Here is a 72089-nt window from a genome sequence, read left to right as displayed (position 1 = left end):
GACCGAGTGGATAGAAGAAGCACTTTCGGAATGTGTTGTTTCCTTGGAAGCTCACTCAACATGTGGTCGAGCAGGAAACAAGGCACAGTCGCTTTATCCACTGCTGAAGCTGAATATATCTCTGCGGCAGCTTATTGTTCTCAACTTTTATGGCTAAAAACTCAATTAGAGGATTACAAAGTGAAAATCAATAGTATACCTCTGTTTTGTGATAATATGAGTGCTATAAACATTTCTAAAAATCCTATGCTGCACTCTAGAACTAAGCACATTGAAGTAAGATATCATTTTATTAGGGAACATGTGCAAAAAGGTACTATTAATATCCAATTGTGAAATCCGAAGAGCAACTTGCTGACATTTTCACTAAATCTCTGTGTAAAGATAGGTTTTGTTCATTAAGAAACAGTTTGGGGAAGATGGAGTTGAGTTTTGTTGAAAAAAAAGTGATTTCCATGCTTCTGTTTGTTTTTGTCTCGTAAGCAGCAGGGAGACAAATCTGGGTGATGAACAAGACAATGGAGAGATTGAACTTTGGTGCCTTGAACTCAAGCCCAATTAACCTCCTTTAAGCCCATTCCATGATACTGGCCCAATTTTATTTTTTTGGCATCATGTTTTCAATAAATTATTTTTTAATAATTTGTAGGAAGGTTTTCACATCATATCTTCAAAAAGGGGAGTTTATGTCAAATCAAATATTTTTTCCTTATTCTCTCCCACGTTTCAATGAAAAGACTTCTCAGTTACCATTTTGATTTTGATTTTTTCCTTATTAAAACCGTTTTTCATTAATTGTTGGGGCTTTAAATGAAATTCTCACCACTAAGCATTTATTGTGGCATAACCTCTCTCCACCTTCCACCCTCTTCAGCCTCTCTTCAACTTCTCCCTCTCTACTTCACTTCCTTCATCATGAGAAAGAAGCTAGCCACTCGTAGAAGTAGCAGAATCCCCATTGTCAAAAATCCTCCATCTTCCAAGGACCCTCCATCAGACACAGACATTCACATTCACTCCCACTCATCACCTTCACTCTCTTCTCACTCAACAGATTCCATGGTGTAGAACCTATGCACAATTACTCAAGAGGGGGGTGAATTGAGTATTGCAACAACAATGAATCTTTTTGCGAAAGTTAAAGACAATATACAAAAGTGTTATTGTACTAGTATTTTTCCAAGAGCTTAACTCAATTGCTAAGCATTTATAAGGAGCTTTTACTTTCCAATAGACACCAACTCAAATAAATTGATCAAGCTTTTCACCAATCGGACTTAAGCTACTCCTTAAGTACTTACGAAGCTACTTTTCGATCACAATTTATTTGCTCAAAGGTAAAAGACAATAATATTGAAGAGATGAGTTTGGAGAGATGCAAACGCTATTTAGAGTGGTTCGGCACAATCCTTGTCCTACGTCCACTTTATTTCTCAATCGCAATTGAGAAGTTCCACTATTCCCAAGCTTCAAGGTGCTCGCGCAAAACCTTTTACAATCCGAGTCCTTAGTTTCTAACACCTCACGGTATATGATCACCACTCGTATACTAACCCACTCCACTTAGAGATACCTTCTCTAAGATTTGCCTTGAGTACTTAGTATACCTCTTTGGTATCCTCACCGACTATAGTGTTTATAACTCTTGACTCAACCTTGGAGATCACACTCCAATTTACAAAGTGTACAAGAAAACAATTCTCAAAGAATTGTTGAGATGAAATGAGTACTCTCTAAAAGAGTGTATGATTACAAGTTTAGCACTATTGAACCAATTGATATTGCTCTCTCAAATTGTGTATTATAACACCTTAAAAAATGTGTAGAATGAAAGAATATGAACAAGATAGTTTGCAAATACTCAAGTATTTGAAATAAGGCTTTAATCCATCTATTTATAGACTCCCCAAACCTTAGAAACGTTGGGGAGTTAGTGGGATGGAGCCTTTTTGTCAAAACTAGCCGTTTTTTTATGTTTTTGAATCATTTGCATCGATGCATAACACTTTGCATCGATGCAAATGTGTCTTTGAAGCTGAAATTTGAATTTTCAGCTAGGTTGCATCGATGCAAACATCTTTGCATCGATGCAACAAGTCGTTGCATGCTTTGCATCGATGCAAGATGAGTGTGCATCGATGCAAACCTTAAAGAATGGCTTAAAATCACTTCAAAATACTTAGGATTGATCTCAAACTTGTTGGAGTCAATTCCTATGCTTTTGTACCTTTGAAAACAAGTTTTAAACCATTTGGCTAGCATCGAATTGCAAGATGTGCATCAAAACATTTTGTGAGTGTGTGTTGAGAGATTTAGCAATTGGTTCTTAACAAGAAGTTACCTAAGTCCTAAGACACTATACTTGTCTTCAAATGTTGTGGACTTGAGTTTCTTGTTGTTGTTGTGTTGCTTTCAACTCTTCATTCCTCAACGTTGAATGTTGGTTGATCTTTCAACATGCTTGTTCATTCAAGTTGTTTGTTGGTTTGTCTTTCATGTCGTTTATTGGTTTGTCATTCATCAAAACCTACGAATACAAACTTCGCATACAAGCAACATGATTTACAATTTCCCCCTTTTTGATAATGACAAACCAATTTTGAGGATATGCATTTATAAATGATTTTGAAAGCAACAATAATGTACTTTGTTTTATAGAAAGCTTTGGAGAAGACTTCACAAAAAAAATTTTTGCAGGAGTTCCCCCTAAATATGTGCATTTGTTCCCTTAAAGGGTGTTTATCAAAGAAAACGATTTAGATATCAAAGTTTTTGCTTAGCGGAAGTCTTTTTGAAATCATTGTTTCGCAAACTTATTTCTTCTTTTCAAATCCTCAAACTTCTTCTTTTTCAAAAGTTCAAAAGTTCAAATATCCTCAAACTTCTCTTCCCCCTTTTGACATTATCAAAAAGAAAGGAGTTTGAAATGTGTCATAGAAGAATGCATAAAACAATGAATTTTTTTTAAGTTCAATTTCTCTATTAATCTCAAGGATGAGATATTCCCCCTTTCAAAAAGAATTTGATTTCCTCTTTTTATATATAACAAGCATGCATAATTCCCCCTAAAGAAGTGAAATATATCAAAGCATGCACATTAACTTAAAATAGGGGTACCAAGCCTATTTTGAGTTATTCACCAAATAAGCATACAAGCATTAATCATTAAACAAAATTATGAAGGAAATATCAAAGTATTTAAACCATAATAGAAATCCTTAGCTTACTAGGAGTTAGTTTAACAATTCATATAATCAAATAAACATAAAGCAATAAAAAGTGACTTGATGAAGAGGAGACAATCAATCTTGGTCTTCATCATCATCATTATCCTCTTCATACGGTAGGTGGATGCCGAAATGCTCATATAAGTCATCAATACGACGATCCAAGCGACCCGTGCGATGATCTACACGAGACACACGACGATTAAGTGCTTCAAGTTGCCTACCATGCTCTACTTCAATCCTTTGGATGTTTTGGTTGATGGATTGTAATTCTCTCATTACATCAACCAAGGAGGGTGGTTCTTGAGCTTGAGGTGCTCTTGGAGGAGCTTGCTCTTGAGGACCTTGTTCATCAACATTTCTTCTTCCCATTTTGTTGAGAATATGAGTGTTGATACAAGATTGAGGTGGTACTTCCTTGGCAATCTCATTTGATACATCAATACCAACATAATCAAAGACTTTAGACCATAGGCAAAGGAATCCTAATCCACCATTCCTATCCTTCATCTTGAGCCTAATCATATGTTGTACTATAAAGTATGGCCAATTAATCTTAATCCCATTCATCATAGCCCACATGACAATCAAATCTTCATCATTTACATTCGCATGCCCGGATATTCTAGGTTGCAATACATAGGTGACTAGATATAACAAAGTTCTATGTTCCGCACTCATTGAATTGTAACTAATTTTGGAGTGAGCTCCTTGTACAAGGTTGAACAAATGCATGGCATTGTCCTTTGAATAACCCCATTCATCAATTGGGGTTTTACCACCTTGAAACAAGTCACCTTGATTTGGCAACTCCCAAATGGTGGCTAACTCATCACCATCTAGCCTATAATCCTTTCTTCCTATCTTGAAGAATAATGTGAAATTTGATTCATCTTCCTCATCAATCTCAATCATGAGTGTACTATAGGCTATGGCAACTAAATCCAGATAATATTTACTCTTAATTTGAACAAAATCCATGAGGCCTTGATGAACTAGAATAGCCTTAAGAGTATCAAACTTATGAATGACAAGAAGGGTCAGATCCAAATATCTCGGAGGAATTTCCTTTCTTCCGGCGAGCCTTGCCTCATAGAATTGAAGATCTTCATTAGAAGCAAAGTACCTTGCCAAAGGATGATCATTTGGAGGTGGAACCACACTTGAAGAGCCTTTTGACTTCTTGATGGTTCTCTTGATTCTAGGCATTGTGGATGATTTTGTTTTATGGGTTTTGTAGAGGAGAATGTGGGGACTTCAAATATGTAATTTGTTTGTAGTGGGTATCTAAGTTTTGTGAGTTGTATGAAGCTATATGTGAGCTTGTTTTGGAGGTTATGGAGGTTTGAATGTGGGGATATGAGTTGTGAGGTTGAAGATGATGAAAAAGTGGGGTTTTGTTGCTCAAAAATGCCAAATTCACGTGTTTTTGTGCAATTTGGTCGTGTTTGCATCGATGCAATAGGCTTTGCATCGATGCACATAGCACGTTGTGTGCTTTGCATCGATGCAAAGCTTGGTTGCATCGATGCAACATGCATCATTTTGCCCAAAATCACCAAATTTTCATCCTTTGGTGGTTCTTTCTTCAATCCTTTGAGTTCCATCATGTATATACTCACTTAAACCATTATAAACTTCAAGTTGTTGATCCTCCATTGTTTATAATCTTCAAATTCTTCAATCTACCTCAAGATTAATCACTCATTCATCAACTCATAAACCTACAAAACAATGGCTAATTGGATATCTCCAATGCTTAAGTTAGTAAGAGATACAAAAATAGCAATATAAATACAATGAATTCAAACAAATCATATTAGATTAGAATCCAAGATACCAAGTTCATTTCGGATGTTAAAAAAACTTTCTTTACATAAAGGTTTAGTGAAGATGTCCGCTAGTTGTTTACTAGTTTCGACAAATTCAATAACCACATCACCCTTTTGAACATGGTCCCTTATGAAGTGATGTCTAATCTCAATATGCTTGGTTCTTGAATGTTGAACCGGATTCTTGGTTAAATTTATTGCACTAGTATTATCACATTTGATAGGAATGTGATCAAGCATGAGTCCATAGTCCATAAGTTGTTGTTTCATCCATAAAATTTGGGCGCAACAACTACCGGCGGCTACATACTCGGCTTCGGCGGTAGACAAGGCTACACTTACTTGTTTCTTACTATGCCATGAAACAAGAGAGTTTCCTAGCAAGTGACAAGTGCCGCTAGTGCTTTTCCTATCCAATTTGCAACCGGCAAAATCGGAATCGGAATAACCAATCAAATCACAAGTGGATCCTTTCGGATACCACAATCCAACATTTAATGTTCCTATGAGATACTTCATAATCCTTTTCACCGCACTTAAGTGAGATTCCTTAGGATTAGCTTGGTATTTCGCACACATGCATACACTAAACATGATATCTGGCCTACTTGCCGTTAGATAAAGTAATGATCCTATCATGCCTCTATACTTCTTTACATCTATGCTTTTACCTTGTTCATCTTTGTCAAGGTAGCAAGTAGTGCTCATTGGTGTGTCCATTGCCTTAGCATTGTCCATTCCAAATCTTTTGAGCAATTCCTTGCAATATTTGGTTTGGCTAACGAAAGTTCCTTCTTTTCCTTGTTTGATTTGAAGACCAAGGAAGAAGTTGAGTTCGCCCATCATGGACATTTCAAATTCACTTTGCATGAGGTTTGAGAAAAACTTGCAAAGTGATTCGTTAGTTGAACCAAATATTATGTCATCGACGTAAACTTGTACCAAAAAGATATTTTTGTTTTCAATCAAGATAAATAAAGTTGTATCAACCTTCCCTCTTCTAAAACCCTTTTCTATTAAAAACTTGCTCAAACGTTCATACCAAGCTCTTGGAGCTTGTTTAAGACCATAAAGAGCTTTCTTGAGTTTAAAAACATGATTAGGATTTTCATAATCCTCAAAACCGGGAGGTTGTTCAACATATACTTCTTCTTGAATGAAACCATTAAGAAAGGCACTCTTAACATCCATTTGATAAAGTTTAAAGTTATAAGAGGATGCAAAAGCAAGTAACATCCTAATTGCTTCTAATCTAGCTACGGGAGCATAAGTTTCGTCATAATCAATGCCTTCCTCTTGATTATAACCTTTAGCTACTAATCTAGCTTTGTTTCTAACAATTGTACCATTTTCATCGAGTTTATTTCTAAAAACCCATTTTGTTCCTACAATTGTTTGATTACTTGGTTTAGGCACCAATTCCCAAACGTCATTTCGTTTGAATTGGTTAAGCTCCTCTTGCATTGCCATAGCCCAATGTTCATCATCAATTGCGGACTCAATAGTAGATGGTTCAATTTGAGAAACAAAAGCACTATATGCAAATAAATTTCTAAAAGTGGATCGAGTTGTTACCCCTTTCGAAACATCACCAATGACGTTGTCTAGAGGATGATCCTTTGAAGTACGCCAATCCTTTGGAAGTGCATTTATTTGTGCTTGTGATGGTTCAATTTCTTCAACTTGAACACTATCCTTTGTTGAGCTTGTAGAGGCTTCATTTAAATCTTTTTCTTTGTCTTCACCATTCAAATTTAGTGAATCAAAGTTTTCTACATTTTCATCAAAATCTTTTCTAACACAACAACGGTTAGTTTCATCAAAAGCGACATGAATACTTTCTTCCATAGTCATGATGCGTTTATTATATACTCTAAAAGCTTTGCTAGTTAAAGAGTAGCCTAAGAAGATTCCTTCATCAGCCTTAGCATCAAATTTGCCTAAGTTATCTTTTCCATTATTTAGAATAAAGCATTTACAACCAAAGACGTGAAGGTGGGAAATATTTGGCTTTCTTCCTTTGTACAATTCGTACGGTGTTTTCTTAAGAATAGGTCGAATGATAATCCTATTCATAACATAACACGCGGTACTAACCGCATCCGCCCAAAAGTACTTAGGAATATTAGCCTCATTGAGCATAGTTCTCGCCATTTCTTCTAAATGATGATTTTTCCTTTCAACCACACCATTTTGTTGTGGTGTTCTAGGAGAGGAAAAATTATGCTCAATGCCATTTTCTTCACAAAAAGTTTCAAAAAGATTGTTTTCAAATTCTCCACCATGATCACTTCTAATAGATGATATATGCAAATTCTTTTCATTTTGAATAACTTCGGCTAATCTTTTGAATGCTCGAAATGCATCACTCTTGTTTGCTAGGAACAAGGTCCATGTAAATCGAGAGTAATCATCAACAATAACTAAAGCATAGTAATTGCCACCAAAGCTCATAGTCCTAGAAGGACCAAATAAATCCATGTGCAAAAGTTGTAATGGCCTTGTTGTTGAAACAATGTTTTTGGATTTAAAAGAGGCCTTTACTTGTTTTCCCTTTTGACATGCGTCGCAAAGAACGCTTTTTTCAAAACGTAGCTTTGGTAAGCTAATTACTAACTCTTTAGAGACCAACTTGCTAAGATGGTCCATGTTAGCATGAGCTACTCTACGATGCCATAACCAAGTTTCATCATTTTTACTAACAAGGCATTTCACATCATTTGAGGAAACTTCATTTAGATTAATCATGTATACATTGTCAACACGGTGCCCAATTAGCACAATTTCATTAGTGTCTTGCCTTTTTATCAAACAACATTTTGAATCAAAGGTGACTAAGTTTCCTTTGTCACAAAGTTGGCTAACACTAATGAGATTATGTTTGAGACCTTTGGCAAGTATAACATTATCTATGGAGGTAGAAGGATTTTTACCAACTTTTCCAACGCCGATTACTTTGCCGGTGTTGTTGTCTCCATAGATCACGTTTCCTCCGTTTGTAGGCTCTATTGCGGTGAACTTTGATTCATTGCCGGTCATGTGTTTGGAGCATCCACTATCAACATACCAATTTGTATCCTTAGCTCCAACACGTACCTACAAAACAATTAAAATTGGGATTTAGGTACCCAAGTGAATTTGGGTCCTTGATGGTTAGTATGAGCATAATGCCCATAAGGTGCCCATCTCGTATCTTGACTACGAAAGTTTATATGTTTAATTCTAGTAAAGCATACGGGTGCTATATGACCTACTTTATTACAATAATGACATATGACATTTGGATTATGCATCCTATGCATGTTTCTAAATGGTTGCCTAGGTTGTTTCCTAAATGCAACATCTTTTGATCTATATGCATTGTGATTATAATTTCTAAATGAAGCATGTTGAGGAGGATGTTTAAAGGCTTCATTCCTTTTAGGCATGCTTGCCTTTTGGGCTTGCGGTTGCCTAATAGGAGTTTTAGCATTTTTAAATTTTCCTTTTTCAAAACCTAAACCTTCCTTATTATGAACATGCTTTTGGTTTTTCAACATTTTATCTAAGTTCTTTGAAGATTCATTGAACTTAGCTAAAGTGTTCTTAAGATTTGTAATTTCATTTTCATGCATTTTACAAGATTTGTATGGATCACTACTTGTGCTACACTTATCTTTTCCAAGATTGATATTCTCGTTTTTCAACATCTCATTTTGTTTTAAAAGATCCATATTCTTTTTCTTTAGGAGAGAATAATCTTGGGTAAGTTTTGTGTACACCTCAAGTAAGGCATCATATTCATCTTGTAAATTAAAAGAAGTGGAGTTGTCATCACTAACCTTTTCTTCGCTTGCCATTAAGCAAAGATTTGCAACCTCGTCGTCATCGGAGTCGGATTCATCCTCGTTCTCCCATGATATGTATGCTTTCTCCTTCTTCTTAAATTTCTTTTTTTGTCCTCCTTTTGAAGTTTTGGACAATTGGGTTTGATGTGTCCAACTTCTCCACACTCATAGCATTTTGGTACCTTTGTTTTGCTCTTGAAGTTTTTCTTCATTGCAAACTTATTGAATCTTTTTAATAAGAGTGCAAATTCTTCATCTCCTTCTTCTTCATTATCATCACTCTCTTCTTGTAGTGATGTTGTTTTAAGGGCGAGACTTTTCTTCTTGCTTTCTTCACCTTTTTGTCTATTTAGCATAGTCATTTCATAGGTGAGAAGATTACCTCGTAGTTGATCAAATGTAAGTTGATCATAGAGCCTTCCTTCCACAATGGCGTTCACTTTGGAGTTCCATTTTGGTGTAAGGCTTGTAAGCACCTTGGTCACAATTTGTTTATCATTGTATTTTGTGCCAAGCATGCTTAGATTGTTGAAGATCTTGGAGAGTCTTTCAAGAGCTTCTTCAATGCTCTCTTCATCTTTCATTTTAAAATTTTCCCATTCATGAACCAACATAAATACCTTTGATTCTTTAACGTGGTCGGTTCCTTCGTAAGTGATTTGGAGTTTATCCCAAATCTCTTTAGCGGTTTCACATGTAGAGATCTTCATATAATCATGCTCGTTAAGTGCACAATGAATGAAGTTGATGGCTTTATCATTCATTGCCACTTTCTTCCAATCATCGTCACTATATTCATCTTCTCCTTTCGGTACTTGCTTTGAGACGGAGACTTCTCCTTCTTTAGCGCTTGTTGTCTTTGTTGGAATGTGATTTCCATTCTCAATCACTTTCCAAATTCTCACATCTTGAGAACGGATCCAAATTCTCATCTTATTTTTCCAATAAGAGTAATTTGTTCCGCTAAAAAGAGGAGGTCTAGCAGTTGAGTTACCTTCGCTAGTGTTGTTGTTGTTAAAGCTTGTGCTTGCCATGATCTTTTCCCTTAAACGGTTAAGTCTTTCAAAGGGTTAAGCTCTGATACCACTTGTAGAACCTATGCACAATTACTCAAGAGGGGGGGTGAATTGAGTATTGCAACAACAATGAATCTTTTTGCGAAAGTTAAAGACAATATACAAAAGTGTTATTGTACTAGTATTTTTCCAAGAGCTTAACTCAATTGCTAAGCATTTATAAGGAGCTTTTACTTTCCAATAGACACCAACTCAAATAAATTGATCAAGCTTTTCACCAATCGGACTTAAGCTACTCCTTAAGTACTTACGAAGCTACTTTTCGATCACAATTTATTTGCTCAAAGGTAAAAGACAATAATATTGAAGAGATGAGTTTGGAGAGATGCAAACGCTATTTAGAGTGGTTCGGCACAATCCTTGTCCTACGTCCACTTTCTTTCTCAATCGCAATTGAGAAGTTCCACTATTCCCAAGCTTCAAGGTGCTCGCGCAAAACCTTTTACAATCCGAGTCCTTAGTTTCTAACACCTCACGGTATATGATCACCACTCGTATACTAACCCACTCCACTTAGAGATACCTTCTCTAAGATTTGCCTTGAGTACTTAGTATACCTCTTTGGTATCCTCACCGACTGTAGTGTTTATAACTCTTGACTCAACCTTGGAGATCACACTCCAATTTACAAAGTGTACAAGAAAACAATTCTCAAAGAATTGTTGAGATGAAATGAGTACTCTCTAGAAGAGTGTATGATTACAAGTTTAGCACTATTGAACCAATTGATATTGCTCTCTCAAATTGTGTATTATAACACCTTAAAAAATGTGTAGAATGAAAGAATATGAACAAGATAGTTTGCAAATACTCAAGTATTTGAAATAAGGCTTCAATCCATCTATTTATAGACTCCCCAAACCTTAGAAACGTTGGGGAGTTAGTGGGATGGAGCCTTTTTGTCAAAACTAGCCGTTTTTTTATGTTTTTGAATCATTTGCATTGATGCATAACACTTTGCATCGATGCAAATGTGTCTTTGAAGCTGAAATTTGAATTTTCAGCTAGGTTGCATCGATGCAAACATCTTTGCATCGATGCAAGATGAGTGTGCATCGATGCAAACCTTAAAGAATGGCTTAAAATCACTTCAAAATACTTAGGATTGATCTCAAACTTGTTGGAGTCAATTCCTATGCTTTTGTACCTTTGAAAACAAGTTTTAAACCATTTGGCTAGCATCGAATTGCAAGATGTGCATCAAAACATTTTGTGAGTGTGTGTTGAGAGATTTAGCAATTGGTTCTTAACAAGAAGTTACCTAAGTCCTAAGACACTATACTTGTCTTCAAATGTTGTGGACTTGAGTTTCTTGTTGTTGTTGTGTTGCTTTCAACTCTTCATTCCTCAACGTTGAATGTTGGTTGATCTTTCAACATGCTTGTTCATTCAAGTTGTTTGTTGGTTTGTCTTTCATGTCGTTTGTTGGTTTGTCATTCATCAAAACCTACGAATACAAACTTCGCATACAAGCAACATGATTTAGAATACATGGCACGTAAGGGAACCCATGCAAGGGCGACATCAAGGCAGGAAGATGCTTCATCTAAGAGGAACACTAAGGAAAAGAATCAAATCCCTGAAGAAGAAGAAGAATCACCACTTCCTTCTCCACAACCATCACCACCACTTCGGCGTTCCACCCCCTTATCCCTCTAGTCGGTCTCAGCATTCAACAAGGCCAGTTCTTTGTGACACCAGAGAACCCTCAAACTTGGACTCATTGGATTTCAAAAACAAATATGGTAAAAGCCACTCCCACTTTGATCTTGTCCGTTTCATATCTTGCGCTACTTTTGAATTTCACTCTCAAGTTTTGGTGAATCGTCACCTTTGTGCTTCTTTTATGGTAAATCTAGAAAATCTTTGTGAAAAAGGAATTGATTTCACTGCATTTTTTGATGATCTCAAATGGGCTCCACTTTTCAAAATTCAAAAACCAATTTATCCGAACTTGGTTCGAGAATTTTATGTAAATATGATGTTTCATGATGGTGCATTACATTCATATATTAAAAAGGTTCACCTCACTCTAAATAGAGATATTATAAGTGCTGCCTTAGAGTACCAAGATGAAGGAGCTAAGGCTTACATGTCTGGTAAATGGGACAACCATGTTGGGGTTTTCCTTCAAGTAGCCTTGACTCGGGTTTGTGAAAATTTCTCTGCTCTTGATGGTACAACTCTGACCCACAAGGCTCTCGAACTTGTGCGAGCCTTGCTTCATCGTATCATTAATCATATTTTGATGCCTCAAAGTGGTTCTTACCAAAGAGTTATGGTTTGTAACACTCTTGTGCTTTTTGCTATTCTCAATTCTGCATCCATTTTATTTGCATATCTTATGGTGAGACATATGTGGGACTGTGTCCACAGCGATAAGAAAGCAAATCTGCCATATGAAATGTTTCTAACATGCATCTTTGAGTACTTTAATGTTTATTTGAGCAATGAGCCTGTTGAAAATAGGGTTTTCACAATTAAAGGATGAGGGGTTCGTGATTCTGTTAAAGGTAAAAAGGACAAGAGTTCAATGGCATCAATATTTTCTGATAGTGAAAGTGAAAGTCTTCCTTTTGAATCTACTCGAATTTCTAAAACTGTCAAGGATGTTCTGAATGAGTTCTCCAACATGTCTAGTATGATGGTCAGGTCATACAAAGAGGCTCGAAAGCAACCCTATGAAAATGAAAAGGCCTGGACCAAATGCCATGAAAGGGTTAATCTGCTGATTAAGAGCTTGGAAAAGGACATGGCTCATTCTAAAAAAGAAGACGATCATCTTGATTCTGACATCAATCTTTCTTATGCTTAAAGATTTGCTCACTGCTGCTTATGAACTTGGACAATTTTCTTTGGTTGGTTTTTTGAACTTAATTTCTCTTGAACTGTTTTGGATGATTGTACTCAATAACTTTGATACTCTGTTTATGTTTTAATATCAATATTATGCATTGTCTTGCTGTTTTATCTATTTTGCAGGTTCCTTCTTAATGACAATAAGGGGAGGAAAATTTAAAAGAGGCTGAATTGAAAATCGAATTGGGACTGCCAATTCTTGCTCTGTTTTGGGGCTCTCTTTTGATTATTGTTTCATGTCATTTTTTGATATCCTGTTTTGGTGGAAGAATATTGTGTTTTACTGCTTGCTATATATATTTTTTTCTTGATATGTTGCTTTGTTGGCAGAATTTTTTCTATACTTTAAGTGTTAGATCATTTGCTTGAAATGTACTCTCAATGTACTATGTCCTGCTCTGTTTTATATTTTGAGTACAATTTCTATGAGCAGCATGTTATTAGAAAGTTTACAAGTTAGCCTTGACTTTGTTTATAAAAATTGCTCAAATACAAGCCTTTTTATGGCTCGATTTTTAAGGTTCCATGGGTTGAATATATAAAATTTTTTTTGGAATTGTTCAAAGAAGTTACAGGTACTGCTTCCATTGGACATAAGCACACATAAAGGGGGAGCAATGTGATAAATTGAAAGGGGAGGATTCGGCCAAAATCTTCAAGGGAGTTTTCTAATCCTATTCATTTTCAATTCAATTTTTAATAATATTTGTCATTAAGGGGGAGATTGACGAGTTTGGAAAACTTGAAATTTTTATAATGTTCAAACATTATTAAAAAATGTTAAATAGAAAAAAATTGTTAATTTTTTATTTCAAATTGTTTGGTTGATGAATTTTGTTTAGTGTGCAGATTTTGATTATTGGACCAAAAAGAAATATAAGCCCAATTTGATAAGTGAAATAATTTACTTTGTAGATCACTCAAGTTGTTAAAGCTTGTATTGGAGATAAGCCCAAACCTCAGGCCCATTTTGATAAAACAAAATGATGAAGAAAGTGGCCCAAGGATGTCATACATTGATCACAAAACAAAAGGGGTCCAATTTGTTGATGCACCATTCGGTTACCTACTTCCATGGTATATGGAATCCAAATTTTAATTAAATTAAACTCATGCATTGGTAACTGAAAGAGAAAATTTAAATTGATTTAATTGCATTAAATGCTCCACACGTTACTTTATGCATAGGAGAATGGAAGTGGAAATTAATTTTTTTTAATTTCATTTATTGCTTCCTTCGAAAGTTTCTTTCTTTCTTCTCTCTCTTCTCTCTCTTTGTTTCAGTCATTTCATTGTCAGAGAAGAAGATAGCAAGAGCAAGTTATCAGAGAAAAACAGTGAAGTTATGAAGAAAAAAAGGCTAGGTTGATGATGGTTTCTGAACAAGGAAGATCCGAAGCATAGTGTGGCTAAGATCTTTGTCATTGAAGGCAAGATTTCAAGAAGAAGTCTCAAGATCTTCATGCCTAGAATAGAAGCAACCGGACTCGGTCAAAGAAGAAGATATCAGTGGTAAAGCTCGTTTCTATTTTTGTTCATCCAAGACAGAAGGTAGCTACTGGAGCTACGTGGAGGAAGAAGCAAATATGGAGAGGAAAGAGCTGTCAAAGATCAAAGATTCATAAAGGGCCAGAATTCATTCTTGGGGCCAAAGTCAAGATGAAATGCTCATATTGATGAAGCTTGATGAGAAGGGATGAGAAAGAGGTACATGCATGTTGGTTTTGCTTCCGATTTTCCCTCTTTCTTCTCTCTGTTCAAACTGGCTGTTTGTTGGAGAAGATGTTGATGGCTTGGTTGAACCGGTTTTAACCTTGGAAGCTTTCCCTTCTATAATAAGGGTGAACGGCCAAGGGTTCAGACAAGGAGAGAAAGCACAGAATTCTCATAGCTACCTAAGCTTCCTGAGTTTTTCTCCTTCAATGGGTTTTATTTTGTATTCTTTTCTTTAGTTTTGTCTGTCTGAGTCTTATGGTAAAAGGCAAATAGAGTGAGATTTGTAAGAAAAAACCAGTTAGAGGAAAAAGGCAGAGAGAGCAAAATTAAAGAAAAAGCCATAGATATCTAAGAGTTCCTTTATACATCTGTATGTTATGTTTCATGATCCTGTGGGATTTCCTTACAAATTGGATTAGTACTTTGCAGTTGAAAGCTTGGTAGGTGTCCAAGTCAAGTTCAGCTTTGGGGATAGAATCTGGATTTGTCCCAGATAGGAATGGGTAGTTCCTAGGGAAGAATTGGTGTATTTAATATGATGATTATAGTGAAATTTTATCACAATTGTGATGGAGACTAGATGTAGGCTGCATTACACTTGGCAGCTGAACCATGATACTTCTAGGTGTGATTCTCTCTTTCTCTTCTACTCCAATTCTGTTTCTGTTGTGTAGGAGACAAAAATGAAAAATATCTCCTAATCGGTTATGAGACAAGAAGAAAATGTCTCTTGACTAGTTATGAGACAAAAACAGAAATATCTCCTAAAGTTTCTTTGAAAAAGCAGCAATTGATACTCAGCAAAGAGGGGCTAAGATTCAACCCTCCCTCCTTTTCTTAGCCACTGATTACCATCAATTGGTATCAGAACTTGGTCTCAAAGAGATCAAGCTTTGCAACTTGGAAAAAAGATCCTGATGGCGGCTAACAGTGGCTTAAATCTGGTGGCATACACTCTGACAGAAGGGCAGTCAAGCAACAAACCCCATTCTTTAATAGAAAGAACTACAGTTACTAGAAAGAAAGAATGAAAATATTATTTCAATGAGTAAATTACAGACTTTGGGAGATAATTCTGGAAGGTCCACAATTTTCAACCACTACAGGAGCTGATGGTGTGGTTACAATCAAAGGTAAAGCCGATTGAAATGAGAAAGAGTGAAAGAAAGTAGAGCTCAACGCCAAAGCAGTCAACTTGCTCAACTTTGCGGTCAGCTTTGAGGAATACCAACGGGTATCAAGATGCACAATAGTAAAAAAAAATTTGGGACAAACTTTAAATCACTCATGAAGGCATAACTCAAGTCAAAAATGATATAATTATATATTCTTCACTTAAGTTTTTTTATTTTCTCTGTCTCTATGCCTCATTCTCTATATTTCTATTTCAAAAATATAATTCAAATGCAACTTGTCTTTTATTCTAACAAAATAATTAAACAAGATATAATTATATATTTAATTTTTTTTAGTAGATGAAAAATAACAACACCTCAAAAGGAGTGTTGCTATAACATATTTCATATACCAAAAGATCAATCAACACTAATTTTCACCCCCAGAAAATGAAATACGCCAAAGTTAAAAGTGATGTAGACATAGAACCTACCTTTTGAATTGAGAATCTTCACTAAGATGAGATCCACAAGAAGAGTAGACATTTTTCCCAAATATTTATATATATTCTGCGCCTTTCTAATAATAGATTGTGAAAAGGAACTAATAAGAGACGAGAAAAGAAAAAAGAATGAATAAAATCAAACCTTTTTTCTTTTTAGACGTCCTACCTTGTATTTAATAATTTAAAATAAAAAGAAAACCTTACTAACTATTAATCATTTGAGCTATCACGGTGTCATTCTTCTGATAATAAAAGAATATAATAAATATAAGAATTAAAATATTATAAAGATATTATTTCATATTAAAATTCTAAAATGTTATTTATTTGAAATATGTTAAATTTTTTAAAAAAATAAAAAATAAAAACTAATATTTTACAATAAAGAGAATATTTAAAAATTTAAATTGATTAAACCAAGATTCATCCTACCTCAATTTAGTCCTTGAGAATTTAAATGTATATGATATTATTTATTTTATTTATTTATTTTCTTGAATATATTTTATTCTACATGTATCTTTTATGACTAACTAGATGTCACAGATATTTTTGTGGCAAGATAAAAGTCACAAAAGATGACATTATATATATTCTTTTGAGTGACTAATTGTCAAAATTTATTTTGGGGCTACTATTTTTTAATGTTTTATTTTGTTATATTTTTCCTAGATCAAAAGAATCAAATTTCATTAATCCAAAGTAAAAAAATTAATCCAAAGTAAAAAAAACAAAGGACAGTCTTTCCCTTTCCGTCTTTATTTTGAAGCACAAAGGTTTTTTCTGTTTTTTTTTTTTTTTTTGGTCAGGAAGCACAAAGGTTTGTTTTTAACCATATTGCATTTTTTTTCTTTTGGATACTTTTATCCGTTTTGGACTGGGTGTGTTTTTTGGGCTGAGTGGGCACAAAACATTAATTAAAGCATAATGATAATTCCATGACAAAAAACAAAGCATAAAAATAATTATGTGTATTACCCATTGTAGTTTAAAACTTTAAATTCAGTAAATTGAATTATAAATCATTTTAACTTATTCGACAAAGTTAATCTGAGTTTATTTTTAAGCTCCAAAGTCTCCAACCATGATTTCATTTCCCCCTTTTTTTTTCCCTTTACACCAGATCATATTTTGCAAAATAGAAACCAATCAAAGTGATATTCACTATTTAATATTTATAGACACTTCGTTGAATTAAGATAATTCTATTGCAAAAACCAAGAGTGTAACCTTATTTTTCCTTAAAATTTTTGGAGCAGCATGTAGCATTTGGGTTTCACATTTTCTCTGATTTCAAGTCATAGACTAAGATCTCAAATTTACCTACACTTCAAACAAGGTCAACATTCTATTTTAAAGGAAAAGTTCAACAGCCATGAATAGAATACAAATCAATCTATACAGCCACTGCCTTCAATATAAAGCTGGAACAAGTTTTGTATACCTTAATGCATGATTTAGATTTATATGATGCAAGAATTCAGAGTTTTGGATTTTTTATTTCTTGACTTTTGTTAATGCTGAAAAACCATTGAAGAATCCAAGATCAAACCATTTTCTGAGGCTAAAAAAGGGATAGTTTCTTAGTTTCATCTCCAAGACCTAGAACAGCATCCAAAACTTCATTACATGATTCAGACATGATTAAGCTTAGTTTTCAACTTAAATTCTCCCTCTTATCATTATTCTTGTGGTAGTATCAAATGGTACATAGGCTCAAAACAGTGTGCACTTCGGTTAGAAAAAAATAGCACTAAAGAAACATAATAAAACTAACTATAACCTAATTTTCTTTTTTGATGTAGTACGTAACATCTATATTGGCTACACAAACTAACAAAATTCATTTTACAACCATAACCGTTCTTTCTCTAATCTCAATTTAATTTAGCCTTTAAAATTATAACCATGATTTAATCTAGTCATTGACTTTAAAATGTTCAATTTAGTCCTCAAAATAAGAATTCATAATCCAATTTGGTCACCAAAATTTCATAATAACTAAATTGACTCATGCATACAATCTCAATAATAAAACTAAACCTTTACTTACAATTATAATAAGCATATCATTTCAGCTTATACATCACTACATAGAGCACCTGAGAGATATATAATCATTCATGTATCTCTATCTAGCTGCTTAAATTTTTGGTATAATTAGTTTCATAACATTGTTTCAAAATTTATCCAGCAAAAAGTATAAGGCAATCACACCTTTGAGATAAGTGATTTCATAGAAAAATCTATATCTAACAATGATAAATGGAATGTATCAGACTTAAATATAACTAAAGCAAATTAATCACATTTATTCTCATTCTTTAACAAAAATAAAATTAGCAAATGAACCATTGAAGCATAGTATCAAACACCACACGGACATTTTCCAATTTTTCCCCTTCTATAAACAACAAGAAGAATCAATAATTCATAAGAAGCTACATAGATAGATAGGAATCAAACCAAATTGGGAAGTGTGTTGGATCTAATTAATTCTTCTACTTCTTCTTGCCACCTTTCTGAATACCCCTGCGCCTGGAGGGAATTACGATTTCACCCTTGAGTACCGGAATCTCCATAATTTCAGTGAGCTCACTGAACTTCTTCCTAAACTTCTCAACTTGGTCATCGTCAATCATAACCGCTGACCGGCTACCCAGGTAAAAGGGGTGGTTACCTGACCAAACGTCAACCACGTACTCCTTCTGGGTTCCACCGGTAGTCATCACGAGTTCCCCGTTGCAGTACACTTTAGCATCCTCGTGGTACTGCGGGTGTATATCCTTCTTCTTGCACGTCACCCCTACCCTGCAATTTCCCACCTAACAAACAGAGAAATAACTAATTAACAGAAATAAGAAACGGATAACTAACATCGAAACAAGAAAGAGAAGGTAATTACGGGTTTTGTTTTGGATGGGAGAGGATGGAAGGGTTTTGGGTGGAGGAATGTGTTGGTTATGCACTGCGCCATTTTTGTTCTGCAAGAGAGAGAGAGAGAAGATGAGATTATGGAGGTGATGATGTCGACCACGATGGCTATGTGGATGTGGTTATTTGCTTTATGGGCTGAAGATCTGAAGATCACGACCCAATAGGCCCATAGGTAATATATGTAGGTTAAGCAAAAACATTAGTAAAGCCCATAGTTGAACAAAAACTAACTAACATAAAGAAAAAACGACATCCTGACAAAAAAAGCAACTCACTAGCCCTAAGTACTGGGGTTCGAAACTTAGATCCGTCTTGGGCATGCAGTAATTTATTGGCTAATAACAAACTTTTAAATAAAATTCAAATATAGAACGAATTAGTTTTTTATTTGTCGGGCTGAGAGTACTATACAAAAAGAAAAAGATGTAATTAGTCATTAAAAATTTTTAACATGCTCAATGATAAGAGGAAAACAACTTACCATAATCCTTGTGATAAGGGAGATTAACATGATCAAGAAAAGGCCTTGGGAGATAGAGTTCTTGCACTCAGATTTTTAGATTCTCCATATCATGAACTAAATCAGTTGCTTTTTTATGATAGTACATGGGTGACAAATATTGATCCTCTTTAGTGTTTCTTCGTTTTTGTTTTCTCTTTGGGCTCAGGCCCTTTTCTTTTACCTAAAAAATGTCGCTGCCTTAAATTATAAATAAAATGAATTTGAATTAGTTAAATAATTAGCCCAGTTATTTCTAAGTGTTACTGTGTTAGGAATTTGAATATCATTATAAAAGAAAAAAATGGTTTTCTGTTTTTATTATTTTGAATATAAATCTTAGACATCTTGTTATAGAGAGAAAATAAATGAGCCCAATCGCCTAAATATTTTGAATTTTAACGAATCTTATTTGAATCAAACAGTTGTATAAAGATAACGTTCTTATTATAGCACTGAAATTTTTTCTTAAGAAAAGAAATGAAAAAAAAAATATTCGAGCATTAGATGTTTATTTGTAGGAGCCTACAGCATTGGGATTAATTAAGCATTTGCTCTTACAACTCTATTTTATTTATTATTATTTTTCAAAAAAAAAAAAGACGATTAGTGTACACGTGTTTTAATACTTGGTTAAAACTAAATATTAAAACATGAAGTGAGAAGAAAATGTCACGATGACTACAACAATAATACAATGCAAGACATAATCAATGTTAATCATGTGTTAAAAACCATTTTATTGGACACGTGGTCATATTCTGGAACAACAAATTTTTGAAATTAAAAATACACGCATGAAACAAAACAAATCAACCAAAAGAACACGTCAACATAAGAGCTAGTGTTTTTAGCCGAATCTCACGCTAAATCACATGATTTTGTATTTGTAGCTTTGTAGTGACACAGACGAAACACAGTGATAGAGTAAAACTTGCCATGTTTCTAGTTAATTACTCAAGACTCTTCACTTATTACTAATAGGATCTAGGATCTCACACTATTCATCCACAAACATGTACATCAATCTCATCTTAACACTCTTTCCTATCACAATTAACTTCTTTTTTATCCTAATTTCATTTTTGTTCTAACAATCTTGCCAATCCTTAAAAGGGTACCTTCAAGTTTTTGTTTTACTCATCAGTTTGTGGCATTGCATAACAGTGTTTGTCTCCTGAGATGTTTAGAAGATCAAAGACACTGAAAAATTAGTAGAGGGATATTCCGATTCCGTGGTTAATTCAGCCATGGATTCAGCTCTTGCAATCTTGAATAACACGAGTAGCATTAATCTAGTTAGCAAAGGAGTTGGAAGAAAAACGAGTTCTAGTTTCTGGGGTGAAAGTGCAAAAAAGGAGAGTTTGAATAGCAGGTTTTTCATTACTCAACCATGCAACATGAATTTGATGAACAAAAGAAAGTTGAAGCATGGCATTGCACATGCTGTATACACACCAGATATGAATTCCATGGTACATAACTTAATACAATGTGTATTAGATGCTAAATATTAGTTCAGTGAAAATTCCTATCTGCCAAGATTTTATATTGTCAAAATCATTATATATAGTAGCATGCTTATTGATCTTATTAGTTAGATGAATGACTTCATGCATTTTATACAATGACTATCTTTGCTTTCAATTAATTGTTTTGAGATTCTATGGATATATTACCTAGTAATTGCACAAAACAATTTTGATTTTTTCAGGTATACCCTAAAGTTATTTTTCAGAATCCAAAACCAAATCCAGAAAATGTAGCTGCCATAATTTTGGGTGGTGGTGCTGGAACTCGACTCTTTCCTCTAACTAGCACAAGAGCCAAACCCGCTGTATGATCCACTTATAATGTGCCATTTTTCTTTTGGACATAATAAATAATTAATTAATTCAAACCTATATATTTTCATGCAGGTTCCAATTGGAGGATGTTACAGACTCATAGACATTCCTATGAGCAATTGCATCAATAGTGGGGTTAAAAAAATATATGTTCTAACACAGTACAACTCTTTCTCCCTCAATGGCCATCTCTCTCGCACTTATAATTGTGGAAATGGAGTGTTCACTGGAACTGACTTTGTGGAGGTATTTTTATACCTTATCAGTAACTTTAATAATCATCACTAAATGAATAGTTATGTAAATAGAAAAATATAATTGGATGAGAATGTAAAATTTATTTGTACTGCACCTGAGTTAATTAAATTAAATTCCATATAGCATATGTTATGAATTTAAGGGGCATGTATAATTTTTTTGGGGACAGGTCTTGGCTGCTACTCAAACTCCTGGAGAAGCAGGAAAGGAATGGTTCCAAGGAACAGCTGATGCTGTGAGAAGATTTATATGGGTTTTTGAGGTAAGTATTTCTAATGTTGCATAACTAAGTAATAAGTCAACTTGATTGTTCTATTAAATTTTTTGTTGACATGTCATTGGTAAAAAGGATTAATTTAACTTGTATTCTTATTTCTTTAAGAATCAAATTGAAGCATAAAATTTTTAAAGATTAAGTGTTTATTTGAGTACTATTAAAAAAATATATATTTTTTTAGTGTGTGTAACAAAATTTTAGTAATAAAAATAAAAGTATTACAAACGAAAATTTAAAAATTATAATTTGTATATTTTTAATATAATAAATAAATAAATAAATTTTTTTATATTATTGTACTCAAATATAATTTCTAAATAAAGAAAAAGATATTTTTATATAAAATATTTAAATATAAAATTATTTTTATTTTTCTAAAAATTTTTTTAAAATGATTACTTAAAAGAAGATATTTTCATAAAAAATTATCTAAACAAGTCCTAAATTGATTTATACGTGATTTTTTAGGATCAATTTAAATATTAACCCGAACTAATTTAGCATGGATACTTGGATAGTGAAAAGTGAAATTGTTAGAGTGTATGATTTGCCTTGCAGGATGCCAAACACAAGAACATTGAGAATGTGTTAATACTTTCTGGTGATCATCTTTGCCGGATGGACTACATGAAATTTTTGGAGGTACAAATTCAAATGAGATCACATCCATAAATCATTAATTAATTTCCTAAAGTTGACAATGATTAAAGAGGAACTACTTTTGCACCTGTAGAGACATACTGAATCAAATGCTGATGTCACAATTGCTTGTGTACCAATGGATGAAAGGTAGCAAAATCTTTGTGACTTTATTTATTTATGATTATTTATCTCACAATTAACAATAATCTTTATTTTGTTATTATATATATTGTTGGAGTTCATCAATCATCACTAATAGTTCCCTAACAGTCGTGCATCAGATTATGAGCTGGTAAAAATTGATAGAATGGGACGGGTTAGGCAGTTTGCAGAAAAACCAAAAGGATCAGATTTGAAGGAAATGGTAATCATTTTTTTTTAAGAATTCGTGACTTTTTGTTTTTGGTATGTCTCCTTAGATTTTCTTTTGTAACGTAACATCTTGAATTTAGAGTCAATTATTTTTTTTTGTTTTTTATAATTTTATTAAATTTGTAATTAAAAATATTAAAGTTAACTGAATATTTTTTGTAAATTAAAGACATTCATAATTACTAATCTAATTAGATCTTTGACCGTATGTATTTTGGAAGAAATATTCTATTAATTTTAATAGTTTCGACATAAAAACCTAATTACAAAATTTAAAACAGTACATAGACCCAATTAAAAAGAAAAAAATATAAAGATCTAATTAAAAATTTAGTTAAATTACAAAAATCAACAAAATAATTAAACCTTGAATTTGAAAAAAAAAATCATGAATTTTACGGGGACAAAAATGTAATTGTGTAAAGAATATGAATTATTGCATGGCTAATCCATTGGTTCTCTCCCCTTTAATAATTGCAGCAAGTTGATCCCAACATTCTAGGATTACCTGCAAAAGAAGCAAAGGAAAATCTTTACATGGCATCCATGGGAGTTTATGTATTTAGAACTGAAATTCTGCTGAAACTACTAAGATTGAGTTGTCCTTCTTGTAATGACTTGGGATCTGAAATCATCCCAACAGCAGTGAGGGATCACAAAGTCCAAGTAAGAGAGAACTCCAATCTTTTCGAACGATTTTTTTTATTTATAATCATTGTTTTTAATGCTGAGTGAAAATAATAATTATTCTACGTATACAGTATATACTAAAAGTCAGTTATTCATATAAAATAGACGTTAAAATACACAATGGAAGTGTGTAAAATAACATATGACATTTTTGTGAAACTAAAATCCTGTAGGCATAGCATTGACTTATTAATGTTTTTTGTTTTATTTGTATTTTGCAGTCATATTTGTTTAGAGACTATTGGGAAGATATTGGAACTATAAAGTCCTTCTATGATGCAAATATGGCCTTAACAGAACAGGTTTGTTTAGTTTTAACATAAAAACTTATGAATCTTCAAAGTTCTTGAAGTAGTAAATTAACAACAACAAAATATCATGAAAACTTGTTTTGTTGATCTTCATAATGAGCTTAATAATAATATTATTACTTAGAAAACTATGCTACTGTATGTGCTGATCATAGATTTTAATTTCTGTAGCCTCCAAAATTTGAATTCTATGATCCAAAGACGCCTTTCTACACTTCCCCAAGATTCTTACCTCCCACTAAAGTACTAAAATCTAAGGTATGGAATAAGCTTGGATTACTTTCTTTTTTTTTAATGGAATTTTTCATCCTTGAATGGACATACATGAATGCTTTTTTTTTTTTTTAAACAGATCGTGGACGCAATTATTTCGCATGGTTGCTTTTTGAGTGAGTGTAACATTCAACGTTCAGTCATTGGCGTCCGCTCGTGTTTGGCGTCTGGTTCAGTTCTTGAGGTAAGAAGACTATTGATTTATTGTACATTTTGCTCGGATCTGTTTTTCGTATAAAAAATGATAGAGAAAATGTCATATGATTTAACATGTTTGATTAAACTGTTTAAAATAACACATGTCCATATTTTAGCTATAACTTTTACATAAAAACGTTTTTATATGAGTTGCCACCGTACTTTTATTTAAAGTGTTACTAAATTAGAAGTGTTTTTTCACTTGTGTTTGTAAACAATGTTTCTAGTAATAGAAAGCATGATCAACATAAGCTTCTAGATCCTTGAGTTTATATCCTCTTTTTCTTATGCTAAATTTTTTGTACCACATTTGATGGATGTATTTATTTGGCTTTTTTGTTAATCTAGGATACAATGATGATGGGAGCAGACTACTATGAAACTGATTCTGAAATTGAATCTCTTGTAGCACGAGGAAAGGTCCCAATTGGTGTTGGAGAGAATACCAAAATCAGGTGCGATAATAATGTTACCTTAGTTATTTAAATTAACAAAAAAAAACACCAATTTTGTCTCAAAATACATATCTGTGTTTTTCAATGTCTTTGTATTTTTATCTTGGGAGGATAATTAATACATTGAGCTAACTACAATACTTTCTAGTTTCTTCATTTTTAATTTCTGATGATTTTCTACTGCAACATTTTTCTTTAAAAGGAATTGCATAATCGACAAGAATGCCAGGATAGGAAGAGATGTGATTATTGCAAATTGTGATGTAAGTGTTTTTCTTAATTTGTTCTTTGCATTTTGTTTTTGTGGTAATGCTCAGTTTGGTCCTTACAATTTTCAACACTCATTAAAATAGTCTCCAACTTATAAAAATGGTCAAATTGGTACATTAGTTTACAAATCTTGAGTCTCCATTGTGCCTAAGACTATAATATTTTATGTTAAAGACAATAGAGATTCACAATTTATAAATTCATGGATTAATTTAGTCATTTCTAAAATTCAGATATTATTTCGACGAGTGTTAAAAATTTTAGAGACCAAACTCAACAGTATCTCTTTAGTTTCCTATGTATACTTTGTTAATTTTTAATAAATACTCTTAATTATTGTTTAGGGTGTACAAGAAGCAGACAAGCCAGAAGAAGGATTTTACATTAGGTCAGGCATCATAGTTGTAGTGAAGAATGCAACAATTAAGGATGGAACAGTTATCTAAAAAGCCACTTCAAATAACACAATTGGAGCCTTTACTCGAAGGAGTTTATCATAATTATAGTATAATTTCTGCTGACGTATAACTAAGATTTTTTTAATGTAAGCACACATTTTTTTTCCTCTTAGATTGCTTCCATTCTTATAGAAATTAGAATAGCTGTCATTAAGAGTAATTGTACAAGGATTGAAAATGTTATTATTCCATAGCTTTAATCTTAGAAAAATTACTCCAATTACATTTATGATTTTTACCTTTCATTTCATTTCATTGAATGACGACCATATATGTCATTTTAATTTCTTAAACTATGATAAACTGAAAACAAATCATTCTTTTTGGATTGATGCATATTTCAAAATAGATGAAATATATTACATTTACATGTTAAAATTTTTAAGAACTCAATAGTTTCTTAGCATATGCTAAAGGGCACCAAATTCATATTAATAACACACTTTCATTTAACTATGATTAGTATATTTATCCTTGATTTTTAACACAAGTTTGTTAAAAAACTATATATTATCATTTATAATTCTGTGATTTATATTCCCGCCATTAGTACTTTTTTCGAATCCGGTTCATCTTTTGAGATTCTTGGGCAATCAAACTAGCCGTTGAGGGGCTTTCGCTAATAACTACCTCATAACCGTCGCGAAAAGTATCCATTCCTTGGTCAAGGAGTTGCCAGAACAAGCAACCAACAGCTGCGCCGCCACCACTTGCCGACGAATAGATCTTGGAGTATACCGTGTTGTAAAATTGGTCCCTTGGTTTTGTGTTAGAACCAAAAGTTTTTGTTGAAATACCAAACTCAGCAAAGAGAACTGGCTTGTGAAGAGTGTTCTGTGCATCTTGTATATGTTCATTAAGCCAATGACTTAGGAATGAGATTTGATCTTCATAACTTGAACCTGATAGCCTGCTCATGAATAATTAAACCAAATCAAAATAAGACAAAAAAAAATGTTAGTGAGACAAAAAAAAAGCTAGAACTTGTGTTATTGCAACAATTAATGAATATTAAACAACAAGTTTTGACTTTTTTTGTTATCAAATATTTTTATTTTTTTTCTAATTTTTTCTGTTTTAAAGATTTTGCGGCAAAAAAAATAGAAGATGAAAATAGAAAATAAAATACCATTGGTCAGGGTAAGAGTGAACCGTTGCAAAATCAATTTCAGGGATTTGATTATTTGCTATGAAATCTGTTCCTGCTTGGAAGCTTGGGTTAGTCTCTTGCTTTGATTGCCCATAAAAACCTTCAAGACCAGCTTCAAGCAAGTGATTTCCATCTATGGATTTCACATAAGATGCCATCTCTTCAATCCAACCCTGTCAAAAGGTATACAACCTCAATTATTTTACCCTTATTCATCTCTAAAGTCAAAATTATTTGTATCTAATAAATCAGAGTTTTGGATACATAGCTAGTCTAAACTTAGGTTTAATATTATTACATAATTAGGTGAAGTTTTGATATTGAAAGGCGTCAAGATTAAATCGAACTACAATTACCAAAAAAAATTTTCAATTGTGTTTTATGTCTATAAAAAATATTCATTGAACTAACCACTCCATCAACCTAAGTTAGTATGTGGTCTAAAGACCATCATTTAAAACAACACCAACTAACTATATGCTTTTGTGAAAATTGAGGTTAAAGAGCTGACCCAAATAATAATAGCCGTGGGACATAGAGCTGCTATTTTGACTCTGTTTTGCATTATATATATTAACTGCAAACCTAACTTGGCTAAAAGTCTACAAAGATATTTAATTGTTTATATAATCACGCGTAACAAGGACAGCTTATTATAGAGAATATATATAATAAAGAAGTAGTTTTTAAAGAGCAAGAATGGGATTTTTTTTTTAAAATAAAAAGGCCAGCGGAAATGAAAAATGTAATTTAGATATACATGTCCAAAACCTACACAAACTCCGAATAAAACATTCTCAACATTTTGGGCCAGGAAAATGGAATTACAAAATTTTCACAAACAAAAATGAAAATGGTTAATTATTACCTGAACTGTCTTTCCACTTGATGTTTGCCGATGACATCATGTTGTTTGCTGAAGCTTCTCAGGGACAAATTCGTAACATCAAGAAATGTCTTGAAATTTTTTGTGAGGCCTCGGGTCAAGTGATCAATGCCCAGAAAACACAAATCTTCTTCTCAAAAAAGGTGAATAATGAGTGTAGAGAAATGATTGTTAAAGAGGCAGGCTATAAAGAAACAAAAGAGATTGGAAGGTATTTGGGATCTTATATTGTGGAGGGACGGGATAGCAAGAGAAATTATGGGCACATTCTAGACAAGGTGAAGAATAAACTCAAGGGATGGAAGCAGAAAAGCTTGTCCATAGCGGGAAGGGTAGTGCTAGCTCAATCTTCTATTGGCCCGATTGCCAATTTTGCGATGCAACACAGCAAATTGCCAAAAGGCATTTGCAGCAAAGTGGAGAAAGCTCAACGTAATTTTGTTTGGGGTTCGGACGAAAATCACCGCAGGGTGCATCTCATTAGTTGGGAAACCCTCTGTCTCCCGAAGGATGCTGGAGGCTTGGGGTTCAAAAGGCTGGAAGTGATGAATCAAGCCTTCTTGTTTAAAATTTGTTGGAATTTGAACGAAGATCCTGACACTTTGTGGGCGAGGGTGTTATGGTATAAGTATTGTAATGGGGACACTAATAGACCTCATAACCCTACAGTGGGATGCTCCAACCTTTGGAGAGCTTTGCAGCAAGTATGGCCAACCTTTGAGGAGAATATTGTTCACAGAATTGGCAACGGGGAAAATACCAAATTTTGGAAGGATAAATGGCTTAACATGGATGGGTGCCTTGCGGACCATATTAGGCCTAACGTGCAAATTGAAGATATGGATGCAAGTGCCCAGAATTATGTGAACTCAGAGGGAGAATGGAACTTGGAGGTGCTCAACTCTGTAATTGAGACAGAGTGCATTCCCTTAATTAAAGCCATCCCTGCCCCTAGACCCTCAGATCCTCCTGATAGCAGAGCATGGAAGAATTCCTCAGATGGAAGATTCTCAGTTAGAGAAGCTTATAAAGCTATTATCCAACCTCCTATTGGTACCAGCAATGTGTGGAAGAAGATTTGGAAATGGCACGGCCCTCAAAGAATAAAAATATTCATGTGGCAAGCCATACATGGTAGATTGATCACTAACTACAGAAGGAGTAAATGGTATGGGACTTCCCCCCTCTGCCATTATTGCACAAATCAAGTTGAAGACACTATGCATGTTTTGAGAGATTGCGAGGGGGCAAAGGTTATCTGGAAAAAGCTGGTTAGAAGCGAGTTAGCGTTGGAGTTCTTTTCCATTCCAACGTCTGATTGGTTCCATGAGTGTTTGAACAAGGATTGGGGTTGCTCGATTCAAGCGGAATGGATTAGTATCTATATGGTTGCTTGTTGGAGGATTTGGAATTGGAGAAATATGGAAATATTCCAAAGATCCTTCAAGAGACCAGTGGTAGCGTACAATCTTATTCAGGATTATGTTAACACCATTCAAAAAGCCTTTGAGAAGTATCTCGTTGGGACCAATACTCACAGGAGAATGACTATCAGTATCAAGTGGCAACCCCCACAAAGTAATTGGATTAAAATTAACACAGATGGGGCAGTAAAAGATAATCCAAGGAGGGCGGGATGCGGTGGTATTCTAAGAAATAGTGAAGGAAGATGGATCATGGGTTTTTCCAGAAATCTGGGTGTCTGTTCCGCACACCTTGCTGAGCTTTGGGGGGTATACACCGGCCTGGAAATAGCCTGGACGATGGGGTTCAGAAGAATTTGGCTTGATTGTGACTCAAGTGCAGTAGTAAACAGTGTCAAAAACCCTTCCTTGAAGAGGAATTCTGGGTCGGTCCTCTACTACAGGATCAGCGAGCTCCTTGACAGGGGTTGGCAAGTTAGGATTGAGCACGTTTATCGCGAAGCAAACGGTTGTGCAGATTTTCTCGCCAATCTTGGAGCGGCACAAGAACAAAGCCTCATGGTATGGAATTCCCCTCCTCCAGGGAGCGATCTTTGGATACTTAGTGATATTACTGGCACCTCTTGGCCCAGAATGATTAATTTAGTGTAGTTCCTTTTGTTGTTTGGGCTTCTGGCCCCTTACCTTAACCAAAAAAAAAAAAAAAGTACACTCTGTAAAAAATAAAATTCAAAATAGTATGCCAATTATATGAGGATTTATATCACAGTACCTACCACCATTAAAAAATGTTACCAATTATTTTTTACAAGTTATGAAACATTAATCAAATAAACATTTAAGGTTAGAGCAACTTCAACCAAAATAATATTTTTTTAAGAAAAAATAAAATTTCTTCTACCTTTTGGCCAGCTAGAGCAAATTTTGAAAGCAGGATCTTTGGGATAGCAAAATGTCCTTTAAATGGAGAAGAGCTTACAAAGACAAATTAGTCTATAATAAAATAAATAAACAAATTAATTGTTTATCTTTTAAAATTTTAAGATAATTTAATTCTTTAACTATGCTATTCTTTAGAAAATAAAATTAAAGATCACTTTGCCACTTTTTTAAAAATGTCAGAAACTAGTATTCTAAAAAATAAGAACCAATTTATTAATTTCTTTTGTTAAACTAATGTATCTTAAAAAAAAAAAATTGTTAATGACATGTTTGGATAAAGAAAAAAAAAAGTATACACAAAAAAGTTGAAAAAGCAAAGCTTTATTACCTTAATGTGGTTTTTATAGTATCCCTTGACAACAGGGTTTGTGTAGAAATCATCTTCAGAATTTATGGATTGGCCCTGACTCCTTCCCCATTCAACATATTGTTTCTTCCCTCCCATGTCCTCATAATTATTTACCAAACTCAACACAAGCTTCATCCCATATTTTTTCGCTTCTGATATTACAAAATCCAACCCCTTTCCATCCAAAACAAAAATTAAACCACACACATCATTTCCCATATCAAACTCTAATAAATGAATGCACAAAAAAAAAGACCATAAAGAATACTTCATATCAATTTAATGATCAATCAGATTAGGTGATGGTGAATTCTATGATATTTATAATTTGGTGTCTAACTTTTGTCTAACTTACTTTTTATGACAATTTTGGAATATTTAATAATTATTTACTTTTATACTTTTAAAATTTGATATTGATTTTTAACTATTTTTAGTAAGTTAGGCAAACACTTTTAGATACCATAACAATCATCTTAGGTGAAATCTTAAAAATAATAATAATTTAAGAAAACTACTTTTATATGCTCAGTCTGCAAAAATAAGTAAACTTTGATATTCAAATTAGATAATAGCAGTTTTTATTGGATTTATTAGTGGCAGTTGCAACGGCTGCTAAATAGTTCCGCAGCTGACGAGGTCATAAGAAGTGCTGCTAAACGAGTTAGCGGCGGTTTTTGAAACCGTTACTAAAGAAAAAGAAAACAAAAAAGGGAGTATCAAGATATTGAGGACTAACTTGGAACATGTCTTCATTGTAGGATCCAGGAGAGTATTGAAGAGGTTTATAGCCACCATCACTGAAAGCCCAAGTTCTTGCAATGTTAAGTCCAAGGCTTGAAGCATCTTGAAATGCTGAAGACACTTTGTTTCTTTGAGAAGGTTCAGATGCTTCAAACATTAGCCAATATGCATTGAAACCATTTGCATAATAAGGGTTTCCATTCAACACAAGCTGAATCCCTCTTGCTTTCACAAAACCATCATTATTGTTATCTGCTTCTACTATGAGTATCATCATGATGCACACAATAATTGAAAATGGCATAAAGAACAACCTGTGCTTCATTATTTTGCTTTCAAATGTTTCTCCTTATGATCTTTGATTTCTCTCTCTTTTCTGCAATGTAAAATTGTTAACTTCAAAATATGCAATCTCTAAGTACTTTATATGTATAGTACGTGTATTTGTGTTGATTTGAAGGGAAAAAATGTATGAAGGAAAAAAAAAGCCAAAAGCTAAATATAGAGTTATACCATAGGTTAATTAATTATATAATAATTCGGATTTTCAATTCATTAGCTTATTTACTAAAGCAAATGTCATAAATTTAAATTCTGTCTTATGTATGCAATAATCTTTTGGTCAAAATAACAAATTTTTAAATGAAATTCCGATCCGCAAAGAATAAATCTTTGACTTATCGGATTAAAAAATATTGCGAAAAACAAAAAAAAGTTATATATGAACTAATAAATTAACATAAATCTTTTACCACTAAATTAATTCCATGGCATAAGCCAAATGTATTTAGTAATTATAATTAGATGTTTGTACAAAGTTTATTATATTAATATTGCATATAAATTAATTGAGATATTATCTTTACATATTAACATAATAATACTTTTTCTTTTCTTTTCTCTTTTTCAAAATGCCAAAATAAGCTAGAAGTGGTATTGGTAATGCAATTGGAGTTGGCTCAAAAGGGTAGAAAGATGTCCAACTCTGAAATAGGGTGGGGCCATGGGGTTAATGGATGGAAATTGATTTGTATAGAAGAATCAGAAACTCACGAGTCACGGTCACACAGTATTTCATTAGGGGCCAAAATCTATCACCTTTTTAGGTGTGATGAATAACCAGAACCAAGGAAAAAGTTATGGTTAAAATAATCAGAAATAATTTGGACAGAAAAATAATGATAGAAATGTTTTTAATTTAACCTAAATATTAGATTTTTTACTAGATACTATGTATTTTGGAGCGACTAGAAAAATAGAAAATACAATAATACTTTTTTGTTTAATAAAAAACTTTAAAAATGAATTATATTTTAAAAAATTATGTGTCCTTTATAAAGGGTTGAACCCTTGAACTTGATGAAACATATATTAAGATAATTCAACGGTGCAAATTTTAATATAGAGAATAGAATTTTATTATAATTTAAATGTATTAAATAATTAATTAAATTCAACTCGGTTTATCTCCCTTATTGAAAATTTTCCTCACTGATGAGACCAAATGCAGACACAACAAGTAAAATCAAAATAAAAAAGCAATCAAAGAACAAGCAAGCAAAATAATGCTAATGGTCAACATTAAATCAATGATGTAAACCACACGACATTAATATATATCTTCACCTACCTTACGATTTAGTTCATTTCCGATGCTGCTTATTGTATAAGAATTTGATTACTAGTGCTTTTGCACAATTAAGATCAGGTCATAACTCATAACAATTACATGCATAGCATTTGTATACATTACTCCTCTTGTTTGATGAATTCAACATATTCTTACCATAATGTTCCATCATCACCAATAACCAAAAAGAAGAAAACGATTGAAATGCACACGAAACCTTACTTTAACAGATGTAATTAAAACAACTCGATATTATTAGAGTTTAATTTTAAAACATTAAAAATGTACAATATTTTTTACAGTCGTTTAATTATATATTTTTTTGAATAATAATTTATATAATCTATATAAAAAACAATTATTTTTATTAATATATTGTTATGTAATTATATATATATATAATTGTTTTACAATAATATGACAGTATGTTAAAATTAAATTTTCAAAGCAAACGATAATGATATAAGATTAGTTAAGTCTTTTACTTTCGCCAATGAATCAATGAATAATAATGAATAAATTGCATATATTTTATATATGTCCGTAGTTTATATAAATTAAAGCATAGGTGAGAAGATTATGTATTTATTTGGGCTATTAAATTAATAAAAAATATATTTTTTTCATAAAAAAAATTTAGTGTGTTTGAAAAATTTTTAATAATAATAATAAAAGTACTAGAAAAATAAAAAATATTTTTTTTAAAAGTTACAATTTATATTCTTTTTAAAGATTTAAAAAAAAATTCATATAATAAATAAACAAAAAATATTTTTATCTTATTTTACTCAAATATAATTAATAGATAAAAAAATTTTACATTAAATATTTAAACATAAAATCACTTTTATTTTTATAAAAAAAATTTTAAAAAATTATTGAAATTTTTTTTTTCAAAAAATAACGTACAAACAACCCCGAATAAAACTTTTTAAATATAAAATTCTGATATTATATTATAATGTTACTATTTTTAAAAATTTAAGTTAATAAAAAGAAACAACATAACTATTTATATCTATAGAATAAGAGTCTATTTTGAGTTTATTTATTTTTTACATAGACATTTTTATTTTTTATTTTTTTATGTTATTTTTTTAGATTTATCAAAGATTGAATTCTAAATATTTTAGATATAATACTCTAATATCATATTATAATATTATTTTTCCTAAAAAATTAAGCTGATTAAAGTAACACAAGTGTTTATATTTCTAATAGTGCTATTAAAAAATTAAAAGCAAATAAATAAATCACCTAATGACTTAACCAAAAGGCCTAACATAAATGATACTTATTACTTGGCCGAGTTTTTTTTTTTCTAGTTAAATGTTTCAATTTTCTAGCATTGTAAAATTTAGATGTGCTAAAATTAGAGCTATCTAGATGTAGAAGATTGCGATTATGCAGGAAAAAATATTTGAATTTATTGTTGTTGAAACTAACTCAATTCAAACTTTAATTTTTAATTCGTTGGTGGCAACTTTTTCTTAAATAAAGAGCTAAATAAAATTCGGAGTCATTTATATAAAGAAATTTAAAACGTTTTTTTAATATTTTTTAATAATTAAAATTTAACATATATAATTGATTAAATTGTATTATTTTTGTTAAAATTAGATTAAACAAATTGATTTGACTAAAAAATTGATGAACTAAATCTTGAACCGATCTAAATTAATATTTTACACTACCCTTATTATAGAAAATGACAAAATACTCTTATTATATATATTAGTTTTAAAAACTCTAAATCCTAACTCTTCTCTTCTCTTCTCTTCTCTTCTCTTCTCTTCTCTTAATACCATCGTGGGGTTAAGATTTAGGATTTTTAAATATATATAAGTATTTTAGTCATTTTCTATAATAGAGTATTGTAATTATTTTTTATAAAGAAAATATTAATTTAGACCGATTTAAAATTTGATTCATTGATTTTTTGGCTAAATCGGTTCGTCCAATCTAATTATGATAGAAATAATACGGTTTAATCGATTACATATATAAAATTTTAATTGTAAAAAATATCTTTAAAAAAATATTTTAAACATTTTTATTTGAATAGCTTCCAATAAAATTATCTATGAAATTTTGATTTTATCTCATTCTTTTTTCTCTATCAGCAATTGTCTCCACAAACAAATACGATTGCAAACAAAAGCAAAAGTCCTTTATCTTGATGCTACGTGTATATTAAAATTAGTTATTAAAGTCACTTATATTATTAGTATAAAATATATGTTAGAATACAAATACATATTAAAAATAAATTAAATCACACATATATTTATACACAAATACATTAATAAATAATTTTTTGTATACAAATAATATTTTTTATTTTTCAGTGATCAATAATGCCTCTGAGGAAGTATTTATTATAACCAATTAGCTTAATTTTTTGTTTCAGTTTTTTCTGTTGTATTTATTATATTGAAAAAAAAAGAAAGAAAACACTTAAAGATATTTGCACGCCAAATAACGTGGTAAGAAAGAAATGATAATAGGGCTTTTCTTTAACACACGCATGCCAACAAGGTTTTACATGACTCTCGTGTAACAAGTTCAAGTTGACATATACTTTCAGTTGAGAAAAGCAATGGGAGCCTTCATTATGATTCTTCTTCATCATTTTTTTTTTCAAAAGAAAAATTAACAATATGGATCATTGGTTCTTCGATGAGTGCTTCTTTCGTCATTACATCTTTGTTTTAATTTGTTAAAGAATAAAATTGCGAAAGAATGAAAAACAAAAAAATAAAGAATTTTTATTATTGTGTGTTTGAAAAAGATTATTGTTGTATTTTATGAGAGAATAATACTATCTATTTATATTAATCACTAAACTAATTTTAAATTTTAAAATAAGTTAAATCAATCAAAATCTCTAAATAATTCTATTAAAAAAAATAAGTATAATTAACTTAAAAAAAGATAAATATAACAAATCTTTTTTTTTAAAAAATAACATAACAAATAAAAATAACATAAGAATTTAATGGTTAACATTGGTGAAATATTTTAAGACATTTAAACCCCAAATACATTTTTTATAAAATCTAACTAGTCCGCCTCAGCAGAAGGTGTTGCTACACGTATCTATGCTGCTTGTCGCCGCCGCCGCTTGATTCTTGGTGCGCACTCGAGTTTTCTGATTCTGTTGGTATTTTCAACTGCCGCTGCGCTGACGAGATGCTTAAGATTCCTCGCTGCCACCCTTGAGCTTTATTTGCAACGCTTGTATGGTATTCTCTTCAAATGAAAAGCTTCGCTATCTCCATCATTCATATGCTTCAGGTGTTTGATGTCTTTGAAGAACAGATATGCTGCTGTTAGAGTGATTAAACCCACAAGATTCGACACTGAAATCACGTGTCCTTCCTTCACCGTGCGCTAATTTTCTCTAACAATGTTCACTGCACATCTCGCTCATTTCCGGTGATTGCTGGCCATGCCCTCAATCGCCAACAGACCATTCCACTAAATGACTTCTATATCCCTTGTGGTAACAAACTAAGATTTACTGTAGTTAGCAAAAGGGTTAAGTATTTAAATCGTCCCTAAGGTCTGGGCTGAAAATCAAAATCGTCTCCGACCTTTTTTTTGTTATTAAAATCATCCTCAATATTACAATACATTATAAAATCGTTCTTTTACACTTTAATTTTATTTTTTTACCATATTACCATTCATTATTAATAAAAATAATTAAAAATAATATTAAAAAATTAAAACAAACTCCCCACCCTTCAACCCTCACCCCTCCCCCATCCCGTAACTCCCTCACCCCACTCTCGACTCCCGTAACTCCCTCACCCCTCTTTCCCTTCCTTTTCTCACTCTTCTCCAATCTCCTTCCTCTTATCACTCTTCCTCAATCTCCTTCCACCTCCTCCCTCTCCTTTTTCTCTCCACCATCACCACTGCCACCATAGCTATTCATTACTCATAACAAAACAAATTAACAGCAACATTCACAAAACAAAATAAATCAACAAAAAAAATCAGAGGCAGAAGAAGCATAACAATTTCAATAATCACAGCAATTGCAATAAACAATAATTTCAATAATCATCAATTACAATTTTAATTTTCAGTTTTGAAGAGAGGAGCATCAGGAAAGGGATGGGGGGTTACGGGAGCATTTTCACATCCAATCTTGCAGCATCAACCTAGTTAACTATCGATATCGTAATCGGAATCGTAGACTGCAGCAAAAATCAGCGCGATTACGAATTGAAGAAGAAAAGTTGAGATTGTTAAGGGCGAAAGTAAACCCTAACGAATTGAAAGGGAGCTGAGAGCTAACCTGAGGATAGTGGGAGAGAGAGGGCCAGAGAGAGAGAAAGAAATTGTATGTGTGAATCCAAGCATCTTGTGGCGGCACTGATGATGATTCTGTTGGAGCAGTGGTTCCAGCAACGGCAGTGCTGCCACTCGAGGATGGTGATTCTCTGTCCATTCACCGCACCGAATAGTAACTGACGGGAGTGGGGTGAGGGAGTTATGGGAGGGTGAGGGGGTGAGGGAGTTACGGAAGTGGGGTGAGGGGTGAGGGGTGAGGGATGAGGGGGTGGAGGGTGAGGGATGAGGGAGTGGGCTAAGGGGGTTACGGGAGGGTGAGTGAGGGAGTGGGGTGAGGGGAGTTACGGGAGGGGGGAGGGGTAAGGGTTGAGTGGTTGAGGGGGTGGTGGGGGGAGGGGTTTGTTTTAATTTTTTAATATTATTTTTAATTATTTTTATTAATAATGAAGGATAATATGGTAAAAAGAATAAAATTGAAGTGGAAAAGGATGATTTTTTTGAAATAAGAAGCTCAACACAGTAAGGTGGAGCATTTAGAAAAGATGATTTTATAACGTTATGTAATGTTGAGGATGATTTTAATAACAAAAAAAGGTCGGGAACGATTTTAATTTTTACCCCAGACTTTAGGGACGATTTCAGTACTTAACCCTTAGCAAAATAATACAAGGCTTAAGGACAATATATCACATTTTAGCTGTCAATTCCTCATTCGTTGGTCAACCTTTAACCACCAATAGCCACCGAAACCATAGCCACCAGAGACGCCACCTACTTAAAAATGAAAAATTCAAATAGTTATTGTCTTTAATTATTTATGGGGAATCTATGGTGATGGGAAAGAGAATAAGGTGAGACTAGCAATAATAATAATTTTTGTAAGTTTGACTTGTTAATGATAAGTAAAGCTAATTGAATTTACTATTACTAATTTAAGTAGTTGAAACTTTAATTCAACAATTAATATTTTTTATGGTATTTTTTAGTTATATAAGATAAGTTTTGAACTTTTAATACTTACTTAAATGAATGAGTGAATTAACTATTAAACTAATTTAAATTAGTTTTTAATTTAGTATAAGAAATTATTGAAATTTTTAATTTCAGTTGGGGTCAATGCAAAATTAGGATAAGTATAAAATATTTTTTAAAAAAATTTATGCCATGCCAAGCAAAGAAATTAAAAACACTATTCCAAATCTTTATATTTCACCAAATAGTGAAAAAAAGATACAAAAACTTTTTTTTTTTGGTATTTTGAGCCTAAGAAAATTAAAAACCAAGGATAAAATAGGGCAATAATATCCTTCTAGCATCATCATCTATAATGTTCCTTAGCCCTGTTGGCATAGTGTCTATGAAATAAAATCTAAGGCATACTTGTAAACTTTCCTTCGCAAGCCAGTCAGCGCTTTTGTTTTCTTCTCTATGTGTATGACAGAGTTTTACATTTAACTGGCTGATGCTTCTTATGATTGTTTCTGGATGATTGTCCCTTTCTTCTCTTTTGCTAAGAATTTGGAATGCAATTTTTGAATCAGTTTCTAGAATATTTTTTGAATCCCAAATCCCAAGCTAGTTTCAATCCATGGAGAATTTTTCAAGCTTCTGCCGTGAATGTTGTTCCTTTGCCAATATTCGTCAAGAACCCCGCTACCCATCTTCCACGGCTGTCCCGAATCAAGCCTCCACACCCTACTATACGGTGCTCCTGTGAGACTGCTCCATCACTATCGATTTTTAGCCATCCATCCTCCGGAGGTTGCCACGCAATATGTATTTTCTTTTTCTTCCTTGCTCCTTTAAAGATATTGACTTTTTCAAAAGCATTATTGATCCTCTGCAAATATTCTTTAATCCATAAATGTGCATTACTTGGTCTTCTAAAAGGGAATTAAAGATCTCCTTATTCCTCCATTTCCATAGCCACCAGCAAGACACAACAAATTGGGACAGCCATGGTTGTGCATTAGCACCGATTTCCACTGTGAGATTCCAGCGGATCCATGTCTCGAAGGGAGCTCTATAGAAAGTAGTTATGTAAGAGGGTTTCACTAACTACCGTCAAATTCTTGAGGCTTCTGTGCAGTCTCTTAATGTGTGGAGTAGTGTTTCTAGATTATTGGGGCATCGGTGGCAGTTTGGATTTGCACCAAAGATCATTTGTCTCCTTTCTGAGGTCATCAATTTGTTTTGATTTGCTAACCACATAAAATATTTTATACACTGGGGTCCTTCCATTTTCATATAAGATTCTAGATTTGGTCTTGATTTTCATTTGCTTGAGAGAGTGTTTTATAAGCACTGGCTACTGTGAAGTTTCTATCTTGGGAGGGACTCCACATGATCTTGTCCTCACCTAGGCTCTCTTTTGGAGGATGGCATGCAGTAATCTTTAATATTTTATCTTCTGGAATGAGCTCCCTTAGGAATTTCAAGTTCCATTCTCCATTTTCTAACACTACATCAGCCACTTTCATATTGAGAAGGGAAGCGTTTATTTCCTGTACATCCTCAATAAAAGCACATTCATGATACAACAACTTATCTCTCCATAGAGAAGTTGACTTACCATTTCCAATAGAAAAACTCAGGTTCTCTTTCATGTCTTCTTTGATTTTTATCAAATCTCTCCAAAACTTTGAATCTGATGTCCTATTTTTCATGTTCAGGATTGAATATTTTCCCCTTCCATATTTATTGAAAAGGACTTTTGCCTACAGTGTCTCTCTTTCGTGCATTAACCTCCATACTTGTTTCATAAAAAAGGCATCATTCATGATATGAAGATTTCTCATGCCTAGGCCCCCATTTGTTTTTGTTTTACAGAGAGTGTCCCATTTCACAATATGCAATTTTTGTGTGTTTGAATTTTCTCCCCAAATAAATTTTCTCTGGCATTTTTCTACTTCATTGCAAATTCCAATAGAAATTTTTGTATGTAACATATCAAAATTGAGCATTGGACTGATTACAGTTTTTGCAAGAGTGATGCACCCTGCTAAGGATAGGCAATTGGCCTTTCATCCTTTTAATTTGCTCTTTGTTCTTTCAATAATGCTTTTAAAGTCTTCCTTCTTCTTTCGGTTGTTTGTCAAGTAAGTACCTAAGTATCTTCTTAGGTATGGCACTTCATGGAAGCCGCATATCTCCTTTATGCCTACTCTTTTGCAGTTGGGGACGTTTTTAGATAATAGAATGGATGTCTTTTTCTGCATTGATTTTGAACCCCGATGCAGCTCCAAATTTGTCTAGAGTTTCAAGCGCAACTTTCATTTGATTTTCCGTTGCTTCCGCAAATAGCAAGAGATCATCAACAAAGAGAACATGTGATATTTGAGGTCCTCTTTGTCCCGCTTTCATTGGTATCCACTTTTCCTTTATAACGGTCTTTTCTATGAGTTGCGAGAGCTTGTCCATGGCGATGACGAAAAGGTAAGGGGACAGAGGATCCCCTTGCCTTAGTCCTCTATTTGGCTTGAACATATCAAGTTTTTCGTTGTTCCATAAGATCTTGAAGGAAACTGATGACACACACTGCATGATGATGGAAATAGTTTTTTCCGACATTCCATACTCCAAGCAGCATTTTTCCAAGAAATGCCAGTTTAAACGATCATAAGCTTTTTCAAAATCAATTTTAATAGCCATAAATGACTTTTCCCCTTCATTTTTTCATGGTATGAACCATTTATTTTGCAATTATGATGTTGTCATGGATTAGCCGACTTGGAATGAAACTTGACTAATTCGGAGCAATTCTTTCATTCAAAGTGGGCTTTATCCTTTTGACCAGAATTTCGCTCAAACACTTATATATCACATCGCATAGGGCTATGGGTCAAAATTGAGAGACAAATTCAGGCTGGTTGATCTTAGGTATAAGTGTTAGAAGAATTTGGTTTACCTGTTGTATTGAGGGGGTCTTGCCATAGTTTATGAATGAAAGCGCAGATGGAGCATTGGAAGACCTTCCAATTTTCTTTAAAGAACAACGCAGGGTCCGTCTTCTCCAGGCGTCTTTAGGGAACCTATGCTGTGGATAGCTTCTTCAATCTCACTTGGAATGGGCATTCTTTCTAACATCTGTCTCTGTTCTTCTTCCAATCTTTTATATTGCCAGCTGCATCGAATAGTGGGGTGCTCTGGTCTTTCATCCCGGCATAAGTCAGTGAAAAAATTTGAGACTATCAATTTTACAACTTCTACCTCTTCACACCAGATACCATTATTGTTCCTCAGATTCACTATCTTGTTCTTTCTTTTGCGCACGGAAGTTTTTATGTGAAAATATTTAGTGTTTCTATCTCCTTTTACTAGCCACTTTTGTCTGGATTTTTGCAGCCAGAAGATCTCCTTTTGATCAAGGATTTTTTCCAACTCCTCCGAAAGGTCTTTTTCCAGCCCATCAAAAAATTTATTCCTACCATAAAGCCTATATTTTTGTGTCTATTGAATTCTATTCAAAATCCTCCTCTTCTTTCGAAATATGTTACCAAAAGTTTTATTATTCCATTTTTTCAGACTTTCAGTTAAATTGTTTAAAGCTACTGGAAAGTCATACTTGTTATTCCAAGCACTTCTAATAACATTTGAGAGGTCCTCATGTTTATTCCACATGGATTCATACCTGAAAGGTCTCTCTCCTTGGGTACTAGTCTCAGGTCTTGTGTGTAGCAGCAGAAGGTGATGGTCTGATTGTATTATTGGCAGCACCTCCACAAATGCATTTGAAAAATTTGTACACCACTCTGAGTTACATAAAGCTCGATCCAGCCTTTTATAAACTCTTTCTTGGCCTTCTCTTATTCCCCCTTCCATGTGAATCTTGATCCTGAATAGCCTACGTCTATGAGGTTGCATTTGTCAATCCAGCCTCTGAAACTTCTACACGCATGGGCATCATTTCTCCCTTTTCTTTTCTTCTTACTTTGCTCTGCAATGTCGTTGAAATCACCTATCATCAACCATGGTAAATTCATGTTTCTTGAGATGTTGTGCAAAAGCTCCCACATTTCTTTTCTTTGTGCTTCCTGTGGACTTGCATACACATCCGTAAGGCTCGATCTCCTCCGCTGATTGTTTTCAATTTCCATATGCACAAATTGCTTGTGGGTTGACATAACTTTGATTTTGAAATCATCATTCTTCTAGAGGATCCAGATCTCTCCAACGAAACTGACAGCTTCTTCGACTATGGCATGATTGAATCCCATTGTCTTAATCACCTCTCTTGCTTTATTTCTAGTACATTTGGTTTCTACCAGAATAGTGAAGCCAGGTTTCTTTTGGTTTTGCAACTCCTTGAGAGTGCGAATGGTACTTTTGCTCGCTGCCCCTCTAATATTCTATATCATGATCTTCATTATATGACATAAAAGTCAGATCCAAAACTCTAAACCAAAACAAAGACATTCTAACTCCAAAGGTTGGAAAAGCAAAGAGGCTCAAGGCCTCTTAATCATCATGCATATCCTCCCTCGTTAATGAATGAGGTACTTCTTCCTGTGCTTCTCCTTGGGCTTGTTCCCTTTCAAAAATTTTCATGGCTTCTACTAGATCTTCTGAATTTCTGGCTCTAAAGTCTGGCGAGACTAGATCAGGCGGTTCCTCCATGTCGCAAGCCAGATACAGGAACCTTTGAATCATTCACCTGCTTTTTCATTTTTTTTCTTTTTGAGCTTGGGGGTGTTTTCACCGTCTCGTTTTGGACAATAATATATGGACTTTTAACTTAATATTTCTATTCAAAATGCCATTTTTGTGTGTATGTTGTTTTTTTTTTTGGATGGAGATTATGTACAAGTTATTGCCAAATTTTTTGAAATTAAGCACTAAGCTGGTCAACTTTAATTCGCACTGCAATGCTTGGTCTATTATATATATGCTTTGTTTTAGAGTGCAACAGGATTCAAATCTTATAAAATCTGAGAAAGAGAAAAAATATTTGTATTAAGGTGTAATCTGACCAAAAAGAAAAAAAGAAAGAGAATATTTATAGAATTATCTTAATAGAATGAAGACGTTGTTAGTTTTATCTGATAATAATAAACTTTTATAATTATTAAATTTATTTAAATTTTTTATAATTAATTTTATCAATATCTAAATTTTTTATTATTAAAAATAATTATTTATTGGATTTAAAAATCTTTTGTGTTAAAAATATTAGTTTAATCAATTACACAAGTGTCAAATCGTCTAAATGATTGTGATGGCCCCAAAGGTGCAAATTACTTGACTAGAAATATCAAAACTAACAAATGGCTATGTTGATAGGAAATAGGAAATATAATAATAGAGCAACTAGTCAACCCACCAAATAAAAGGGCTACTTATATCAAGTAAGATCTAAGATCTGAGCTAACTTCTTTGGAATTTCGGTACTGTCTGGTGATCACGTGGTTACCTAAGCCCATGAATCATGAATGTCATATCATTAAATGACATAACATGATAACAACTTCCTTTTTTTTTCCTTTCTTATTACAATATCAAAATAATCATAAAGTAGCTATAATGATAAATTTATTTTGATACTTTTTAAGTTATAAATATTATTTTTAAAATATTATACACACACAAAATTCAGTTACCAAATCAATAATTATGTATTTATATATAAATATATATTATTTTAATTTATTTTTAATATATATCTTATATAAATAACTAATTTTTAATATAATCTAGCATCACTCATATTATTTATACACAATCCTTTGCTTTTACATTATAATTGATTCTGTATTTTACATCATATAGAATTATATATATCTATATCCAACAATGCCGCTTGATAAATATAATACAGAATATCCAATAAAACAGTAATATATTGTCATGGGAATATAATTAAGATAAAACATGTTTCTATAAAACCAATTGTTCTTGATATAGAATTTACATATAATAAAAAATATCTCATATCATTATAAAACAAATATAATACATTTTTTTTGTTCTAAATTTGGAATTACATACAATTTTTTGCTTTTTTTTATTAGAAGATCACACAATAACTTGTATATAGAAACGCTTAATAGTTTTTATATTTATATTTATAATCAAATTTGATTCAATTTTATAGTAACTAAACTCTATAAATAGTATAATAAAATTATACTCATATTTATAAATGTTTTTTTTTGTCTAAATACGTTTTAGCATAAAGAAAATTTGACAAGGCCTAAGCCCACACAACACAAATTAATTGTTAATATTATTCACACACAATGTTCTTGTAGACCCATGTGCGTGCCAAACAAAATTTCATCACTTGATGGGTAGGTAAAGTTCACAACATTCCATTAGAATTCTTCTCATAACTCCTCTTTCACCACCAAGGAATCTATAAAATGTACCTTATCCATGCAATGTTCTCAATTGCATTTATAAACCTAAAAAGATAAAAACAGACAAAAAAAAAATAGAAGAGCAAGAAGAGAAAATAAAAGAAACAGAGAGAACAGAGAAAGATCATGGGTTCAGTGTCTGAAACCGTTTGTGTTACCGGAGCTTCTGGTTTCATCGGTTCATGGCTTGTCATGAGACTCTTGGAGCATGGCTACACCGTTCGAGCCACCGTGCGCGACCCAGGTCAAGTCTTTATATCGATATTTGTAACATTTTTTGAAACACTATTTTTTTAAAGTTAGAAATGAAACTCGAATCTAAAATTTTTAACTGAAGATAAAAAGAGGATGTGATTTGAATTTCATCTCGTTGGCACTATTTTTTCTCTTAATAATATAATATTTGAAAGAATAAATATATATTTTTTTATCTAATAACAAAATATGTTTTAGTTTTGTGTTTAGACTTTAGAGTTATCTAGAATATGATTTTACTAATTTTGTCCCCCTTAATTTTCACTTAAATTTTACCATATGGATTAGTGTTCAAACCAAAATTAACAAGCATACATATATACACTCTGATTTTTTCAATGTTATTAATTAATTCTTTTGGTTTTTCAGCTTTATTAATATTATTCTGTTAGTGGTAAATTAATGATAGAATATCTATTAATTATTAACATTATAAGTGGTATTATTAATTATATACAGCAAATATGAAGAAGGTGAAGCATTTGCTGGAATTACCAGGGGCGAAAGCCAAGTTGTCTCTGTGGAAAGCTGAACTTGGTGAAGAGGGAAGCTTTGATGAAGCCATTAATGGGTGCACCGGAGTTTTCCATGTCGCCACCCCCATGGATTTCGAGTCCAAGGACCCTGAGGTACTTTAATTATGATACAGTGACAGCATAAATTATTTTACACAATAATTTAATATTATTTATTTTTTAGATAACTATTCATGTACTGATTATAAAAAGTATTTAATTTTTTTTGACAATTGGATTAAAATTTCTTTATACTTTAAAAATAACTGCAACTGCAACTACATTTGAAAATAAAGCATGATAAATGGATTCCAACTTTTTTTGAGAAGTAATAAATAAATAAAAATAAAAGATGTTTATTCATTGCTACTTTTATAATATCATGTGATAAATGCTCATAAATAAATATATAACACGTGATTAAATGATTAAAATCATTCATGGGTATAAATGTTAAATTTGTAACGGAATATAGATTATGAATTTAATTTATCATCATATACGTTTAATTTTATCTTGGTATGTAAAAATTTCACATATATGATGATTGTATGTAAATTGAGAAACATGGTTTAATTATATATTTGAAATGCAGAACGAAGTGATAAAGCCTACAATAAACGGAGTAATAGACATAATGAAAGCATGCTTGAAGGCCAAAACAGTGAGAAGGTTGATATTCACATCCTCAGCAGGAACAGTGAACGTTTCAGAGCCCAAAAAAGATTTGTATGATGAAACTTGTTGGAGTGATGTTGACTTCTGCCGAAGAGTCAAAATGACTGGCTGGGTTAGTATATAACATACGAATGGTTATAGAAAATTAATTTTTAATTAGTTAATAATAGTATTTTTATTATTATAATTTTTTATTTTTTAGAGAATTTAAAATTTAAAAAATTGATATTGACTAAAAAAAATTCATTTACTAGTTAATATTTTAAAGTCCTTTTTCATTGATTAATATATTTTGTTTTGTTGTCTTTTTAAGAAACAACATCCTCACAAAAGAGTATTTTTTTTGTGTAAAACCTTTTTACTGCAGATTAACAATTAAATTCTTTAAACAATTATATTATAAATACATAAAAAATCAATATATATATATATATCAATAGCTTATTTAATAATTGATTTTTAGTGCATATATAATATTATTGCACATATTAAAAAAATTGGGTAAAATAATAAATTGGTCCTCTATATTTGGATGTAATTCTATTTTGGTCCTTAAGATTTAAAATATTCTATTTGAATCCAAAAAAGTTTTATTTAACATCAATTTAGTTCCACAGTATGGTCAAAGTTAAATAATTAACGGAATGTCTTGCATAACAACACTATAAGAACAAAATTGATAATTTGGAGAACAAGTACAAGTTTCAGAGACACAAAATAAATCGTTGATGCCTCAATACATTTATTTATCATTCTTTTTAGTTCTATAGAAAATATTTTATTTATATTATAAGAAAAATAATAAATAAACGTATTGATGCATCCACGGTTGATTTTGTGCCTTTGGAGCTTGTACTTGTTCTCCAAATTATCGATTTTGTTTTTGTACTGTTGTTATGTAGGACATTCCATTAATTATTTAACTTTGATCTCATTGTGGGACTAAATTGATGCTAAATAAATTTTTTTTGAATTTAAATAGAATACTTTACACCTTAAGGACTAAAACATAATTACGTCCAAACGTAGAGGACCAATTTAATACTTTACCCTAAAAAAATTACACAAACCTAAAATGTAGAAGGGGATTATTTGCAATTTTATCTAGGAATTACTTGCTAATAGCATAATTATATTTATAACAAATCACCTTGAGTCTCAACTTTATATTCTGCTTCTTTTTTTAGATGTATTTTGTTTCTAAGACACTTGCTGAGCAAGAAGCATGGAAATTTTCAAAGGAGCACAACATGGATTTCATCACAATTATTCCACCTCTTGTAGTTGGCCCTTTTATTATGCCAACAATGCCACCTAGCCTTATTACTGCTCTTTCACCCATCACAGGTACATCGTAATAAAAATTAATATATTATTAAAGGTAGAAAAAAAATAAAAAGAACAAAAAATAAAATACTCTAAACTCTAAATCTTATATTTTAAATTTTAACACTCCTTCTTTGGAAAGAAAAATTTAAAGATGATCTGTTTAATTTTATTATTGTATAAAGAATTTAATAGAGAAAAAATTGATTATATGATGGAGTGATACTAATGATTAAATTGTCAGGGAATGAGGCACATTATTCAATCATAAAGCAAGGGCAATTTGTGCACTTAGATGATCTTTGTCGTGCTCACATTTTTCTATTCGAGCAGCCAAAAGTTGAAGGGAGGTACATTTGCTCTGCATGTGATGCCACCATTCATCAGATTGCAAAGTTTCTTAACAAAAAATATCCAGAGTACAATGTTCCCACAACGTAAGAAATATCACATCATGCTTTGTTACGTTGATTAATTAATTAATTGTATGTATAGTTGTATACTTTAACTGATTTCTAACTAATAAGCAATGTTTAACTTAATTACTGATTTTTTTTTCTCAAAGGGTATCTTTAATTTCACAGTTAAAGCTAAAAGAAAAATGAATTACTAAAGTAATGACAAATTAAATGTGCCAAACTTGAGTAAGAAGTTTATATTATTTAAAAAATAAAGACTCACATATAATTATTTTTATGTAAAATTGATAGTTAAAAATTATTAAATAACAATTTAATTAAATTATTTAATAATTTTTAAATATCAACTTCATGTATAAAACAACTGCATATAAATTTTCACCTATATTCACATTATAAGTTAATATTCAATTTGTATATAAATTCGATTAATATAATTAATAATATATTACTACATCATTAAAAGACACAGTATTATCAGTATATTAAAAAACTAAACACTTTAACTTATATCTTTATGAAATTATACTAATTAAAATTATAAAAATATTATGTGTATATAAAAAATTAATTATTAAATTAGTCGCTATATATTGTGTATATTTATACATACCAATTTTTACATATTTTTTAATTAAATAATTAATCATGAGAATTATACGAAATAACTTTATAACTATTTTTATTGACAATTAATAATTTTAGATGATGTTTAATAAAGAGGTAAAATGTTCAGGTTGTCACGTGATTAATTATTTTACTTATCCACTTAATTAAGTGTCCAAAAACTAAATCTCGTCTTCCTAGACTACTTATAAAAATATTTTAATATAATAAATAAATAAAATTATTTTTATATAATTATACTGAACGTAATAGATAAATTAAAAATATTTTTACATAATAAATATCACAAAAATATTTATCAAACCTATCAGAATTGCAATAAACAAATAATTAAAGGTTTTTTTGTGATAATCAAATTTATTTATAGTAATACGATAAAATCTTTTATGAGATGTAAAATACATATTTGTATATATCGTGGTTGATTATGGTTGACTTTTGATATACAAATAATAAGTGTTAAATTTAATTGATGTATATATATTAATCACAACGTGCATTGGGGGAAAAAATAGTGAATGTTGGTATAATTTGAGCACAATGGAATTATAGGTTCAAGAATATTCCAGATGAATTGGAGCTTATCAGATTTTCTTCCAACAAGATCAAAGATTTGGGTTTCCAATTCAAATACACATTAGAGAACATGTACACTGGAGCAGTTGACACATGCAGAGAAAAAGGCCTCCTTCCTAATAATAATAAACTTGCAACTCCAGAAAATGATGATGAAGCATGCAAAGATATCAAGTGATCCTTCCTAATATTATTAAAACTACTGCAAAGAGGCAAAGACAACAAGAATAAATGGCATATCACACACAAATGAATAAATATAAGTCCATATCTTTGTGCTCTTGATCATGGTTTTTAAGAAGTCAGGGTTGTCTTTCAACAAGTCACCAAATGGCAAATGCTCTGTTTGATTTTGAGTATCACTTATATGTTATATTGAACTATTTCTATATTGTGGTTGAGCAATTTTATATCTCCCATCAACTCTCCCTTCTTTTTCTTTTTCCTGTATATGTCACCTCTCATCAATTTTTTTTTCTTAAAAATTTAAATTATAAAATAAAAAATATGAATAATTATATGATATCTAATTGTGAATATGAATAATTATTAAGAAAAAACAACAAAATTAATTAGCTATCTGACCAAAGATAAAAATTGAACCGCACCAAAAATCAGACTAAGGTGTGTAATAAAGTTTTTAAACGATTTTAGTTCGTAGAATGTGAGGGATTTAGGGGATGTTGGAAAATGAAGAATGATAAAAAATTTAAGCATAACAATAATATGAATATGTTAAGATTGATAGAGACAAAGAAAGAGGTGATTACTAAATTTGATGTAGTGTAATTTTGGAGTAATGATGCGATGGATCAGAAATTTGTGGAAACGGAAAGTACTTCCAGAAGTTTCTTAATCATGTGGGATGCTATGATATTTAGGTTGAATAATTGTTACAAATAAGAGAAATGGTTGTGTATAGAAGGAAAATTGACAAACAATAATTTTTATTGTGCGATTTGTTTGGTGTATGGTGTGCATACAAGGGAGGAGAAATTTGCTGTGTGGGAAGAGTTGAATTTTTTTTAATGGGAATATGTCAAGTTTCTCTTTACTATATGGGTGACTTCAATAAGATTGTGCTGTTGAAAGAAAGGAAAGGCGCTAGTGTATTAACACAGCAATAGCGAAAGACTTTAAAATATGGATATAGAATATGGAACTGATGATTATAAAATTGAATCACCGTAAGTTTACGTGGTTCAAAGGTCAATCGTACAGTCGAATTGATAGAATATTGGTGAGTTTGGTTTTATTGTTATCATTTGGAACACCTAGTTAAAAAGAAATAACAGAATCTTCATAAATAAAAAATAAGTATTGCAGAAATAGTCAACAAGTCAATTAAAAATTACAAAAAGTAGAGTGATATTTAATTTTTTAGATTGTTGATGACATTACAAAAATGATTAAAAATATTAATTTATTTTATTTATTTAATATTTTTTTTATTGATGCTCCACTTTATTATTTTCAACTTTTTGTTTCAAAGAAAAAAAATAATCACCAATATTCACCACTATCTCAATTCTCAACTATTGATATTTATGTCAATTTCGAAACAATTCAAGTATATTGTTTGTACATTAGTCCAAATAATTTAATATTATGGACTCATTAAAGATTTGGCCATTTAAGATAGCATAATAAATTCACATATCCAATTCGACAGAGTCATGTCACTCTATTACCTCATGCTATTTATCGATCAACAACTATTATAATGTTATAACGGGAGTGTTTTGTCGATTTTTAACAAATTGATGGTGATTTAATATCTAATGATTTGGGAGTGAAATCTATTTTTTTGTAAATATTAATTTTTTAAAAGTGCATCAAAATATCTTTGATTAAATAGGAATTGAGAATAAAAGTAAACTAAAATTTGTAAATTGAAGAAAGGAATAAAAAGTAAAATTTTTGAAAAAGAAATGAATTGAAAATGAAAAAATTTGCGTTAAAATTAAAAGAAAACAGTAAAATGTCTTCGATCATGTCAAAAGACTTTGGCATGAAAAACTTAAGTGCGAAAATGTAAATCAGACAATGAAGATAAAGAACACTTGGAAGATAAATTTACTTGGAAGATAAAATTTACATAAAAGATAAATTAAAGAGATAAAAACATGGAAGGAACCCTACAGAAAATGAACTCGATTGCAGACTCAGAAATTCTCTGGGATGTGAGTGTGCTTGAGTGTTTTTCTGAAACAAAGTTTCAATCCTTATTTCCTCAGACTTCCTAATATTTATAATTTGTATTAAGTAACTGACAATTAATTACAAAAATCACGGCTTTGATTACCTTCTCCTTGGTAATCGTTCCCGCCTCTTAGCTGCGCACGTTTCTCATAAATTCCTCACGTAATGAATGCTTTTAACTTCCTCACTATCATAATCGTTCGATCACTCATTCGAGTGTCTTGTTCATTTAAACTTATCCTATTAATAAGTCAATCGAAGTCTAATCCGTGTCGATCATTTCTAATCCCATGCTTACGCACACACCTTTTCGAGAAACTATTTATGCCTTCCTTCGAATCGATTTACCTTTATCAAAAATATTTTTCGATCAATAAATTTCTCTCTTGGATTAACGTGTTTACATTTGATAGCATTATCAGAAGATGAAACACTTAATCCAAATTTAAATCTCAAATTCGTAAATCATTAATAATTATCATTTAAACTCCCATTAATACTAACTCACTCGATACGTCTCTCGAAATTTGCGCTTTCTTTCTCTACCACTTCATCTATGCATAAAACTTGTCTTTCATTTGCTGGCACTAAAATTTGATGGGCACTAGCCAATTTCTTAAAAGTTTCTGGACTAATCCTATATCTCGAAGCGATCTGGGCTAATTCATTAGTAATTTCATTATGGATTCTGGGAATGTGAACCAAAGAAACTCTTCGAAAAGCAGTTAACAACTCCCAAGCAATTAATAAGTACTTCTGTAACATCTCATTATTGCACCTAAATTTCTTTGATAACTGCTTTAATACCAATTGAGAATCCCCTAAAATCTGAACTTCCAAAGTTCTTTTACCAATTAATATTTCAAGACCCAAAATCAAAGCTTCGTACTCTGCCACATTATTCAAATAAGGATATTTTAATTCGAATAAGAATTCTGACGAAATTCCTTCTGGTGAGATAATTAAAATTCCAACACCTGCACTATCTTTATGTTTCGATCCATCAAAATATAATTTTCAATAATCGATCTCAATATCGATTCTATTTGCTCCCTGGTCATTCAGATCTTTCGAATTATCTATAAGAAAATCTACAATGACCTGTCTTTTTACAGCCTTGGCTGGTACATACTGTAAATCAAACTCCATTAATAACAGCATCCATTTTTCTATTCGTCCATGTAACATTTGAAAACTTAACATATATTTAATTAGATTAGTTTGTGCAATAACTTTTACCGATTTTGTCACCATATAATATTTTAATTTCATACAAGCATGGTATAGAGACAAATATAATTTTTCGATTGGAGAATACCTTGTTTCGATATCAATTAAGACTCGACTAAGGTAGTAAACCGCTCGCTCATGCCTGTTTTCATCATCTTGGGTCAACATACACCCAATAGTGCTCTCAGATGCTGCAATGTATAATTTCAAGGGTTCAAATAGACGAACATTCGCCATAATCGGGACTTTAGACAAATAAATTTTAATCGAATCAAACACCAACTAATGCGCTGTTGTCCATTCGAATTGCAAATTATTTTTCAATTTCACTAAAGATGCGAACACTCGAGTTCGATCTGACAGATTTAAAATAAACTTTCGAAGATAATTCACCTTGCCTAAAAAGGATTGTACTTCTTTCTTCGATTTGGGCGCAGACAACGCCAATATCGTATTTGTCTTATTTTTGTCGATGGAAATTCCTTTTTTATGAACAACAAAACCCAAAAAATTTTCGTCCGATACACCAAAAGCACATTTCAAAGGATTCATTTTTAACCATTTTCTCCTCATGGTAACAAATTCTTTCCTCAAGTGGTTGATATGTTGACTCACCGAAATCGACTTGACCATGATGTCATCAATATAGACTTCCATAAATTTTTTAATAAACTCATGGAAAATAGCATTCATTGTGCGCTGATATGTTGCACCAGCATTTTTCAAACCAAAAGGCGTAACTACCCACTCATAAGTGCCAATCGCTCCAAGACAACGGAAAGCAGTTTTGGACACGTCATCCTCTGCAATAAAGATTTTGTTATATCCCGAATAACCGTCCATAAAATAGAGAATTTCATTTCCTGCCACAGAATCAATCAACATATCTGCAATCGGCATGAAATATTCATCATTTGGAGTAGCATTATTCAAGTCTCGAAAATCGATACATACTCTTAACTTCTCATTTTTCTTCATTACTGGGACAATATTCGAAACCCACTCAACATAGCGTGCAGTTCGAATAAAATTTGCCTTAATCAAGTGTTCTATTTCTTCTTTGATTTTCTCATTAATTTCAGGAGAAAAACGTCTAGGAGTTTGCTTCATAGGTCTAGCATTCGGTTTTAGCGCTAATCGATGTTTTACAAGTGAATGATCAAGACCAGACATCTCATGATAATCCCAAGCAAAACAATCCTTAAACTCGTGTAAAAGATTAAAGACCTCAGTTCGAAACGGATCAACAAGATCTTTACATATATATGTAATTCGAACATCATCCGAAGTCCCTAGGTTAATTTCCTCCAAGGGATCTTGAGATTCAAACCCTTTATAATGATCATCATCTTTTACTGAATAATTCTCAAAACCCAATGGTTCTAGATCATATATGCAATCAAAAGTAAAATCAATAATATCATCAGAAATACAAGAAACTCGATTATTCAATACATTAACATTACTTTGATTTTCTACACAATGAGCCTCTGTTGAGTTAAAAAATTAACTAAATTAATTAGTGATGACAAACATTATTTTTGCCAAAATAAATAATTAGTGTTGATTAATTAATTAATGAGTATATATTACTAATCATTTATTATTATGTTGTAGGCCTTAATTAATTTGAGCAGCCCAAATGAAATGGAAAATAAAACAAGAGGTGGTAGGATGAAAGCAAAATTGAGAGCCCAAGGAAAAGTAAAGAAAGAAGCAAAAGAAATCATAGCGGGCCAAGCATATCACAAACTGATCCAAGCCCGAGTTGATTTTATTTCCCTCCAAACTTGATTTCACACCACAAGAAACGTTCTTCTCCTCTCTGACCATGTCAAATCACAAGCTTCAGAAAAGTAAGAAAGAGAAAGAGAGAGAGCTTCTTCCATAAGCTTTTCACCAAAGAAGAGAGAAAGAAAAAGATTAAGCTAGAAAGGCAGATATCAAATCACCAGTTCAAACTAAATCAAGCTTAGGTTAAAGGTAACCCATTTCCTCTTGCATGCATCAGATCTTCTTCTCTTCTTTCCAACTATCTGCTCTATCCGAAATGGGATACAGAGGAAAGATGGTTTTTGTTCTTCTCTGCTGTGAATCCACGGTTTCAAACATATCTTGGGGACCAAGTCGTTTTTCAATGGTTAAGATCAAGTTGACCATGGGAAGATTTCTATGGTTACTGATTTATGACTTTCGGTCAAGTTGGAGAAGTCAGAAGCAAAATTTCTACTCTAAGTTTTATTGAGAAAAAGTGAATCTGTGGTTGGTGAAGCTCAAGGCTCAAGGTGTTGACCTTGGGAGAAGATCCCAGCAACATGCAAGGAGAATAAAAGAAGACTTCCCGCTCATTCAGAACCAAGGAGAAAAAACCAGAGTGTGAGAGTGGTGTTCTGCAAAGAAGTTCCTCTACTAGGATAATGTTTTCTTTCAAAGAAGCATTCGACCTATACTGAAGAACTGTATCTGAGGTTTGAGAATCTGGTTTCGCACATAGCAAAGAGGCTGTCGATGAAGTCAATCTCCTTCATGTTTTACTGATTGTAATGTACTTTTCTATGTTTATCTTTCTATAATTTCTTGTGAAAAAATGCATTGTGAGAAAGCTCAAGTAAAAGCCATGAGTGGAAAAAGGCTGAGTGATACACTTGAGAGAAAATTCTAGAGTTATTTTCTAATTTCTTTAGGTTGGTTAAGTGTCTTGTATCTTGTACCTGTTTGGTATCCCTTTCTTAGTTGGGTTAGCACTAAGAGTGAATAGTTAGGTGCTAGCATAGCCAATGTCAAGTTAGGTTAGAACTTGAGTGTGAAATTGGTGTATGTAATACTTTTAACTATAGTGAAAATTCCTCCATTGTTGTGGAGGAGACTGGACGTAGGTTGCATAGCACAAGGCAACCGAACCAGGATATATGCTGGTGTTAACTTTTCTCTTCTCTGCTGTGTTCTATTTTTCTGATATTCATGAGACAAAAATAAATTATCTCATAAATTTTCGCTGCTGAGTACAAACAGAATCAAGATTGAAAGTTTTGTTTAAAAGGGTTATAACAGCTACACAAAGGAAGGCATAGATTCAACCCCCCTTCTCTAAGCCTACCACAACCTTCAGCCTCTGTTATAAAATCGGCAGTCTGGCTTGCATCATTACTTTCATTACAAGAAGAAGGAAAATTATAACAAAATTTGACTGAAGACATTGAATCGATATTATCATTACTAGAAAGACTACTAACATTATGTGATCCAACTTCATCAGAAGAATCATCTTTATTTTCTACAGAATAAAAATTACTTAAGTAGTTACATAAAGTTACCAGGTAGTCGGAAACTTCCTCAACCTGACCCATAGAGCAGTTTCTCCAAGATCTTCAAGAAAGACAGTCCCAACTAGTTGGTTCAAAACCCAACTCTAGATAGCGTAGCTTCACCGAGAGGCCTTTCGAAGACAAGTAGCACCCTTCACAATTATAAGGATTCAGTGATCGATTAACATTTAAGGGCTTTAACTTACGATTATACATCCTGAAATTGACATGCAGTTGTTCGATATATAAATTTGAATCTGCCTTGACGATTTCAGGTTTACCCTCCTTAGTCCACAGAAGCACGCTCTGATGCACAGTAGAAGATACGGCCCCCACACCATGGATCCAATCTCACCCTAACAAAGCATTATAATTGGCCTTTGATGGAACTATCACAAACACAAAATGTCTTTCCGATGACCCAACCTTCGCAGTGAAAGTGACCAGCCCTTTTGCTGGTGTAGAAGTCCCACTGAAATCTGTTACAGCAGTATTTGTGGGAACCAAATCATCAGGATGTTTTCCCACCTTTCTTAAGATCCTCTCAGGTAGAAGACTGATTGCTGCCCCACCAATCCACCATCAATCAAGACTTTGTTTATCTTGAACCCATTCAAAATGGTAGTAATATGAAGTGGGCGTAAATGGGACATTTGTTTTTTAGTGGGCCGAGGGAAATACCCTGGCTCATCTTCAATCCGAATAAAGGAGAAAGCCTCCTCATCTTCCAGATCATAATCTTCATCTGGATTACTTTCACATTCCCCAAGGTACTCAGTTGGAATGATCGAAATCGTCCCTATCATGTCATCATCCCCTTCATCAAAATACTCTTCATCAACATCGACATCTTTATTTTTATCGACTCCTGAGGATTGGGCTATTGCCTTGCCTTTTTCCATCTTTGCAGGTGATGGAATTTCCTTGGGTAAGTCTCTCCATCAGAGGGAAAGACGATTCGAGAATGCACAGAAGGCGTTGCCCCCTTGCTTACTTCCTTGCCTATCTCTGACTGAGGTTTCTTACTCTGATTAAAATTTCTCCTTCCACCCCTTCCTTTCGGGTAACCCCTGGCTCGACCCCGATAGTAGGGATATTGATTTCGAGAAGGTGCTCGATGTCCCCATTGTGGATTTCGTCGATACAGATGATCACGTCTCTGGATTTCCTGACAATTCCTAATCCACTGAACACCTATTGCCTGGGATCGGCTTATAGGTGTAGCCATATTTTGTGAAGGGGTCTTTGAGCTAGAACCCTCTATACACCGGATCGGTTGTCTCTGTCGTGCCTGCTCTTCTCTATGAGCCAATTCTTTCTTCATCCTTTCCTTTTCGAAGATTGTTGCCGCTTCGGCATAAAAAAAAAGCATTGTACCGAGGACACAGAGATACGTTTCGGTCTTTGATTTTTTGCTGAACCAAAAAGCCCAACAAACCAACCCCTACTCTGGGATATGCAGATCTCACCTGTGACTCAAAATCGTCTAGAGTCACATCGAAGTCATAGGACATGCCAACCATATTAACTCCAAAACATGGCTTTACATAACTGGCATCAACATTGAAGGGATCAACATCAACCTCCATTTCCTTCTTGCCATCATCAAATTTCAACCGTCCTTCTATTATTGCTTCCTGAATTAAGTCCCTGAAATGGACACAACTGTTAGTCGAATGACTTGTTGCTTGATGAAATTTACAACAGGGCTTTCCTTTCAAATATTTCACAGAAAGTAAAGTTCTATCCTCAGGCAGAATTAATTGTTTATCTTTAAGCAACACATCGAAAATTCGGTAAGATTTTGAAATATCAAAACTGTATTTCTTTCCACTTTTTAGTTTTGAATCATTCGACTTTTCACTACTCGAAAGCTTTTTAAGTAAAGAACAAACATATGGAGGGCATTTCTTAAGTTCGGCCAAATCGACTTCTGTTTCAAAATCGACTTCCTCATCTGAAGACTCCATGGTCACATACGCAACCTTTTCTTTTCGAGTAAAAGGTTTACTCTTTGACCTTTGCTCACTTCTATACTTCTCTTTCTCTTTTTTCATGAGTTCGGTCTGACGAACCTTTTCGACCAAATTGGCTAAATAAGGAATATGCACATTAAGCAATTTCCCGCGCATATAGAATCTTAGCCCCATAGTTGCTCTTTTAGGTAATGACACATAGCATCTACTTCTAGCGTTTTTGAAATGCATTAAATAATCATCGATGGTTTCACCATCTTCGCGTTTCAAAGCCACTAGATCAGTAACTACTACATTCATTTTTCCTCGATAAAACTGAGTGTGAAAAGCAGTTTCTAATTAATTCCATGTTGTGATCGAATTTGGCCTGAGATTCGGAAACCAAGTAAATGCATTCTTCGTCAAAGAAGAAAGAAAGAACTTCATTTTTAAATTTTCATCATTAGCTAAGTTCTCAATCTCGACCAAATAACGAGCAACATGTTCAGTGGTTGTTTCTCCAACTTCACCAGTAAACTTTGTGACTATCTTTGGATTCTTCACCCCTATTGGCACTTCAACCATTTGAACAACTTGGAGGAAAGCAGATACAAAGTGTGGTCAATTTATAAAACCAACACTTAGACCCACTCTATTAAGCACTTCTTCCACAATTCTAGTGACTTGATAACGTTTGCCGCCATGATTAGCACGTAATCTAGCTAAAACGTCATCAGCATTTTGACCTCAGGGAACTACATAAGGATTTTCTTGATTTAAAACGTTGTTTTCATTTTGAAAAACATTTTCTATCCCTTCGTTATTTCCCCTGGCATTATGCCTTTCACCTTCATCATAGTCAACAATTCGAGCAATCCTTTCGACTTGTCTAGCAAGACGCTCGAATTTTGATTCATGATCAGCCATCATGGGATTCAGAATTGTAGTCATTTGTTGTGTCAATAAATTGACTAAGTCATGATGACTTTCCTCCCCTTGTTGTCAATATACCGCCATTGAATTAGCAGCATTCGAAGTAGAGCCCACATTATAATCACGAGAGTACTCGAAATGTTGTTGTGAATTTTGAGTGTTATTCGCTCCACTTGCATTCCCAAAACGGATAGGCGGAATAAAATCACCCACCGGTGGGGTATAACCAGGAGGGAGACCATAAGGAGGCTAGCCAGCGGTTAGTGGAAGTTTATATGGTGGCAAAGTGCCACGTGGACAAATGTTACGTCTTACATTTCCAGTCTGAACAGTCGTAACTACTATACTTTCAGTCACAATTGCAGCCTCCGAGCGTGAAGACACGTCGACTTGTTGCATAGATACTTGTATGCTATCATTGGTGGATGAACCACCATTCACCTTCGATAACTCGTCAGCCATGTGAATGATTTTTCCACTTCATAATCGCATACACTAAATAATACTGAAAAAGTTGTTTGACACACTTCGATTTTTAAAACCGTCCCACCAGGCATGCCAATTTGTTTTGTCGATTTTTAGCAAATCGATAGTGGTTCGATATCTAATGGTTTAGGAGTGAAACCTACTCCTCTTTGCAGGTATCAATTTTTTAAAAGTGCATCAAAACATCTTCGATTAAATGGGAATTGAGAATAAAGGTAAACTAAAATTTGTAAATTGAAGAAAGGAATAAAAAGTAACATTTTCGAAAAAAGAAACAAATTGAAAATGAAAAAGTTTGCGTTAAAATTAAAAGAAAACAGTAAAATGCCTTCGATTATGTCAAAGGACTTTGGCATGAAAAACTTAAGTGCGGAAATGTAAATCAGAGAATGAAGATAAAGAACACTTTAAAAGATAAAGTTACTTGAAAGATAAAGTTTACATAAAAGATAAATTAAAGAGATAAAAACATGGAAGGAACCCTACAGAAAATGAACTCGATTGCAGACTCAGAAATTCTCTGAGATATGAGTGTGCTTGAGTGTTTTTCTGAAGTAAAATTCCAACCCTTATTACCTCAGACTTTCTAATATTTATAATTTGCATTAACTAACTGACAATTAATTACAAAAATCACAGCCTTAATTGCCTTTTCCTTGGTAATCGTTCCCGCCTCTTGACTGCACACGTTTTCCATAAATTTTTCGTGTAATGAATGCCTTTAACTTCCTCACTACCATAACCGTTCGATCACTCATTCGAGTGTCTTGTTCGATTAAACTTATCCGATTAATAAGTCAATCGAAGTCTAATCCGTGTCAATCACTTCTAATCCCATGCTTACGCACACATTTTTTCGAAAAACTGTTTCTGCCTTTCTTCGAATCGATTTACCTTTATCAAAAATATTTTTCAATCACCAACCGGATAACTTCTTATATATTAAAAAAATAATCACCCATTTTTATAAGTGAAGAGATACAAAAATGATAACTAAATTATTATTTTATACCATAAATATCCCACCAAATATAAATATTTTTCGATCCTAATTCTCATAAATTTATCTAAAATTCTGGCTAAATAAGGTCGGAATTTTTTGTAAGTAACTTTATCATTTTTCGGAGATGCAAATCACGTTCAAGTCACCTTGCACCTTCTGTAATCTCTTTTTCAAACCCAATTTACACATAAATTCATTTCAGATATGCTTCGAAACATATACCACGTGTACTAATAATAATCATTAAATTAATTATTCATATAGAGTATCTATCTAAATACAAAATATATGGTAATTAGTTTTTTATTATCAAATCATATTATCTGACTATCATTATAATTTGCAAAACCCTTTCCAAGCTAAAGTCTATTCATATTTTGGCATCTATTTTGTAAATTAAGTCCTACTAATCTGCAATTCAAATGTTACCCCCAATTTACGATTTTAAGCACGCACATTGAATATTTAGTCCCACGTTGACCAGTAAGTCAATCAGCCACTACTCCCCAGCCAAATTCCATGCCGGTAAGTGATCACGTGTTGAGTGAAAGATCTGACTCAATGAATTAGAATGTGATCACGTGCTAGAGATATACAACATTCTGTGTGCATTAAAATCAAGATACTCTAATTCAAACTTCAAATAAAGATAAGGTTTGGACAAGACTTATAGTTATCAAACTCTTGTCTATAATCCCATGTTAATTTTTATTTCAATTTTATTTTAAATTTCATAAAATACAATATTAGTATTCGTAAAGTGATCTACTATAAATAGTAATTTAAAAATAAATATGAGATTTGACACTTTAATTAATATATATTTAGTGCTAATTTAATTTAAATTTTATACTACTTTTAATTATTCTATTAAAATAATTATACAAGTAACAAAATTCTATTGATTTTTTATCAAGATAATTGTCTCTCCAAAATGAGATATGTTTCATATATAATTTTAATATAAATTTCAATTCTAATTTAGTTTATTTTTTGTAAATATCAAAAATAGTAGTCCAGAAATATTCCATTAAAATTACGCTTGGAATTGAGTAAATTCTTCATTTAGAAAACTAATTCAACAAATTAAATTTAGACGGATTGTGTGGAAGCATTTAATCTTGTTACTCAAGATGGTTTTGAATTTATTGATTCATTGGTGTTCAAAATAAGAGATATCATGCATTGAAATTGGCGTGTTGACTTTCGTTTGATTATGAGATATGCAAACACGGTTGCAGATACTATGTTAAAGATGACGATGAAGTTACAATTTTTGCATTTGAAACTTCTTTCACTTTGAGAGGAGTTTAAAAATAATCTTAAACGAGATTATCTCTCTATTTAAGTAGTTCTTTATTTTATTTATTTTATTTTTTTTGTTTAATTTATTTCAGTCACCAAAAAATTTAAAAGGATTACTGAAAACTTATGGAAGTGATATATAAAGATTTGTCCCTAAGTAGTGTGAGATTGTAAGAATATGCTTGGATTGTTATTATCGATGCTTGAAAAAGAAGAGAATTAATTAAACTAAAAGATAAAGAAGAAGAATGTTGATTCATTTTGAATTGAATGGGATTATTCTTCCAAGTGGTCCTTCTATATATAATTATTCACATAAGTTTAGAAATGCTGGTAAACAAGATGATAATTTGGTTAAACAATTGCTTATTTGTTTACCTAGAATTCACTTACCATTTGTTCCAGAAAAAAGTACCACTCACTTACCATTGTCTTTCGTTACTACTATTAGGGAAAAAGATAGATAAATTTCTGACTTTTTAAATTTTTGATAAATACATTTTTGATAAAATTTAAATATAAAAAAGCCCCTGACTTTAATAAACGGAGGACAATTTAATTCTTCCATCTATTTACTTCTCATACACCAAATGAAACTGGCTGACGTGGCTGAAACGGTGTCCAGGTGTCCGTTACGATGTCACGCTGGAAGGGAAATAAAGTTCGAAGGACAAATAAGTCCTTGATATCATTTTGCAAATAAAGTTCGAAGGACAAATAGGTCCTTGAGATTTTTTTTTCATTATGCTTCTATTATGTTTGTATTATGAGAATTAGTTTATAAAATTATGCTTGTAATTTAAAATCTAGTTAACTTGTTGTACTCTGCAATTTAAATTATTTGTATTAAAATTATAGAAATTGGGCTTGTTCTGTTTCTATTTTTTTTCTTAAATTGCATTAGTTCAGTTTTAGTGCATTTGTGTATTATATTAGAATTTGTTAAATTGCATTAGTTCAATTTTCATCATACCAGTGGCATTAGTTAGCATCAATTCATTTATGCATCAAGTTAGCATTAGTTCATTTGTGCATCATTCATGTATTAAGTTAGTATTAGTGCATTTGTGTATTATATTAGAACTAGTATTTTTATCCATAATAACATTACGAGAATAATTTGTTTTAAAAAATTATAGTTCACTTTGTTCTAACAGTATAAATTATGTATGACACAAAAGATTTATAAAATCAAACTATTTTTACAAAAAAGTCGTAAGTTGACAAAAGTTTTTGACTAAGAAGACCAAGATATCCGCAGATAAAAAATTAAATAATAAGATTTTTAGTTATTATTTTTATATGAAAAAGTCTAATTTTTATTAATAATTAATTTTAACATTTGTTATCTAAAATTTAAAATAATTTAATGTGTATACTTTTACATTTAAAATATTTTAATTGTAAAAAAAATCAAATGACATTTTGATTTGTCAAATTACTAATATAGTAGAGAGAAATATAAAAATGGAGAGAGGTAGATGAGAGAATTTAAGAAAGGAGTTTATTAATTTTGAAAAAAAAAATTCTAAAGGACCTATTTGTTCTTCAAACTTTATTTGTAAAATGACGTCAAAGACTTATTTGTCCTTCGAACTTTATTTCCCTTCCAGCGTGGCACCGTAACAGACACCTGGACATCGTTTCATCCACGTCAGCCAGTTCCGTTTGGTGTATGAGAGGAAAATAGACGGAAAGACTAAATTGTCCTCCGTTTGCTAATTTTTGTATTTAAATTTTGTCAGGGATGTATTTGTCAAAAATTTAAAAAATCAGGACCTATATGTCTTTTTCCCCTACTATTATTTAAATTGTTACCAGCAACTAAAGAAGCCAAAGAAATAATAATAATAATAATAATAAATAATAATAATAATAAATAGAAATAAAAATAACAAGAACTATAGAGAGGGAGTAGCATGGGTTCAACTTCAGGTTTCATGGATCATGTTTAGATTTTTTTTTTAAATTTAAGAATGATACTCGAACTTAAAATCTTTAAATAAAAATGGAGAGATTATGTCATTTGAATTATAACTCGTTAGAGATAATATATAATTAGATATCGGTATAAATTGACATTTTACATATAACTAATATTATGTATATAGCTAATATGGAGAAGGTGAAGTATTTAGTGGAATTGGAAGGTGCAAAGGCCAAGCTATCTCTTTGTTAGTTTTTCCATGTTGCCAACCCCATGGATTTTGAGTCCAAGGATCCTGAGGTATATTAATGTTATTATGTTAGTTTTTATAATTTTATAAATTTTTAATTTAATTTTTATAGTTTAAATTTTAACTTTTATATTAAATAAAATTTTTTAGTCATTATTGTTAATTATTTTTATATTTGATGTAAGAGATAATTTGTGAAATATTTTTAAAATAACTGTTACTGAATTATTATGTTTATATTATAAAAGGGACTCATTAAAAATAACATAAGAATTTAATTACAAAATTTTAAATCATAAGGATCTAACTAAAAAATTTGATAAAATTATAACGATGAGCGAAATAATTAATCTAAATAATAATCAATTAAAAACTTCTGTTTTTATAACATTCCATCGAATTCACGAGTGTTTTTTTTTTTTTGTCTTTCTTAAATATAAGTTGTAACAGAAAGAGAATTTGATTTTAATTGAAATGCACGATAATGAAGCATTAAGCTCTTAATTGAATGACATAAATTACTTTTTTGATATAAATTGTATACCGTACGAATACGATGACTTAATTACAAATAATGTAGTTAAAACAGATTTGATTACGAAACATTTTTTAGTTTTATTTAAAGATTTGTCATTGATCAATAAGTTGCTGCATGTATAAAGCGAAATTCAAACTTTTGACACTTACTTAATAGACTAATGAGCTAACGAGACCAACCTAACTTGTTTCCTATAGTGTTATTTATATTAACTAAAAACCTTATGAAAATTAGTTGTAAAACTCTTGAAATTTGCAATATTGATGAACACTGAATATGGATTAATTGGAAAATTTGGATTGGAGAATTGCAGAATGAAGTAATAAAGCCCACAACAAACGGATTAATAGGCATAATGAAAGCATGCTTGAAGGCCAAAACTGTGAGAAGGTTGATATTCACATCCTCAGCAGGAACTGTGGATGTTACAGAACAACAAAAGCCTTTGATCGATGAGACATGGTGGAGTGACGTTGACTTCCGTAGAAGAGTCAAAATGACTGGCTGGGTTAGTATAAGTCTTCATCATAATCATATGCCCTCTTTTTTTTTTAAAAAAAACTCTTTAATCATCTAATATAATGTTACAAACTCTTAATTTAAGTAAAACTTTTTGTACATAATTTGGTCCTCCTATCTTGTGCTATTACACATTGATAAAATTGCATATGATTTGGGACAAATTAAGCTAACATTTCTTGACATTTAATTGGTGAATTCAATTTAATTCAATTGTTATTTTTAGTTTATTTTTTTTTATAGAAAAATCAGTGTCATCTGAACAAATTTCATGGATAAAATTCAAAATCTTTTAGTTATAAGAGTTTTTATACATGTTATAAATAATTTTTTTTTTTAAATTTACACTATTAGAAAGATACATAAATGATTATAATCTAGAATCGATTTCTTGCAGATGTTTTTTGTTTCTAAGACACAGGCAGAGCAAGAAGCATGGGAATTTGCCAAAGAAAACAACATAGACTTCATCTCAATTATTCCACCTGTTGTAGTTGGTCCATTTCTCATGCCAACAATGCCACCAAGCCTTATCACTGCTCTTTCACTCATCACAGGTGCATTAGTATCAATGTATCATTCATGCATATATGAACAACAATCAATTTTTTTTTTTTTTACTATTGTTATTGACTCTTGGGTGACCAATTGACTAAACCTTTGTGCTACTTCTTGATTTTATTTTTCAATTTTTTCTATCTTCCTAAGAAAACTTCAGAAGCTTATATATATATCATAATATTTTTTACAATAAGAACAATATTATAAGGGAAACAAGTTGGTGAAATTTAATGATGGAGTAGTACTTATGAATTGTCATCACTCATCAGGGAATGAGGCACATTTTTCAATAATAAAGCAAGATCAATTCGTGCACTTAGATGACCTTTGTCTTGATCATATGTTCCTCTATGAGCATCCAAAAGCTGAAGGGAGATACATTTTCTCTGCACATGAAGCCACCATTCATGACAGAGCAAAATTGCTTAACCAAAAATACCATGAATACAATGTCCCTACAAAGTAAGGTCACTTTATTAATCTTAGCTTATATATCTAACACTGTATGATATATAAAAGAGCTACTTGTACTAATCTATTTTTCAGTTAGATCAGATGATATCACAATGTTCCCATTCTAAATTGCTAACTGTACGTATTGGAATTTTAGGTTCAGGGATATTCCAGATCAATTGGACATTGTTATATTTTCATCCAAGAAGATCAAAGAATTGGGGTTTCAATTTAAGTACAGCTTAGATGACATGTTCACTGAGCTGTGGAAACATGCAGACATAGAGGGCTTCTTCCTAAAAACAGCAGAATCTCCAATTAATAATGGCACCCCTAAAAATTAATTGTGCTTTTTTTTTATTGTTTTTCACTATTAGTTAGACATCAATATTAAGTATGGAATAAAATATGTTTGTTGAATTATTAGACTAAAGAAACTAGACTAAAAGAATTGAGTTGATAGCTAAATAATAACAAAAATTAATAAATTTTGATGGATCTAAAATAATTCTAGTTATTTTTATATAAAAATATCTTCATATGAGTAGTCACCTAATTAACTAATTATAAATCTTGCAATTTAGGAGACCAACTTCTTGTTTCACAAATTAATGAGTTTCCTCTATTTGATCTTGGAGTGTATGAGTGAAGTTCTAGCTGTGTGCCTTTTGATAATTTAATTTTGAAAATAAGTTAAAATGTACTTCTAATTTAGGTATTAAGATATTCATGAATTAATAATTAGATTTTCTATGATGTATTAGCTTCTAATTATATAATTATAAAGTTCCCTTCCACTTATCTAAAGAATCAATCAATAAATAAATTATTATGCTTTATTAATGGCATCAATATCAATGTTTCAACATGTTGTATATTACAGGAGATGATGCCCCTGCTAAGGCTAGAGGATAATAATATTCCTGAAATAAAAATATAGAGATACCAGAGATGGAGATTTGTTTGGTTTGAATATAAGGTTATAGTTATATAATTTTTTGTTTTAAATATTTTTTACTATATTTTTGTGTTTTGTGAAGGTAGAAATGGAAAATATTTGTTCATATGTTTCATTTTTGAGAGAGAAATTTTTGGATTAAATTTCATGTCTATATAATTAAATAAATATTTATATATTTCAACCTAAACTAATATCCAAACACATTATTCTTTGAAAAGTGATACGAGACAATGGTATGGACAGGTATGGTATTGCCTGTTTATAGAATATCTAACAATTTTTTTAACATTAAAATTTAAAATTAACTTACTTAATTAAATTTCATAAAACGAATTCGTTCTTAGTATATACGAAATTCTTTTGTAAAAATTTATTTGCAAATTTACATTTACGAATAATAAATTGTATAAAAGGAGCCAAAACGAATCAAATGAAAATGAGCCCTATACGTGTCAGCGTGTGCATCTTTATTTTTATAGTATACAAATCTTTATAGTATACAAATGGGGAGCTCATTTGCTTACGTGGCGCTCATACGTTGAGTCTGAAAGTTTATTTGCTTAGGTGTCGTCATTACAAATTTTTAGATTTATATTTATTTATATTTATAAATATCAATTATAAATAAATTATAAATTATTATTTGTTTAAGTTGTTTCAAATTTTAAGTTTGGGTTGTTTTATTTAGGTTGTTATTTTTTAAATTTTAAATTTTAAATCTTTATCTTTATATCTTTATATCTTTATCTTTATAGTATAGTATACAAATACAAATACAAATACAAATACAAATACAAATACAAATGGGGAGCTCATTTGCTAATGAGGCGCTCATACGTTAAATCTGAAAGTTTATTTGCTTAGGTGTCGTCATTAGAAATTTTTATATTTATATTTGTTTATATTTATAAATATCAATTATAAATAAATTATAAATTATAAATTATTATTTGCTTAGGTTGTTATTTTCAAATTTTAAGTTTGGGTTGTTTTACTTAGATTGTTATTTTTTAAATTTTAAATTTTAAATTATTTTATTTGTTAGGATTGTTTTACTTAAGTTGTTATTTTTAAAATTTTAGATTGTTACGAGAGATGTTGTTATTTTTTATATTTGAAATTATTTTACTCAAATTGTTATTTTTTATATTTTAACACTATTTTTTAAAAATTTGTTAATTCTTTTTAGCATTTTTTTTAAATTTTGTTGATTTTTTTTATATTGCAGCAACATAAATTCTTTTAAAGAAATTTAGAATTTTAAAAAAATTTACGTTAGTTTAGAGTTTTTAAATTATTATTTGTTTAAGTTGTTATTTTCAAATTTTAAGTTTGGGTTGTTTTACTTAGTTTGTTATTATTTAAATTTTAAATTAAAGTCAAACAAATTTTAAAAAAATTTAGTTATGATGCAACTATAAAAGTATAAGTTATGAGAGATGTAAAGCATCACAATTTAAAGTACATCAATCCCTTTCTTTACCTCTCTACTTATTCCAATGACCGATATTCACAAAATTGCTGACATTAATCCTACAATCGACAATTTGTGTGTACGTATACGAGTGATACGTTTATGAACACTACAAAGTTACGGAAATTATTTGTTTATTTTATAATCATTTCAAGTAAAGTCCTACAAAATTCCATGCATGGCACAAAGATGTTCTTCAATCTTAAAGATGCAACTGTCATCCAATTTAAAAATAGGTGGGTATTTTTTTTAATTCTTTAGTTTCATACTATGTGTCTGTTAGTGTTAATGTTATTTGGTTATTATGAGATCAATTGGGAAAACTATTTGTGATGTTATTGATATCTAATAGTATTAGCAAATCAAATTGTCGCGAACATTATTAGCTGACGGGATACTATATAAAAGGAGAAACATATTGAAAAACTTAGATATTTCATTATGTGATAAATTATTATCATATGTAGGACTTTACTTACCAAAATCAGTATTCACCTATGGACAACTTTGTTACTTTGTCAAGAGTTAAGAGTCGCAATAGTTTAAGCATTCTAATTTTAGGCTAAGATAGCAATCCAAAGTCATCAACAACAAATGTCATGTTTAAAGAAGTTTTTAACAATATTTAGGTAAGAAAAATAGTATTTTTATTTTAGTAACATATTATGATTTACACTTTTGTACGAATATTTGTCATAAATTTAACTAATTTATCTATAATTATACTTTCAGACTTGAAATGAAATGTGTAACATAGAGCACAACATCATATGGCAATTATTTATCTAATGATGTTAGTAAAATATTATATTGTCGATAAACTTTTGTTAGTTTTTTGATATAAAGTTTAGTGCAAAATTGATATGCTACCAATATAGTTTAACACTATATATATTCTTATTTTTTTATGTCTTTTTTCTTATGATTCAAGAATATTATAAATTTTAAAATGTTCTATTTATATTTTATTTTAAATAAATATAAAATTACATAATTAAATGATGATAATATTATACTAAAATTAAAAAAACTATAGTTATAAAACACTATTTTTAATTAATCATGTCAAATTAAAATATAAGTCCGTGCATCGCAGGGTCTAAGGTACTAGTTTATATATAAAAACGAAGAACCACAATCACCAAGAGTAGTAAAAGAAAACAAAGGCAGCAGTGTGTGTGAAGTGTGAACTCTCTGAAGTGTTACTTAGCTCAGCTCTACAGCGAAAAAAATGGCGTTAGTTTCTTTCAACTTCTCCGTTCCATCGGTTACGATTTCTATCTCCTCCGCGTTCTCCCCCTCTTCCTCCGTCCTTCGCCGCCGTCAATGTGTTCGTTATCCTCGCACTTCCTTCCCTTCTCCGCTTCAGTTTCCGCTCAAAATCTCATGCGCTGCTGCTTCCGCCGTTTCTACTGATTCTTCTCCTCTCGCCGGTAACAGAATTATTCGTTCTTACTCTTCGGCTTCTTATCAATCCTATGTTAAATCAGTTAAACAAAATCTCGCTACGAAGCTTAGAAGTTAGTTGTAGAGTTTCGATTTAGCGCCTGAGGTTACGATTTTCAGCTTCGTCGAGTTAGGGTTTATGAAATCGGAAATGCTCTTGTTTCGTTGTAGGTGAACGGTTTCCGTTTGTGGATGAATGTGATTCATGATCTCAACTTAATTCAGTTTGAAAATCTGTTAATCTCACTCGCTCTAAATCTGAACACTGAACACTGAAGTTACTTACAGATTTCGATTTCGATTCAGTTTATAATTTCAGCCGATCGAGTTAGGGTTCTGGAAATGCTCTTGTTCTATTTTAGGAGTTCTGTTTTTATTTTGTTTGCATGTGTGGATTAGATCAGCTTTTGCTCTAAATTTTAAAATAGCTTATAATCAAAATCCTGCTGAGAAATCCTTTGTGCGAGAAAAATCTTCTGCAATTTTAATCGAAACTATACTTGATAATAAGTGAATTTTACTTTAATCCTAAAATAGTCTGCGTAGGTCACAGTAGTTCTTGACTTTAGAAGACTTACTTTTAAGTCCTTGATATTTTTCTCTAGCTTTGTACTCTGAGACAGCTTAATCCTTGAAACTGTATTTGTTAGGTTTGAATTCGTCTATAATCTGTAACAGAGACATAGAATTAAAATTTCCTAAATTACAACATCAAGAATTAAAATGAGAGTTTACTGTACTACGACTATGTGCTCAAATAGTTGAGTTTGGATTATTCATTATTGTCCTTTGCCCATGCAACAATAAGGACCTACGACTATGAAGCATCTGTTTAGTATAATTTAGTTTTCTGTAAAACTTGTTTGGATGAATGGTTTCTCAGGTTTTTGTGAACAAAATCGAAAGAAAAGTAATTGAAGAAGCTGCTTGAAAAAGGAAAGAAATAGAAGTGATTGAGGTGTTACTTTGGCACTTGTTTATGCTCAAACTTTTACTCCTTAAAATTAGTGGAAATGATGTTTCAAAATGATTTTATGTTCTTCCATCCACAATAATGAAGAAAATGGAAAAAACAGTAGAAATCACAATTACTTTCTGATATATTTCATTATGGTCCCAAACATTTACAAAACCATTCTATATGTTCATCTAAGGTAATAGACGTAGATAATATCATTAACGTCTTTTTCCATTATGTCCCATCCTCATTTTATTGTCTGTTTGCATTTGTTTTTCTTGCTTCTCTTTTACATTCCACTCATGCAAATATCCTAATAATGTTGACCTCCATGCTTTCGACTAAGGCAGAACATGGTAGATTTTACATAATTTGGTTGTAGTTTACTGAAATACACTTCAAGTAACAAACATATCCATCCATTGCGGTATACACTTTTTACTATGTTCTTCATGTTATATGTGTATTTTTCTGATGTGTGGTATGAAATGGTATGTGTTTTTTTTTTTTTTTTTTCTTTCAGACGTGACTATCTTCCCTGCTCCCCCCCTTCTCTTTTATATATATATTTAGAAAATTTTCTGTTTAAGTAAATCTTAATTGCATGTAGCAATCCAAACCTCCAACGAGACATGCCGCATATCTAGTGTACCACTTATCATGGAGTATTTCTAATTTTAAAATTTAGATGCATGACATGAACACTGTAATTATAATTCTGTACCTTTCAAGAGATTAATTAGTCCATTTCTATCGTGAATCCAGCAAATTCATGCCTTCTATTATCAAATCTTACGTTTTTCCTGAACTATGCAGCAAAAACCGAGGTGAAGAAAGATTTTCTTCACATAAATGACTTTGATAAGGACACTATTTTAAATATGTTGGATCGAGCCATTGAGGTCAAGGCATTAATTAAATCAGGGGACAGGACATTTCAACCATTTAAAGGGAAGACATTGGCAATGATCTTTGCAAAGCCATCAATGAGAACGCGTGTTTCATTTGAGACTGGCTTTTCATTGTTAGGTGGCCATGCTATATATTTAGGACCTGATGATATCCAAATGGGCAAGCGAGAGGAGACTCGAGATGTTGCTCGTGTTTTGTCTCGCTATAATGATATAATCATGGCTCGTGTTTTTGCTCATCAGGTATGATGGTGAGTTATGTATATTTGATAAGAAATACGGTTGTTTATTGATTACTTCTTCATTTTCTGGATTTAGATATTAAGCATGAGTTTGGTAAGCAGGTAAACATTGGTGACAAAGTTTCTTTGGTAGAATTTTATGTGTAATTTTACAGAGTGTTGGTGTTTTTTTTTTTTTTTTGCAATATTCTATTATCTTGACTCCTCTCTTTCTCTCTCCCCAACTTCATCTCCTCTCTTTATCTGTTCTCTTCCTCTGTTGATTAACTTTTCTTGATGCATTATTATGAGTTGTAGGACTCATCTAACTGTTCATTACATTCAGTCGGTATCATGTATGGTAGCTATTAGATGCACTGTTTTTGTGTCGTCGTCCGTTCCTTGATTTTTCATAAACAGCAATCTGGTAGTTTCAAGATTTTTTTATTCTTCGTTACTGTTCTTTTGGACTTCTATGCATGCATAACATGCATTAGAATCATGACTAAGCTAGGTACCTGCTGGGGGTATTGTGCTTGCTCAAAGAAAAGTATTTCCCAGTAGACATTGACACATTGCAATGCTTCTTTGATTGGACTGAACATGCCAGTGTGATACCTACAAA

The 72089-nt window shown here is 31.8% G+C and overlaps 6 protein-coding genes and 1 pseudogene across 6 annotated transcripts in view; 4 read left to right on the top strand and 3 right to left on the bottom strand.

The window, feature by feature from the left end:
• Positions 1 to 18446: 18446 nt before the first annotated feature.
• LOC140179776 (large ribosomal subunit protein bL31c-like) lies at positions 18447 to 19346 on the bottom strand. Its single transcript, XM_072219544.1, has 2 exons — positions 19064 to 19346; positions 18447 to 18983 (listed from the first exon to the last, which is right to left on the bottom strand). The coding sequence occupies exons 1-2, from the start codon at positions 19133 to 19135 to the stop codon at positions 18660 to 18662; spliced, it is 396 nt and encodes a 131-aa protein (XP_072075645.1). The 5' UTR covers positions 19136 to 19346; the 3' UTR covers positions 18447 to 18659.
• A 1280-nt stretch (positions 19347 to 20626) lies between these two features.
• LOC140179774 (glucose-1-phosphate adenylyltransferase large subunit 1-like) lies at positions 20627 to 25938 on the top strand. The gene is made up of 14 exons (XM_072219542.1): positions 20627 to 21069; positions 21309 to 21431; positions 21514 to 21687; positions 21869 to 21961; positions 22535 to 22618; positions 22710 to 22765; positions 22889 to 22982; positions 23471 to 23656; positions 23902 to 23982; positions 24163 to 24249; positions 24344 to 24448; positions 24811 to 24917; positions 25120 to 25180; positions 25532 to 25938. The coding sequence occupies exons 1-14, from the start codon at positions 20845 to 20847 to the stop codon at positions 25631 to 25633; spliced, it is 1578 nt and encodes a 525-aa protein (XP_072075643.1). The 5' UTR covers positions 20627 to 20844; the 3' UTR covers positions 25634 to 25938.
• A 6-nt stretch (positions 25939 to 25944) lies between these two features.
• Positions 25945 to 32075, bottom strand: LOC140179775 (mannan endo-1,4-beta-mannosidase 7-like). Its single transcript, XM_072219543.1, has 4 exons — positions 31136 to 32075; positions 30376 to 30570; positions 26775 to 26968; positions 25945 to 26555 (listed from the first exon to the last, which is right to left on the bottom strand). The coding sequence occupies exons 1-4, from the start codon at positions 31463 to 31465 to the stop codon at positions 26192 to 26194; spliced, it is 1083 nt and encodes a 360-aa protein (XP_072075644.1). The 5' UTR covers positions 31466 to 32075; the 3' UTR covers positions 25945 to 26191.
• Positions 32076 to 40261: 8186 nt separating this feature from the next.
• Positions 40262 to 40726, bottom strand: LOC140180334 (secreted RxLR effector protein 78-like). Its single transcript, XM_072220810.1, has one exon. The coding sequence runs from the start codon at positions 40724 to 40726 to the stop codon at positions 40262 to 40264; it is 465 nt and encodes a 154-aa protein (XP_072076911.1).
• Positions 40727 to 44453: 3727 nt separating this feature from the next.
• LOC140180432 (dihydroflavonol 4-reductase) lies at positions 44454 to 49249 on the top strand. The gene is made up of 6 exons (XM_072221555.1): positions 44454 to 44674; positions 45145 to 45314; positions 45796 to 45990; positions 47066 to 47225; positions 47449 to 47641; positions 48803 to 49249. The coding sequence occupies exons 1-6, from the start codon at positions 44557 to 44559 to the stop codon at positions 49002 to 49004; spliced, it is 1038 nt and encodes a 345-aa protein (XP_072077656.1). The 5' UTR covers positions 44454 to 44556; the 3' UTR covers positions 49005 to 49249.
• Positions 49250 to 63430: 14181 nt separating this feature from the next.
• Positions 63431 to 65913, top strand: LOC140179773 (bifunctional dihydroflavonol 4-reductase/flavanone 4-reductase-like; annotated as a pseudogene).
• Positions 65914 to 69029: 3116 nt separating this feature from the next.
• The window catches only part of LOC140179772 (ornithine carbamoyltransferase, chloroplastic-like), a 4778-nt gene continuing 1718 nt past the window's right edge, over positions 69030 to 72089 (top strand). The window contains exons 1-2 of the mRNA XM_072219541.1: positions 69030 to 69361; positions 71149 to 71486. Coding sequence (XP_072075642.1) covers positions 69160 to 69361; positions 71149 to 71486 — 540 coding nt within the window. The 5' untranslated portion in view covers positions 69030 to 69159. The remainder of the gene's footprint in view (positions 69362 to 71148; positions 71487 to 72089) is intronic.

This window comes from Arachis hypogaea, chromosome 16 (genome assembly GCF_003086295.3).
Source record: "Arachis hypogaea cultivar Tifrunner chromosome 16, arahy.Tifrunner.gnm2.J5K5, whole genome shotgun sequence".
NCBI lineage: Eukaryota > Viridiplantae > Streptophyta > Magnoliopsida > Fabales > Fabaceae > Arachis > Arachis hypogaea.
The sequence above is the reverse complement of the archived record's forward strand: the minus strand, read 5'-3'. Positions and strand labels throughout refer to the sequence as shown.

Excerpts from the sequence above, each read along its gene's own strand:
- LOC140179776 (XM_072219544.1), bottom strand. The coding sequence starts at position 19,135 with ATGGCGCAGTGCATAACCAACACATTCCTCCACCCAAAACCCTTCCAT. Across the intron at positions 18,984-19,063 it reads TCCCATCCAAAACAAAACCC|GTGGGAAATTGCAGGGTAGG; the intron begins GTAATTACCTTC and ends TCTGTTTGTTAG.
- LOC140179774 (XM_072219542.1), top strand. The coding sequence starts at position 20,845 with ATGGATTCAGCTCTTGCAATCTTGAATAACACGAGTAGCATTAATCTA. Across the intron at positions 24,918-25,119 it reads GGAGAGAATACCAAAATCAG|GAATTGCATAATCGACAAGA; the intron begins GTGCGATAATAA and ends TTTCTTTAAAAG. Across the intron at positions 25,181-25,531 it reads TGATTATTGCAAATTGTGAT|GGTGTACAAGAAGCAGACAA; the intron begins GTAAGTGTTTTT and ends ATTATTGTTTAG.
- LOC140179775 (XM_072219543.1), bottom strand. The coding sequence starts at position 31,465 with ATGAAGCACAGGTTGTTCTTTATGCCATTTTCAATTATTGTGTGCATC. Across the intron at positions 30,571-31,135 it reads ACAATGAAGACATGTTCCAA|GGGTTGGATTTTGTAATATC; the intron begins GTTAGTCCTCAA and ends TTGGATGGAAAG. Across the intron at positions 26,969-30,375 it reads ACTATAAAAACCACATTAAG|GGTTGGATTGAAGAGATGGC; the intron begins GTAATAAAGCTT and ends ACCTTTTGACAG.
- LOC140180334 (XM_072220810.1), bottom strand. The coding sequence starts at position 40,726 with ATGGCTATTAAAATTGATTTTGAAAAAGCTTATGATCGTTTAAACTGG.
- LOC140180432 (XM_072221555.1), top strand. The coding sequence starts at position 44,557 with ATGGGTTCAGTGTCTGAAACCGTTTGTGTTACCGGAGCTTCTGGTTTC. Across the intron at positions 45,991-47,065 it reads GAGTCAAAATGACTGGCTGG|ATGTATTTTGTTTCTAAGAC; the intron begins GTTAGTATATAA and ends TTCTTTTTTTAG. Across the intron at positions 47,642-48,802 it reads GAGTACAATGTTCCCACAAC|GTTCAAGAATATTCCAGATG; the intron begins GTAAGAAATATC and ends ATGGAATTATAG.